At 46.6% G+C, this 72,089-nt stretch overlaps 1 protein-coding gene across 1 annotated transcript; it reads left to right on the top strand.

The window, feature by feature from the left end:
• Positions 1-41,927: 41,927 nt before the first annotated feature.
• On the top strand, positions 41,928-48,758 carry LOC141072873 (uncharacterized). Its single transcript, XM_073560081.1, has 4 exons — positions 41,928-41,954; positions 43,776-43,865; positions 47,358-47,511; positions 47,601-48,758. The coding sequence occupies exons 3-4, from the start codon at positions 47,369-47,371 to the stop codon at positions 48,391-48,393; spliced, it is 936 nt and encodes a 311-aa protein (XP_073416182.1). The 5' UTR covers positions 41,928-41,954; positions 43,776-43,865; positions 47,358-47,368; the 3' UTR covers positions 48,394-48,758.
• The last annotated feature ends 23,331 nt before the right edge of the window (positions 48,759-72,089 follow it).

Raw genomic sequence — 72,089 nt, 5'->3', positions numbered from 1 at the left:
AAAATTGTTTTTAATGTGTGTATTGCCAAGTGTTTAACACTAAGGTTCGGATATGGCTATAAAGAAGTATACTACTTGCGATATAACACAGTTTTATTTTAAAGTACTAAATTAAAGGAATAGTATGATTGCGTACACTTTTTTATATTTTAACATACAAAGGTTAACTAAATATAAAAATTAAATACATATAAAGATTAACTACATATACTCACATCATCACCAAGGAGCTTTTAAACATCATCTGTCTGGAATATCGGAGAAGGAACACGAAGACAGAGAACACCTGAGAAATTCACAACACTGCATGGGCGTTCCCACTTCTGCGTATACGCACAGGTACCCAACTTTCTGTTTCTGTCTTAGTCATGTTTCTCTGGCCTTATATAGCGATTTACACTGTGTAACTCTGATTCAACCCTTGTCCTCCAGTGACCAGCTTTTGGGATAAGATGAAACAGAGATATGAGGCAAACATGAGACAATGGGCAATAAACCCATACAATTGAAAAGCTCCCAAGATAAAATAAGTCCACAAGAGACAGAGGTTAACTAAACCTCCGTGTTTACAGTAACAAACATAGAAAAACATAGAACTATTTGCGACGTAAAAACTTTCAGACAATAACTAAACAGTTCTCAAGATTGTGTCACTATGAGCATTGTCTGTCTGTAAATGTATGACCAGCTATGCTGCTCTGTCATGGTCTGAATGTGTCCTGTATATTTCAATATGGACTTCAAATATCCATTTTTATATTCACACTACAAATGTGCAAAAAAATATCAAATCTAAAGAAAACTAAAATAGTAGTGTGTGACCATATACAGGATACTGAAGCACTGGGAAGTAATAACATAAGAAAATACTGAATACTTCATTGCTACTAACCATGGTAAAAATGAGACATTTATAGATAAATCAACTTATGATTGCAAATTTTATCTCTTGTAAAGATGAAGGAAAAAAAGCAACATTTTAATAGAAAAAAAAAAGTTTCATTTCTAAAACCCAGAATTAGAAAATTCTGTGAAGTGCCTTTGAGTTCAAAAGGCACAATACAACCATAGATTTATTTTCTGAAAAGGGGACAATTTAATGGATTGTCTTCTGTTTTAGTGCTTCAAGGGCTCTGAAAGTGGCACCCACAAAATATTCTAGACAAATTTGCACTCTAAAGGCCAAATAGCATTTCTTCCCTTGCAAGCACTACTATGTTGTCCAAACAGTTGATTTAATCCTACATAGAAATGTTACCACTTATGAATATGAAAAAATTGGGGCTACAGGTTAACTTTAATTGAAAAAACTAAATTTTTCATTTTTGTATCCCAATGTTATAAACCTCTTGTGAGTTACCAACCATCCAAAAAGGTCACTAAACTCCTAGATGAATTCCTTGATGGACTTAGTTGCCAAAATACAGTCCACTGTGAGGGATGTACAGTATCTGCAGTCTCTGCACTTTGGGGGCTCCACAAATGTGGCATGGTATTCACAATTTGCTTCAACCAAAAGTCAAATAGAACGCCTTCCATTCTGAGTTTCACAGTGTGTCTGAGCAGTAATTTCATATATGAAGTACTATTATGGAGAAATTGCTTTATAAGTTTTAGGGTCTGCTACCTTTGTGAAAAGAAAAAAATAATGGCTGAAAGTGACAATTCATGGAAAATACATAATTTATTTTTCACTTCCCGATTCCATAAACTTATGTGAAGGAGCTGTGTGTCCAAAAATGTCATACACATCATACACCCCTAAATGAATTCAATGCACGCGTAGTCTGTGAAATTGTTTACTTGTGGGGGTTTTGTGCAGTTTCAGTACCTTGGCTTTGCATGTGCAGCATGGCATCCACAATTTATTCCAGTTAAAGCTTTGTTCCAAAAGTCAAATAGCGCTCTTTCCTTCTGTGCCATGCCATCAGATCACACACAGGGTATTGTCACATTCACTAGAAATTCAGTAGCACATTTTTGGGGTGCATTTTCTCTCATTAACGCTTGTGAAAAAAAATTGAGGGTGAAGCAACATTTTAATTGAAAGAAAGTCATTTTTCATTATTTCATTCCACTTGCATTAATTACTGTAGAAGCACCTAAAAGGTTAACAAACTTTCTGATTACAGTTTTGAATACTTTCAGCAATGCAGTTGGTAATTTGGAGTTTTTTGGGGGTATTCTGACATATAGGCCCCCTCAAAGTCCATTAAATGTAACGTGGGCCCTAAAAGAGAATTCATAAAGTTTGTTAAAAAAATTAACACCTGCAGCTATTCCTAACCAAATAAAAGGAAGTTTATCGCCTTTCTGACATCTGACGTACTATCCGTCCAGGTGATCCGGGCCTGTATGACCGTGGATGGGACAGTACATCTTCGCGATCAGCTGTGCTCACGGGGGGAGTGCAGCTTATCGCGGCTGGGTGTCAGCTGATTATAACAGCTGACACTCGACACTATGTTCCAGGAGCGGTCAGGGACAGCTTCCGGCACTTTAACCCCTGGCACACTGCAATCAAACATGATCGCAGTCTTCCGGGGGCATAGGGAAGCATCGGGAAGGGAGGGGGCTCCCTGCGTGCTTCCCTGAGACCGTCAGAATAATGCGATATGATCGCGTTGCTCTGAGGACCTCCTTCCTGCAGGACCCCAGATCCAAGATGGACGCGGGGTCCTTCCAGGTCCTGCAGAGAGGTGGCTTGTCAGTGCCTGCTGAGAAAAGGCGCTGAGAAGCCTCCTGCACTGCTTGATCTGACACTGCTCTGCAAAGTGTCAGATCAGCCATCTGACACTATATAATAATGTCCCACCATAGGACAATGTAAAAAAGTGTAAAAATATATTTAAAAAAAATCCTAAATAAAGGAAAAAAAATATTCCCCAATAAATACATTTCTTTATGTAAAAAAACCCAAAACAATAAAGGTACACATATTTAGTATCGCTGCGTCCGTAACGACCCGCCCTATAAAACTGTCCCACTAGTTAACCCCTTTAGTGAACCCCTTAAAAAAAAGGCAAAAAAAATGCTTTATCATCATACCGCCAAACAAAAAGTGGAATAACACGCAATCAAAAAGACGGATATAAATAAACATGGTACCGCTGAAAATGTCATCTTGTCCTGCAAAAATGAGCTGCAATACAGCATCAACAGCGAAAAAATAAAAAAGTTATAGCTCACAGAATAAAGCAAATAACTACTTTTTGTGTAAAATTGTTTTTATTGTACAAAAGCGCCAAAACAAAAAATGATATAAATGAGGTATCGCAGTAATCGTACGGACCCAAAGAATAAAACTGTTTTATCAATTTTACCACATGCGGAACGGTATAAACACCCCCCCCCAAAAAGAAATTCATGAATTGCTGGTTTTTGTTCATTCTGCGTCCCAAAAATCGTAATAAAAAGTGATCAAAAAATTTCATGTGCCCGAAAATGGTACCAATAAAAACGTCAACTCGTCCTGCAAAAAATAAGACCTCACATGACTATGTGAGCCAAAAAATGTAAAAATTTCAGCTCTCAAAATGTGGTGATGCAAAAACTATTTTTTGTAATAAAAAGCGTCTTTTAGCATGTGACAGGTGCCAAACATAAAAACCTGCTATAAATAGTAAATCATACCCCCCTTTATCACTCCCTTAGTTAGGGAAAAATAATAAAATAAAAAAAAAATGTATTTATTTCCATTTTCCCATTAGGGGTGGGGATTAGGTTTAGGGATGTGTTAGGGTTAGGTTTGTGGTTAGGGTAGGGATTAGGGTTAGGGGTGTGTTGGGGTTAGGGTTGGAGTTAGAATTGGGGGGTTTCCACTGTTTAGGCACATCAGGGACTCTCCAAAGGAGACATGGCGTCCGATCTCAATTCCAACCAATTTTGCTTTGAAAAAGTCAAATGGCGCTCATTCCCTTCTGAGCTCTGCCATGCGCCCAAACAGTGGTCTACCCCCACATTTGGGGTATCGGCGTACTGAGGACAAATTGCACAATAACTTTTGGAGTCCAATTTCTTTCGTTACCGGGTCCAATTTCTCTCGTTACCCTTGGGAAAAATGAAAAAATGGACCTGAAGTAATTTTTTTGTGAAAAAAAAGGTAAATGTTCTTTTTTAAAAAACATTCCAAAAATTCCTGTGAAGCACCTGAAGGGTTAATAAACTTTTTGAATGTGGTTTTGAGCACCTTGTGGGGTTCTTAGAATGGTGTCACTTTTGGGTATTTTCTATTTATATAAACCCCTCAAAGTGACTTCAAATGTGATGTGGTCCATAAAAAAAATGGTGTTGTAAGAATGAGAAAACGCAGGTCAACTTTTAATCCTTATAACTTCCTAACAAAGAAAAATTTTGTTTCCAAAATTGTGCTGGTGTAAAGTAAACATGTGGGAAATGTTATTTATTAATTATTATTAAGTATTTTGTGTGACATATCTCTGTATTTTAAGGGCATGAAAATTCAAAGTTGGAAAATTGCGAAATATTCAAAATTTTTGCCAAATTTCCATTTTTTCACAAATAAACGCAAGTCATATCAAAGAAATGTTACCCCTACCATGAAGTACAATATGTCACGAGAAAACATTGTCAGAATCACCGGGATCCATGAAGCGTTCCCGAGTTATAACCTCATAAAAGGACAGTGGTCAGAATTGTAAAAATTGGTGTAGTCATTAACGTGCAAACCACCCTTGGGGGTAAAGGAGTTAAAAAATGATGTTTCCATAAGGTAGACACATGGTAAATGTTGTTTATTGACTATTTTCTGTGTTTTTAGAGCATAAAATGTAACTATGCGCAAACCATATTGTCCTACATTTTTCCATTAATATAAACTACACCTCCTTGATGAATCCATCTAGGGGTGCAGTGAGCACATTGACACCACATGTGCCTCACAGAAATTTTATTTGTAACATAAACTTTACTGGTTCCAGAGCAAGAAGATATGTTGACAACAGCCATTCAAATAATTGCAATCATTACCAATAGCACAAGATTTGGTCAATATTCCAAATTACTTTCTTACAAGGAACCAAAGAATTTTTAACTATACGGCCTGTTTCACACTTCCGTTATCAGGTGTCAGTCTAAATCCGCCAAAGTGTTGAAAAACGGATCTGTTACATATTTGGAAAAAACTGATGCACCGATTCTGCTTTTTTTGATGGATCGGTCATAGCAGTTAGTGTAAGAAATTTAAAGCTACAGAATTCGAGAGAGAGAGACTCTTCTGTGCCAGAACGGATTTTGGGGTTAAATTTATGGAAGGGAAGTTCTTCTGGGCATGCTCAGTATGGAAAAACTGAATCCGTCAACGGATTCCGTTCTGTGACGGATCCGCCGCCCATAGGCGTCCATTATACCAGACGACGGATGGCGACGGATCCGTCACCAGCCGTCTTTATGACGCAGACAAAAAACGTTCCTTGGGACGTTTTTTCTGGCTGACGGATGCCAATTTTATGACGGATCAGTCGCACGACGGACCCAACGGAAGGCCATACATCACAATCCGCCGCCAATACAAGTCTATGGGGATCCGTTTTTTTCCCCAAACGGTGGATTTTGACTGATGCCAAAAAATGGAAGTGTGAAACAGGCCTAACCCAGACTTACACAAATAACCCAAATAACACAAATAATTGCTCTTTTTGGTAATAGTTATAAAGTGCTTATCTTGACAATTTGTAATGTTACATAACAAATATCAGGTATTCTGTGCTGCCTAATTGTAAACAAAGGAAAATAATGGATATTTATGTTAGGAATTCTAATTTATATAAATCACAAGAGTACTTCAAATAAATAAACCATTTTTCCTAGATAACTTTAAATTGTTTAACCCTATCCAGGCGATCGACTGGCTATCATATGTTCCATGATATAATTATAGTGAATTTTTCTCATTGTCTCCTGCAATGAAGGAATTGTAAAGGCTCCGCCACACACAGCGAGATCGCTGATTTTGTGATGCCACAGCGATCTCACCAGCGATATCGCTGTGTGTGACGGGGACCAGCGACCGGCCCCCCTGCCGGGTATCGCTGATCATTCAGGATCGTCCTGGGCCATTTTTTGATCGTTGCTCTCCCGCTGGCCAGCACGCATCGCTGCGTGTGTCAGCGGGAGCTAATGATCAGTGAGGCTCCCAGCGCTCTAAGCAGGCGTTGGGTGCTGGTATCTAAGGTAAATATCGGGTTACTAAGCTGTGCGTGTCACTTAGTTACCCAATGTGTACCTTAGAAACCTGCGTGCTCGCAGCTCCCGGCGCGAGCACGCAGGTTTCTAAGGTACACATCGAGTAACTAAGTGACGTGCGCCGCTTAGTGAAGGTGAAGCTGGTGAAGCTGCCTGTTCGGCAGCTCACCAGCGATCATGTAGCGATGCACCAGCGATCCTGACAAGGTCGTATCATTGTCGGGATTGCTGGTGCATCTTTAAGTGTAACGGTACCCTAACACTTTTCCAATTCTTTGCTATATTGACTCTTGTAGCTGTAAGGTTGTGGCTTGTAATTACTGTGTCCTCGTATTGGAGTCACTCTAGTTTCAGAGATAATAAAGCTGTTGCAGGATACCACACTATGTCATATCCCAGTACTCCTGAAATCATACTATCAATCTGTAACCAGTAAATATGGAATAGGGGACATGACCACCAAATACGAATACGAATAGGGGACATGACCACCAAAAATGACACCTCCAGCATAAAGCTGACGTTTGTGGGAATATCTTATTGAGACGATATGGGATGAAATACCACCTGTACAAGATCTTCCTAGGTTTCCAAATGGTTTATGCAGTTTGAAGACTTTTTTTTGGCTATCTGGAATGCCTGTGACCATTCTTCCTGGGTAAAGTACAGCTTAAGGGTACCGTTACACTTAGCGATGCACCAGCGATCCCGACAACGATATGGATCGCTGGTGCATCGCTAAGTGGTCGCTAGTGAGCTGCCACACAGGCAGATCTCACCAGCGACATAGCAGCAGTCAGGGGTCGCTACTTACCTGTCAGACGCGGCAATCCTGACGTCCTCCCGCCCGCGTCCACGCGTCGCTCGTCGGCGCCACAGGAAGGCTCCCTCTCCCATCTCGTAACAAAAGGCAAAGATTTAAGATCAGTAAAAGAATTTATAGCTTCATATGCTCTAGAAATCGCTTTAGACGAGTCCGAATTAATAGAAAAATAGTATTCATAATCAGATTTTAAGCTTTCTGACCCATTATTCAAACTGTTCATAACATGACTGATTTGAAGATATCTAAAAAAGTCTCTTATTAATGCTACATTTATGCACCAGTAAAGAAAAGGGAGACAGAGCATTAGCTTACATTATGTTCCCCAGTCGAATTATTCCTATTTCTATCTAATCATCTAGCTTAAGGAATGGAATGGCATACTGCAGTGTTTTGAGTGGAACATTATCCCATCTAAAGGGGACCAGTTTATATCCTATATTTTTATTCCTCCAAACATTTATTCCAGCTACAATTGTAGGGGAAGTATTGGGAGAGAAATTCCTAGATAATCTTAGGTGCCATAGGAAGTGGGACATTTTCTCATGTTCTACTACACTGGATTCCAGATCTACCCAAATCTTAGAAGTGTCGTCATTCCACCAGCACCTTAGTTGGTCTATCAAAGAAGCTTGGTAGTACCTTTGTATATTTGGACATCCCAAGCCCCTTTTATTTAGTGGCAAATATAGATTTTTTTGCCAAAATTCTGGCTTTTTGAGCATTCCAGATAAATCTCAATATCAAACTCTGCAACTTCTTCAACGTATGTGCTGACACCAATATAGGCACGTTTCGGAAATAATACAGTATCTTAGGAAGCAACATTTTCACCACCGAAATTCTTCCAATCCATGATATTGGGAAATTACTGTATTTCTGGATTTCCCCGGCTATAGTTTGTATTAACGCAAGAAAATTTTCTCTTTCCAAATTTTTCATTGGGAAAGTGAGCGAAATACCTAGGTATGGGATAGCCCCTGCTGCCTAACTATAGGGAAATAACTGCTTTAATGAGTTTTTGAGGCTAGGCTGAAAACCCATATCCAAAATCGTCGATTTAGAAGCATTAACTTTATAGTAGCTAGTGTTTCCAAAGTCCTTAATAATTTGAGTTATGCCTTTTAATGACTCCAGTGGTTTGCTATACTTAAGATCACATCATCCGCAAACAGCCCTATTCTATGGTCTGTTTTCTTTATCCTTATACCGGTAATATTAGGGGCAGAACGAATGGCCTGGGCAAAGGGTTCCATTATTAGGGTGAAAATCAAAGGGGTAGCGGGCACCCCTGTCTTGTACCGTTAGTAATTGAAAGCGAATTGGACAGAACTCCTGAAGAATATATTTGTGCTGAAGGGCAGGTGTATTGGGCCATGATACAAGGTAGGATAGGGCCAATAAATCCATATTTCTTCAACACTTGCCTGAGGTATCCCCAATGTACTTGGTCGAATGCCTTCTCCGCATCCAACGTGAGGAGCAGAGAGGGCATTCCTTGGCGCTCCACTTCTGATTTGATATTAATGAAGTGGCGAGTACCAACCAAGGTTTGGCGGTTTTTAACAAACCCCACTAGATCTCTATGGATAAGTAAGGGCAGGATATCAAGTAGTCTAAATGAAAGAACTTTAGCGTATAATTTTAAATCTGAATTTAACAGAGAGATTAACATAGTAACATAGTTATTAAGGTACAAGGAAGACTTTAAGTCTATCTAGTTCAACCCATATCCTATCCTAACTTGCCCTAACATGTTGATCCAGATGAAGGGAAAAAAAAACCCATGTGGCAAACAGTAAGCTTCACATCAGGGAAAAAAATTCCTTCCCGACTCCACATACCGCAATCAGACTAGCTCCCTGGATCAACGTAATATCAAGGAAACTAGTGTATATAACCTTTAATATTATACTTTTCAAGAAAGGCATCCAGACCCTTCTTAAATTTTAGTAGGGAATCACTCATTACAACATCATATGGCAGAGAGTTCCATAGTCTCACTGCTCTTACAGTAAAGAATACGTGTCTGTGAGTATGCTTAAACCTCCTTTCCTCAAGTCGTAGAGGATACCCCTTGTCCCCGTCACAGGTCTAAGAGTAAAAAGATCATTAGAAAGGTCTTTGTACTGTCCTCGCATATATTTATACATTGTAATAAGATCACCTCTAAGCCTTCGTTTTTCCAAACTAAATAACCCCAGGTGTAATAACCTGTCTTGGTATTGTAGACCCCCAGCTCCCTAATAACCTTGGTTGCTCTTCTCTGTACCTGCTCCAGTTCAGCTATGACTTTCTTATACACCGGAGACCAGAACTGTACACAGTATTCTAAGTGTGGTCGCACTAATGACTTATATAGAGGTAAAATTATGTTCTCCTCATCAGCATCTATGCTTCTTTTAATGCATTCAATTATTTTATTTGCCTTTGCAGCAGCTGCCTGACACTGGCCACTAAATGTGTTTGTCGTCCACCCATACTCCCAGGTCTTTTTCAGTGGCAGTTTTGCCCAGTGTTTTACAATTAAGCACATAATTATACATCTTGCTTGTTCTACCCAAGTGCATGACCTTACATTTATCCCCATTAAAGCTAATTTGCCATTTATTAGCCCAAGCTTCTAGTTTATATAAATCCTCCTGTAATATAAGATTGTCCTCCTCAGTATTGATTACCCTGCAGAGATAAGTGTCATCTGCAAATATTGAAATTCTACTCTCTATGCCCCCTACACGGTCATTAATAAATATGCTAAAAAGAAGCGGGCCCAATACTGACCCCTGTGGTACCCCACTGCTAATCGTGACCCAGTCTGAGTGTGCTCCATTAATAACCACCCTTTGTTTCCTATCCCTAAGCAAGCTCTTAACCCACTTACAAATATATTCTCCCCTATCCCCATTGTTCTCATTTTATGTATCAACCTTTTGTGTGGCACCGCATCAAAAGCTTTTGAAAAGTCCATGTACACCATGTCCACTGCATTTCCTTGGTCCAGTCCAGAACTTACCTCTTCATAAAAGCTTATCAGATTAGTCTGACAGGAACAGTCCCTCGTAAACCCATGCTGATATTGGGTCATGAGGTTATTCTTCTTCAGATACTCCATTATAGTATCTTTTAGAATACCCTCCAGGATTTTACCCACTGTAGAGGTCAAGCTCATGGGCCTATAATTTCCAAGTTCAGTTTTTGTCCCCTTTTTGAATATTGGCACCACATTTGCTATACGCCAGTCCTGTGGTACATACCCTGTTATTATGGAATCTATAAAGGTTAAAAATAATGGTCTATCTATGACTGTACTTAGTCATAGACCATTATTGGTCTGAAATTAGAAGGGGTATCCGGAGTTTTCCCACTTTTGAGTAAGGTAATAATCAGTGCTTTGAGCATTTCCCTAGCAAAGGATTCTGATTTAATAATCTCATTAAATAATTTGTCAGGGAGCCAAGGATCTTTTATATTTTTTGTAATATTAATTTGTTAACCCGTCAGGGCCCGGAGCTTTATTTAACTTACGTGAGCCAATTGCTCTAGAGAATTCATCAATTGTGAAAGGGTGGGTTGGTGCAGTTAATTGAGCCGAACTAAGACAAGGTAGTTTAACTTTATCAAGAAAGGATGTAATTATATCCATGTTTGGTTGTGGGGTCATTGGGTCAGGTTCTAAATTAAATAGCCTGTGATAATAATTCGCAAATTCATTAGCCATGTCTTGAGGATTTATTACCTTAATATTATCAAGGTTTCTTAGGGTATACGAGATTTAGAATTTTGGGATTTTATTTGTTTAGCTAGTAGAGCACTAGGTTTATTCCCATGCCAATAGTAGGTCTTTTTAATTTCTATAGTGCTTGTTCATGTTTATAAAGATTTAGTTCATGCAGCTGTTCATGGAGAAGAGTAATCTCTTGTGCCCTATCTTTGGAGAAGACCAACTTATTAAGCCTATATAGGGAGGTTAATTTGCTTGAAATATCTGTATAAAGCATTAGTCTAGTTTTTTTGTTGTGAGCGGCTTGCTTAATAAAGTGGCCCCTTAGGTTAGCTTTATGAGCACACCAGAGGGTCGTATCTGAGACTTCCTGGTTATGATTAAGATCAAAATAGTCCTTAATAGCAAGGAGAATATGAGAGCTGTAGGAAAGGTGGTTTAGGAAATAGCTGTTAAGATGCCAGATTGGGTTAGGGAAAGCTTTAGAATTTTCATGCAACGATAATGTATTCGGTGCATGGTCAGACCAAGTAATGTTGGATATTCTAGTTTTATCTACCCGGGTGAGTAAGGTTCTATCTACCAGAAAATAATCTATCCTTGAGTAAGTTTTATGCCGGTGCGAAAAGAAGGTGTAGTCTCTTTCTGAAGGGTTCTGTAGCCTCCAAATGTCATATAACTCATTAAGATAAAAAGTAATTACTAGAGGACTAGGCTGCAGATTCCTACATTTTGAAGTAGTATCCATTGAGGACCTAAGATGTGGCTAAAGTCGAATACTATGTTAAGATAGCTGTCACGTGGACCTGTGAAGCTGTCCTGTGACACGGCCCGCAGGCCGGTAACTGTAAACAACAAGACAAGGGGGAGGGACAACCGTTACAATGGTGGGCCCTGCGATAGGGAAAGGGGATGTGGAGACCTCCTGCACTCCCCTGAGTCAGTGTCCCTAACGCTCCTAACGTTCCCTATGCTGGTTCCGCACCGGGCACCGCTCAGGATACCTGTCGCCCTAGCACACCCTACACATATCCCTTGCTAGGGAGCTGGGTGGTGCAGGCACTGGCCCCACCGCTGTACAAATACACACGAAGGGAAAACACAAACAGGGGAACACCACTTAGCTTTACTCTGTGCACTTGCTCCCGGCAACAGAGTCCACCACCAGAATGCAGCTCTCCTCCTGAAATGCTGCCACCAAGCTCTGTCAGAGCTTCAAGGAAATCCCCTATGACTCCTTCCACACCAGGGCTCTGACCGTGCTGCAAGGAGCTCTCTCCAGCTCCTTCCTCCACCAGGGATGGTTGGAATGAGTACTATCACCAACACTGATTGCAACACCTGTGACTCTTTTATAGCAGAGCCAGCAATCACACCTGCATATCATAAACATGGGCACTTAACTAAAGAAACAGAGTGCAATGAAGCTCACCACCACCAGGGGCAAAATTAGAACAAAAGACACCACAGTGCAATAATCCTAAAGACCACCGGGGGCAAAAACAAAACCAAGCACAGCTTAAGAAAAAAAAAAGGTTACCGTGCTTTTATCAGTCCTGATCCAGCATGGATCATGACAATAGCCATATCTGTTCATCTTAGCTAATGTTATCATTTTCTTGACAAATTTGCATTGTTTGGCATTAGGTGCGTATATACACTGTAGATATCAGGGTATAAAGGCCCCGTCACACACAGCGAGATAGCTGATTTTGTGACACATCAGCGATCTCTCCAGCGATATCGCTGTGTGTGACATCCAGCAGCGACCGGTCCCCCACTGGATATCGCTGATCGTGCTAGATCCTGGGCCGTTTTTTCATTGCTGGTCTCCTGCTGGCCAGCACGCATCACTGCACTGCGTGTGGCAGCGGGAACCAGTGATCAGCGATGCTGCACGCTGGTATCCAACGCAAACATTGGGTTTCTAATAGCCGTGCGGCTCTTAGAAACCAGATGTTTACCTTGGAAACCAGCGTCACGCTGGTATCCAACGTAAGCAGTGGGTTTCTAAGAGCAGCGCGGCTCTTAGAAACCCGCTGTTTACGTTGGATACCAGCTTGCTCGCTGGTCCTGATCACTGGAGGGGCTGTCTATGTGACATGTCGGATCATTGGTGGGATCGCTGGGACATCGTTATGTGTAACGGGGCCTTAAGGAAGATTAAACAATGTAAAATGGCATATATACCATTCTTATCTATAATTTGCTTGGTTGGTGAGAATGCCTCTGAGTCTTTTATAGCAATCGAGACCCCCCCCCCTTTTTTCCTGCACGCTGGGGACAAGAATTTTAAAGGAAACTTTTTAAAGGGGGAGTTTAAACCCTTAGCATTAATTGATATTATTTTAACTACCATACTGACAATTAAATGGAATGCTACAAAAAGGTTGAATTCAGAGACCAAGTGCTAAACATATACTACCTGTTTCTATAAATAAAAAAAACAGAAAATAATTAAATCACTATTTAAAAACAGGTATACTCCAAGATATATTTATATACAAGAGGCAAAAGGAGTACAAAAACCCATGTAAAATATCTCAAATAATTTTATTAATGACTCATATAAGACAATATATTGAAAAAAAAAATTAAACTATTGTGGACAAAAAAAAAAAACACAGTGAAGGACACAAGCAAAGAGATCCGACACAAATACATATGTAAAGGACCGGAAATTCAGAGACCATAAAAATGTTTTAATACAATGATATTATATAAATATATTAATATTATGACACTATCATAGTACTAGGGATTGAATATACCACAAAAGGGTGTAGTGAGGTTACATGGAAACATATCACCAATAAGGCTGTAACCTTATCAACACCAGACACATAAGTCTATACCCAGTACGAAAAAGAAAGTCTCACCCACATAGGTCCTAGTAAATAGTCAGATCAGATTATAGAATGCTGTACATCAGCCCTGAAAGGTGATGGCTGTATCTTATATCGGCCAAAACTGCTGACAGGTTCACTTTAAGAAGAGACACATGAATGGAATTGAGGATTCATAAGGAAGCCGGGAGTTTGAGGCTGTAGGCAACCGGCTTAAAGTTTTTTCAACACCTCCAAGGGGCCGATATAGTGAGGGCTCAGTTATATATAACGGTACCTTGAGACGGACAAGCTTGGACAACAGCCAGACCTTGTCCCCGGGACGTATCAGAGGTGAATCCAGGCATCTCTTGTCTGCCTGTCTTTTATTCCGTATGGAGGATTTTAATAAGGCAGACTTGGTGTCTTCCCAGATTTCCAAAAAATGCTTGACGAGGAAATTGGCAACAGGAATATCTTCAGTGGAAGACACAGGAAACAGGATATGGGGATGTTGACTGTAGACCACAAAAAACAGATTTGGCAGAAGATTATCTCAAATGGTTATTGTATAAGGCTGTGTTCACACACAGCGCTTTTTTTGCGTTTTTCCCGCAGATTTACCAAAAAATCAGGTCAAAAACGCTTAAAAGAAGCTTCCCATTCATTTTAATGCAGTTTGCACTTTTTGTGCATATTGATGCGTTTTTTTCCGTGAAAAAAACGCTTCGCGGTAAAAAACGCAGCATGCTCATTAATTTCGTTGAAAATTCTGCATTTCTAGCTATTTTCTATGTGTCCGCGGATGCGCGAAAAAAATCACGGCAAAAATCGCGGCCAAAACGGGCGGAAAAAAACTTGCGTTTTCTGGGAAGGAGTCCGGTTTTTATGCAGAAATTTTCTGCATACGTGTGCACATAGCCTAAGAATTTGGCCCAAGACAGGAGATCGTCCCAGTCACTGTGGTGGGCATTGACAAAGTGCTACAGGAAATTAGTTAGGATCAGATTGACCGGCTTCACATGGCCATTGGACTGAGAATGGTAGGCCGATGAGAAATCCAAAGTGACAATAGCTTATAGCTGGCCCTACAGAAACGAGAGTTAAACTGGCCACCTCTGTCTGAGACAATGTGGAGAGGGGTAGACAAAGGAGGTGGAAAATATAAAGAATATATTCCTTTGCCAGCATTGGTGCAGAACGAAGACCAGGTAGCGGAGTGAAGTGAGCCATCTTGGAGAAATGATCCACAACCACGCAAATGACGGTACACTCTACCGATACTGGCAGATCAGTGATGAAATCCATAGCAATATGCTGATGGCACAGGCAAGGGAAGCAACCATCCAGTAGGAAACTGTTTGGGAGTTTTGTTTTGGGCACACAAGGGACAGGTAAAGACTAAATCCATGACATCTTTGCACAGTGTCAGCCACAAATAGTGTTGGGAAATGAGGAACGTCATCTTCTTCTGTCTGACAGCCTGCCAGCTTAGGCGAATTACCCCAGATAAGGACCTACTGTCTATTGGGTTCAGCAACATAAGTCTCACTGGAGGGAAAGTGAGACAAATCCAATGGAGCGACCGTAATTATTTTGGCAAGCTCAATAATATGTTGGGGCTCCATCTCTTGATTAGAACACAGAAATGATCTGTAGAGTGCTTCTGCCTTGATGTTATTCTCCACCGGGTGGAAATGGAGAGAAAAGTTGAAACGTGCTAAGAACAGAGACCACCTAGTCTGTCACGGATTACGTTGATGTGCAGACTGTAGATATACTAAGTTCTTGTTGTCTGTGTAGATAACCACTGGATGAATAGCCCCCCTCCAACTAGAATCACCATTCCGACAGTGCCAGTTTAAATCGCAAGCAGTTCGCCAATCATCAATTGAATAATTGCATTCTGGAGCAGTGAAGATCTTAGAAAAGAAACAGCAAATCACCATGTGACCAGATGAGGACCTCTGGGTAAGAACTACCCTGGCCCCTGAGGAAGAGACATCCACCTCCAGAAAAACCTGTTTATTATTGTCAGGATGATGCAACACAGGAGTGGAGGAGAAGACTTACTTTAAAGATACAAAGGCATTTTCATCTTCTAGGCTCCATAGCTTAGAATTAGCCCCCTTGCGGGTCTTAACGAGAAACCACTGGATAGCTCTCAGACAGTCTGGCCGGAGCCACTCCAGAACGGTCAAAAACTTTTTCAGCGTCCATTTCCAGACTGGTCTTAGAGAATATGTATCGAAGAAATGGAAGAGAGGTCTGCTCAAAAAGGCACTTTTTCATATTTGATGTACAGGCAGTTCTTTCTTAGCCTCTGCAGAACCTGGCGAACATCTCTACAGTGTGAAGGCAGGTCGGGGAAGTACACCAAGATATTGTCCAAGTACACCACTGCACACTTATAGAGAAGATCCCTTGAGACGACATTCACCAGTTCTTGAAAGACTACTGGTGCATTGCAGAGTCCAAATGGCATAGCACGATACTCGTATTGGCCATCACGCATATTAAAGGCCATTTTCCATTCATCTCCATGGCAAATTCGGATCAGGTTGTATGATGCCCCCCTGAAAGTTGGGTTTTGTGAAGACTCTGGAACCTTTAAGGCAATCGAACAGCTCGGAAAAGAGTGGCAGAGTACATTTATTTTTTGTCAGAATTTGATTTAGTCCCCTATAGTCAATACAGGATCAAAGTGAACCGTCCTTCTTTACATACAAAAATCCTGCTCTGTTCGAGGAAGATTTCTGGATAAATCCCCTAGCAAGTTTCTCTTCAACATATTGGACATGGCATGGGTCACGGCCTGATACATGGGATAGATTCTGTTCCAATATTTTTTATTAATTTTAAAATTTTTATGAGGGAGGGGGAATAGGGTACAGAACAAAAACAAGGGGATTTGGGTAGGAAGAACAAATCCCTGTAAAGACAGGGATATCCCCACAAAGTGAGGAAATAGGCAAACATACAAACTGTACATACAATCCAGTAGTTCCAAAGCAAAATATTATATAATATCAATAATACACAAATCAATTGTTGCTTAAATACAAAAGAAGAGAAAGGTTAAAAGACAAATGCAAAGATCATTATACTTATATAATAGCCGTAAGAAAAATCAGTACACATATTGTGCTATAAAGTTTGCACAATTGTGATAGCTTAAAAAAACCCCAAAAGATCAATGCACTTATTATGCTCCTAATACTTTAAAAAAAAAAAAAATGAATTACCCAAGTAAGTTACAAAAACTATGAAAGCCTGTCCTGTCCGGAACATACTGTGATGTAAGACTGAATGGAGGCCAAAAAAATTGGTTTAATCAAAAACTGTGAAGTGGAAATATTTCTTCAGACTGTTTTATATATATAATCTAGATTACTCAATGACAAATGAATCAGAATTGAAATTCGGTTCCTTACAAAAACCCCAAAAAACTAAAAGGATGGAAAAAATTTCTTTTCAGCTATTTGATATATATAAAAAAAGAGTAACTAACAACAGTTAAATAGTTCCTTCAGCCGAGATGAAAATCTGATTTCAAAGTGGAAGAAGGTCCGGGAGAAGCCTTGGAGGACATTATTCCAATACATTCAAGAAAGTCATTCCCCTCATCCGGGGTAGAGATAGGAACCAATCTCAATGCGTATTTCACCTGAAGAGTGGAGGATTGAGTCCATGTGTAAGGAATCTCTGCGCGTCAGAGTTCACCAGTAGTATGGGAAAATGCTTTCCTTTTCTGTCCTTTGAAAGATCCTTGAGGAAAATCAGATGACTATATTTTGAAGACAGGAATCTTGGATCTTTGGAGATACCCAGCAAAGTGTTTCTCAGCCAATTGGGGTAAAAAGATACTATAGTGTCTCTTGCTAAATCATGAGGGAGAGTGGACGGCCTGCGAATCCTAAAAACCCTTTCAATCAGACACTTCCCATTGATGTCAGGGAACAAATGAGAGACCATTGACAATATGTATCCCTTCAGTTGGGGAGCCTGAATTGACTCAGGAATCCCTCTGATCTTCACATTATTTTTCCTTCTAAAGTCTTCAAAATTGGCCATATTAATTTTGAGAGAAATAATGTCTTTTTGTAATTTATCCAGGGAATCTGAAAAGGCAGGAAGGATCTGCGGCTGACTTGCATCTAAAATCTTGTGATTTCTAAGAGATTTGGGTATTTTTTGGTCTTTTGTGGCGTTACCGTAATCCTTCGTAGAATTCGGGTAGGAGTCGCCGGTTAAGCACATCAGGGTATCTTTGAAGAGGTCTTTCACAAAAACTTCAGATGCTTTTGATTTATTTTGTACCGTAAACGAATTTCCCTGAAGGGTAGGAGTCCCCATAGAGGCGTTCAGCGAGTCCAAAAAAGATTTGCACAAACTGACCATAAAACCTTCAGTAGGGTAGTCATCCGAGGCGGGTGTGGCATCTAGTAATAATGTATTTATCTCACTTTTAGTTCCCCCCTCTGAAGAGCTTGATGATAGAGGTTCATCCGATGCCTGATCACTGAGAAAATCGCTCCCAAGTTCATCATATAAATCATCCTCTGCAATAAATCCTTCCGAACAAAAACTGTCAAAATCGTTTGACAAGCCATTTTTATCTGAGTGTCCCATTCGATCTCCTTTGTTATCTTTATCATTATAGGATGACCCAAAAGACTCGAGACCACCATCATTATAGAGATGATTAGCACCTTTCATCCATGATCCCTCTATGTTGTTCTGGTGCACTTGTGGGGAGGAGGACTCCCAGACAGTGAAAGGACAGGTGCCCAGGGGATAGCCATCAGGGCTCCTGAGGGAACGATACTGGGAAGACAGTAAAAGGAAAGACTTGACTGAAGTTGTCAGGGAAACAGGCGGTGGGGCAAGCTTAAAAGGAGCAGGGGGCGCGCTGAAGTGGCAGTTGACAGAGAGCAGGACAACAGACAGGAAGCCGTGTGTGACAGAGAGGACCGAGGGAGCAGACAGTGTGTTGTGGAGAGACCGACAGGGGCCTGTGAAAGGAAAGCTGCGGACTCACCGACTAGTGACACGTGAGAGACTTGCACTGGCGGCCGCTCCCCGCATACGGTCCCATACAGCGACTCCTGCTTCCCACCCTGTTGTGACAAGGCGGCTACCTCGGGCGACTGCTGCGACGACAGACCATTCCTTTACAGCGGTCAGGACACTGCCCCCCTGCCTTCTCCCACAGCTGCGGCCCTGTCATCACCGGCCCCAGGGGGCGCCACCTCGCTACAGGCAGTAGTAGAGGCCCCCATCCGGTTTGCTAAGGGACTCTGAGCAGAGGTTGGTGAACGGTTATATTTAGAGACTGCGTCATCACCGCGCCCCATCAGCACCGTTTCTTCAGGGCCTGTTGCGCCCCACCGGCATAGTTTCTTCAGGGCCTGTTGCGCCCCACCGGCATCATTTCTTCAGGGCCTGTTGCGCCCCACCGGCATCGTTTCTTCAGGGCCTGTTGCGTCCCATCGGCATCGTTTCTTCAGGGCCTGTTGCGCCCCACCGTCATCGTTTCTTCAAGGGCCTGTCGAGCCCAGTTTCATCCCGGAGTATCGAGGTGTCAAGGCAGCCGCATCAGCGACCTCTACGCAGCCACACCTGTGATCCTGACAGACCCCTGGAAGGATAAGTGTACTATAGGAGATAAGGACCCCCAGTTTGGTCATACGTGATCTATAGCACCCGGGCCAACCGGGTTAGTCGCATTTACCACAAGAAAGTGTTGTTAGGTTTGTTGAGTCCCTGCGTGGAGTGGTGTTTTGTTCATACTTTTTGTTTGCTCAATATAGCCCCAGCGGCTACAGTTTATAAAAGTTATTTTCACAAACCACACCCAGTCTCGTGTCTCGTCACTGCATCCTGCTAGAACCCTACACTTGGCGTAGTCGGCAGGATGCAGTCTCCAAGCACAGACAGTGGTGCCCCAGATCAGGGTAGAGCTGTAAACTCTATAAATGATGAGGGTCCCCGTACCAGCATATCATTGGGGGCCATGCTGAACAACCGGCTCCAATACTATGCTATGGAGCTGGACAGAGCGCATGCGGGGGCTCTTTCGGATGCACCCAATGACCCCTGATCTGGAGGCTGAGGTGGCACTCATGGCACTGGACGGGGAGGCGCGGAGGTCAGTGATGTTGAAACGTCCGGGTCACCGCAACACTTTTGAAAAAGTGTTACAGATAGTAGAACAGAACCATGGGGACCCTACTGATGTGGGAGAGTTAAGAACCCGTTTGTTTAGTCGGATGCAAGTAGAGGGGGAGACGATCACAGTGTATATGAATGTCCTCCAAGAATTGCATACGGCTATAGAAAGAAAGGACGGGATAGGGGCAGGACCTGTTGACATTACCCTACGTGACCTACTGGTGACTGGTTTGCGAGATCCATTAGTCAAACAGGCACTGCGGGAACAGATCAGGATGAATCCCCGAATAGATTTTTCAGAGGTGGGAAGTCAGGCACATGCTCTCGAGCAGGAGCAGGGGATGGCGGTCCCAGTGGGGAAAGTCCGAGATGTGGAGGCCTCCGCGAATGTGGTCAAGGAGCCTCAGTGGGTGGAAGAGATGAAGCAAGAACTGAAAAGTATTAAGGGCGAGTTGGCCGAAGTAAAGAGAAGAACCGAGACTGGGACTGGACGACCTGGCTTTAACCCCGGCTTCTGGGGATCACGCTCCCTGCGGGGTGGTCAACCTACACAGGCCCGGTGTTTTGAGTGTGGAAAACCAGGCCACTTTGCCCGAGAGTGTCCGCGGCATGAGAGATACCCACCCCGGCTGCCATTAAACTAAACGGCTCCGGGCTGGGGGGACGCCGCTCGGAGCCGAAAACCACAACTAGGGGTGGTGGAAGTCCCGAAGATTTGGTAGCAAAATGCTCGGTGGTTTGGGCAGAAGTGGAGGGCCGGGCCATCCGGTGCCTGGTGGACACCGGGTCACAAGTAACCACTATGTCCGCAACGTATTTTCAACAGAACTTCCCAGAAGCAGCAAGGCCTTAGTGGGGGCCCGTGATCAGACTAGTAGCTGCCAACCAACTGCCGGTCCCAGTTGCCAGGGTGGTGTGGGTGCAAGTGACGCTGTGCGGTAAATCACTTGGTCGCAGAGGGGTGGTACTGACTCGAGAAGCTGATAAGCAACACCCCGTCACCCTAGGCATGAATGTTCTACGAGAGTTCGGCAACCTACTGCTCAATGACTCTACACAGAGGATTCTGAAGCAGTGGGGTTCTCACACAGGCCAGGGACAGGTATTCCAGCAGCTGGTGCGGGGAGCACGGGTACATCAGGACCGCCAGGAAGGCGAGGCTCTGGGTAAGGTCATCACGCCAGTGACTCCCCTGCTTGTGATATCTCCTGGACAGACTGTGGTGGCCCTTCCCATTCGAGCCCCGATACCCTTGGAGGGCGTGGAGGTGCAGATGGAGCCGTGTCACTCTGAGTGCTTGCCTCCTGGCATACTGGTGGCCCGTTCCCTGGCTACCGTGCACAAAGGAACCGTCCTGGTGCGCTGCGTTAACCTTGAATACCAAGACACCATTCTGAAAGCACGGACTGTGCTGGCCAAACTAGTAAGGCCTTTAGAAGAAGTGCTGCCAGCTCCTGTGGTTTAATTACAAGTACACCCCGAGGATCCTAGGGAAGTAACAATACGAACCTTACAGGCCCACGAAGTCTCGGCACAAGAGAAGGGCCGAAAGATTTTGGCGCAGATGCGGGCTGAGCTTTCTGGATTAACTGCAGCCAACTCTCACAGATAAAAACATTGCTGGGACAGTACCATGAAGTATTTGCTAGTCATGAGGACGATTTTGGGTGTACCACCGCCATCACTCATGAAATCCCCACAGCAGGAGCGGCCCCTATCCGGGAACGATATCGACAGATTCCGCCACAATTCTATCAAGAGGCGAAAACTTTGCTTGCCCAAATGCTGCGAAAAGGGGTGATACGGGAAAGTCAAAGCCCCTGGGCGGCCCCAATCGTATTGGTCCGGAAGAAAGATGGTACACTACGATTCTGTGTGGATTATCGTAAACTGAATGCTTGCACTATTAAAGACTCATATCCACTGCCCCGCATAGAAGAATCCCTGCCCGCCTTGGGAAAAGCAACATATTTTTCAACCCTGGACTTGGCCAGTGGGTACTGGCAAGTGCCCATGTCAGAAGAAGATAGAGCCAAGACGGCGTTCATATTGCCCATGGGACTGTTTGAGTTTAATCGGATGCCGTTTGGGCTGACCAACGCCCCTGGGACTGTTACACCGCTCCGCCGTACTCACCCGGCCTCTGCTCCCACGCCGCAGTCGGCCTCCGCTCCCAAGCCGCAGCCTCTCTCCACCCGACGGCCGCGGCGGTCACATGAGACGGGCTCGCAACCGATGCCTTCCCTGCACGCTATGCGCATGCGCCATAGGCCGCGGCCGCGCCTCCTTCCTGCTTCTTATGCTCCGGCTGTGCCCTGACCCAGAAGCACCTTTGGACCAATGGCTGACCAGACGGGGCCATATCAGGCCTCTTCCCCCTGAGGGAGGCGCCTGATTGTTGTGTTTCCTTACACTCTGGCCTCGCTTCATCGTGTGCACTCTGCTCCTGCAGTTCCAGTGTCGGCTGCTCCTCGCAGCAGCTTCTCAGTCCTGCTACCCATGTTCCTTGTTCTCTTCCGCAGTTCTGTCTCCAGTGTTCCTGCCGTCCTGCTGCAGTCCTGCCATCCTACTCCAGTCCTGCCTTCAGTGTTCCTGCTGTCTTACTCCAGTCCTGCCTTCAGTGTTCCTGCAGTCCTATTCCAGTCCATCCTGAGCCACCCCTCTCGGTACCGGCTACCGTGGTACTCGAACCCCTGGGCCTACTCCTAACGGTCCCTGTATAGGGATCGGTTCCACCTGGCAGCTCGCCCGGGGACCCTCGGTGCCACGGTCCAGAGGGTCCACTCCTGGAGTTTCCTGCTCCAGACCACCCATGCTGACAGGGACCTTTCAGCGATCGATGGAGCGGTGTCTGGGAGATCTCAGTTTTGAGGCTACGTTGATCTATCTGGACGACATCATCGTCTATGCCGCCACCTTTGAGGACCACCTGAAGAGGTTGGGACAGGTACTCAGCCGGTTGCAAAAATACGGGTTGAAGGTGAAGCCTCAGAAATGCCACCTATTTCGCTCTCAGATTGAGTATCTGGGTCATGTCATTTCGGCAGAGGGTGTGTGGCCATCCCGGGAGAAGGTTGCTGCTATCCAGGAATGGCCTACCCCCAAGACGGTGAAAGATGTGCGGGCTTTTCTGGGGTTAGCCAGATATTACCGTCGCTTCGTAAAGAATTTTGCATGTCGAGCTAGAGCCCTGCACGACCTGCTGAAGGAGGCTCCCGCTGGGGCCAATGGGCGAAAAATCCAGTGGCAGCACCCTCAGGAAGAGGCCTTCCGAGACCTCAAGGCTGCGCACTTGGATGCCCCAGTGTTGGCTTATGCGGATTTCTCCCAACCGTTCATCCTGCAAACTCACGGGAGTCTTCACGGGCTGGGGGCTGTGTTGTCACAGGTTCAGGATGGCCGGGAGAGAGTGATCGCATATGGAAGTCGCTCACTCCATGACTCCGAGCGTAACCCTGACAATTACAGTTCTTTTAAGCTCGAGCTCCTCGCAGTGGTGTGGGCTATGACGGAGAGATTCGCAGAGTACCTAGCGGGCTACGAGGTGGTAGTGCGAACTGACAACAACCCGCTGGCTCATTTGGAAACCGCCAAATTTGGGGCTCTGGAACAGCGATGGGTGGCCCGCATGGTGAAGTACAATTATAAGATTATCTACAAAAGAGGGGCCGAGAATGTCCATGCAGACGCCCTCTCCAGGATTCGACATACAACTCCAGGACAGAATCGAGACGAAGAATTAGAAGGAGAGGAAATACCGTTCGCTCTCACTGCTGCCGTGCTCACAACTGACAATAAAAAAAATATCTTCCTCTGAGACCCCAAGGGACATATTAGAACAATCCCAGGATAAGTGGATACAACAGCAACAAGAAGACGAAGAGGTTGGCCTTCTCAGGACATGGGTCGCCGCTGGGCAATTACCCTCTGACTCTCAACGGCAAAATTTGACTCAAGACCTGTTGCTTATGCTGCGACAATGAGAGAGGTTGGTTATCCGAAAGGGATTATTGTATCATAAAATAACATCACAAACAACCTCAATGACGGTTTGGCAGGTGATTACACCAGGAGCCCAACTTCACGTACTGGCTCGGGAGGCACACGAAAAAGGGGCCCATTTTGGAACAAAAAAAACTTTGCAATGGCTGCAACAGAAAGCTTACCACCCGCGCTTGCCGGCTGTTGTGGACGAAATTTGCCGGACCTGCCGCTTGTGTGAACTAGCCAAACCCCCCCTCAGCGAGCCGCAACACAGACTATTGTGACCTCAGCGCCCCTTGAGCTCCTGACGGTGGATTATCTGACCATGGGGCCCGCATTTCAGGGATACGAACACTGTCTCATTATGGTAGATCATTTCACCAAATTCGCTGTGGTCACCCCCACTCGGGATCAGACCGCAGAGTCAGCTGCCTCCGCCATTTGTGGAAACTTTATACAAGTATACGGCTGTCCTCAACGAATACATTCTGATCAGGGAGCATGTTTTTTTGGGAAAAGTCATGGAAGAACTACATCACCTCTATGGAATTGACAAATCCCGAACCACACCGTATCACCCGCAAGGGAATGGGGTTTGTGAATGATTTAATCGGACATTGATTCAGATGTTGCCCACCCTGGAGAGTGACAAGAAGGCCCGTTGGCCCGAATATGTTTCCGAATTAGTTTGGTTCTATAACAATAGGGTACATCGAGTGACTGGCTATACCCCCTATTCCCCGTTGTTTGGGCGAGAAGGCAAAGGAATCACGGAGGTGAAGTTAGACCCCGAAGAGCCTCAGCCCTGGACTGGAGTGGCGTCTTGGGTCCGAAATCATCGCCATCGGCTGCAAACTCTTCACCGAATTGTACACACCAAGCTCCAAGACTGGGAGCACCCAGGGAAGAATGCAACCCCGCCTCCTCACCTCCAAAGCGGGGACCGGGTGCTTGTACTAGATCAATGCCCCCAGAACAAACTGGAGCCGCGTTGGGAAGAAAGTCCTTACCGGGTCTTACGCCGTATCCATCCGTACGAAATACGACCCGAGGAGGATGAAACACTGCCCACTCGTGTTGTGCATCGTAATATGTTACGCCCATGTACTTCCTCCGACCCGAAGCAACCGGAGCCTATCCTGTCGACATCTGAACCGTCTTCCGTATGTTGGGACCCGGACGACGACGAAGATTGTCTCCCAGGACCCGGAGGCCCTCCACTCAGTAATGAATCATCTGACACCATTAGCCCGCTCGCACCAACCAGCCCACCGATGTCCACCACCCCAGACGACTCTACCTCAGTCGAACTTAGCCGCTCTGAGCGGTCAACAGCTGGTAAACCCCCTGAACGATATGAGCAAGATCAATTCATATGGTAACGAACATTGAAACCTCTACAGACCGATCTCAATAGACTAAGGCCCTCGCCCGAGGACTGGCGAGCTTACAGGGTGGTTGAGTGTGGGGAGGAGGACTCCCAGACAGTGAAAGGACAGGTACCCAGGGGATCACCATCAGGGCTCCTGAGGGAACGATACTGGGAAGACAGTAAAAGGAAAGACTAGACTGAAGTTGTCAGGGAAACAGGGGGCGGGGCAAGCTTAAAAGGAGCAGGGGGCGCGCTGAAGTGGCAGTTGACAGAGAGCAGGACAACACACAGGAAGCCGTGTGAGACAGAGAGGACCGAGAGAGCAGACGGTGTGTTGTGGAGAGACCGACAGGGGCCTGTGAAAGCAAAGCTGCGGATTCACCGACTAGTGACACATGAGAGACTTGCACCGGTGGCCGCTCCCCGCATATGGTCCCATACAGCGACTCCCGCTGCTTCCCACCCTGTTGTGACAAGGCGGCTACCTCGGGCGACTGCTGCGACGACAGACCATTCCTTTACAGCGGTCAGGACACTGCCCCCCTGCCTTCTCCCACAGCTGCGGCCCTGTCATCACCGGCCCCAGGGGGAGCCACCTCGCTACAGGCGGTAGTAGAGGCCCCCGTCCGGTTTGCTAAGGGACCCTGAGCAGAGGTTGCTGAACGGTTATATTTAGAGACTGCGTCATCACCGCGCCCCATCAGCACCGTTTCTTCAGGGCCTGTTGCGCCCCACCGGCATCGCTTCTTCAGGGCCTGTTGTGCCCCACCAACACAGTTTCTTCAGGGCCTGTTGCACCCCACCGGCACAGTTTCTTCAGGGCCTGTTGCGCCCCACCACCATTGTTTCTTCAGGGCTTGTTGCGCCCCACCAGCATAGTTTCTTCAGTGCCTGTTGCGCTCCACCGGCATCGTTTCTTCAGGGCCTGTTGCGCCCCACCGGCATCGCTTCTTCAGGGCCTGTTGCGCCCCACCGGCATCGCTTCTTCAAGGGCCTGTCGAGCCCAGTTTCATCCCGGAGTATCGAGGCGTCAAGGCAGCCGCATCAGCGACCTCTACGCAGTCACGCCTGTGATCCTGACAGACTCCTGGAAGGATAAGTGTACTATAGGAGATAAGGACCCCCAGTTTGGTCATACGTGGCCTATAGCATCCGGGCCAACCGGGTTAGTCTCATTTACCACAAGAAAGTGTTGTTAGGTTTGTTGAGTCCCTGTGTGGACTGGTGTTTTGTTCATACTTTTTGTTTGCTCAATATAGCCCCAGCGGCTACAGTTTATAAAAGTTATTTTCACAAACCACACCCAGTCTCGTGTCTCGTCACTGCATCCTGCGAACCTGCTAGAACCCTACACACTTCCCCTTTAAATTTAGGGATAAGAGTAGAGGGACTGGGAAACAAGCATCCATTAGTAACCCCTGTATGAATATTATGTTCATATAACTCTTTACCCCCATTATTCAGCCTGAGTCCAGTAGCATGTTCCCCAGCATCAAGAGGAAATTGTAGGTCTGTGAGTGCAGGGATATGACCCTGCAAAACTGCAGATATAGGGATAACTCCCTGCTCATCGCTCACTTTAAGCTTCAGTTGCCGCTTCTGAACCCGGTCCTCTCCACTACAGACTGACCTGGGTATAAACTCTGGTGCCTCAGAACGCAGAACCTTTCCTGCAGCTCTCTGCCTTGTGGATGTAGAGGTCACAGCAGGCAGACATGTCGCCGATATGACTAAATCACCACCAGATCTCCTCTTCTACGTCTCATCATCCATTCCTGCCTTGGCCTCCTGACTCCTCCTCACAACGCTGGTAATTGGCGCCGGGGCCGTGACAGGAGCCGGCTTCACCTCCGCTACTGCTGTCAGGTCCCCGCCGGGTATCTCTAGCTGCGTCTGCCCTCTCTTAGCAACCGGTCCCGCCGCGGCTCCTTCACACTTCTTCAAAGTTTTGGACGCTGTTACAGGAGCCGTGGCAGGCGCCGGTCTCACCTCCACAGATGGCCAGTGAATCACTGCTGCCGCTGTCACAGGGTCCTCACCACCTCTTTCCATTGGCGTCAGCTGTGTCCCAGCATCCTGACCTGGTGCGCTCCTCCGCTGTGCTGTCTGCAAAGGGTACGGAGGGCACCATCAGATGATCAAACTAGTAAATAGGGATCCACCCACAGTATGTCCAAACAACATATATACCAAAAGAAAAGAGCCAAGAGGACATACACCAAACCAGGGATCACCATAGAAAAATTATAAATTTTATTACATAGGATGCACAAAACACCAAAAAGTATTAAAAACATTTAAAATGAGCAACGGTTATTTGAACATAACCTGTAAACCTGGGATTAATAACAAGTCCTACATAGCATAATGCACTAATACATATACAATATGTGCAGCAAGTCCACAAGATAAATATAATGTATACAATACACTCAGCCCTGCAAAAAAGATCTAAATAGATACTATCACCAAACACAATAGTTTCAGTGCAATAACAATCATATTCTGAGTGCAAACATATGTAGATAAATATGGGAAGGGCTAAGATGTAAAGAATGCAAGATGTATATAGTAGACTCCACCCAATGCAACAAATCTATAATATTACTGAATGCATCGACTGCAAAGAGTATACAGTGGAAAGCAAATCAAAAAATGAGGTATTGTGGCATCAAATATGGGCCCGGTACAACAACCTGTAATGTAACCCACTATATTAATCCGTATATTCAATAAGTGAGCAGGAAAAAACAAGGTTAAGGAGAGCTGAGACACTTGTTAAGTTAAACAGGAAAAGAACCTCCCTTCCCATATACTTTACCACCCAAGAAGGCAGACTGCTGAGATACTAACGGACATGCTCACTAAATACAAATGACCATTATGCACAAATAAATGCAAGAGGACCGGGCATCGCTCCCATAACCCGACGCGTGTCGTCACAAATGTGACTTCATCAGGGGTAAAGTGAAGTGGTGACCAATGTGAATCCACCAGGTTTAAATACACACACAGAAATAACATTAAATCATAACAGCTGCGGGAGCTCACCGCATGGAGACCGCTCCAAGTGCTGGCGTCTAAAACCTGAGGCGGAAGCTGCAAGGGCGCATGAGCTGAACTGGTGTCATGGATACCATAAACGCTGTATAGCGGTAGTGGAGGCTCGGGGTGGGGGAGAGCATGATGACTCACAGTGGCTTTCACTGCCGCGCCTGCGCAATGGCGCTGAAAGGTCCTGTCCCAATCCTTTAGAATGTGGTCATATGACCTACTTTGGCAGGTCCTACAGCGAAAGTATGGCGCTACCTGAATCATTATGTCCCTCTATTATAATCATAGAGAGAGCCAATGGACTGGCAAACTAATATATACCAACACAGAACAATTAGATTACTGATAATTATGGCCCTGCTTTGACATATAGCGACGATCTAACTGCTCTATGTCTATATATATTAGATCACTGATAGTTGTAGCGCTGTTTTCACAGATAGCGGCGATTTACTATATGCAATTGGATTGCTGGTAATAAAAACACTGCTATAACACATGGGTCTTTCCATTAGAATCATATAATAATGATCAAAGAATGGATAAGCTCAAACTGCAACAGCCTAATAAATATATTTAATGGCTAAAGTATGGTCATATTGGTATATATAGTTAGATTTAACACATATAGATATCACGTTAAAAAATCATCAAGGAGGGCATATCAAAAAGAGGAGATGCCACTCATTTACCATCAACACAAGTTCACCAAAATCAAAAACCAAACGTGTCCATCTATAAGTTTCCTGGAAAGTCACCCCAATTTATACAGTATTAATATAGTCTGAGGCATTAATTCATAGTTTCAAGCAAAATGCTATTTAGCACATACGGATAGGTGTTATAGCCCGTAGATAGTAAATTAGAGTACCAGACATGAAGCTAATTATGCACATGAAAAAAATTTATTTTTTTCAGTTCACATTTAATAGAGAGTGAGACGTGTACACATAGGTCAATAACTCCATCTACTATGACCAAAGCAATGTGGTCAAATAGAAAGGTTGAGATAGCAGCTGCCTAATAGCCATACGAAGAATAAAACATAATTGTATTGGCACACATAGGATTTAGAACATACAAATGCCAGATAGAATTATCAGAGCAAGCACATACATGCTGCCTGCTCTGCATCGCTGTGGTTTCTCCTCCCGGCTTGGTCTGACTCTGCAGGTACCACCGTGCTGCTCTCCTGCTCCATCTTCACAGTCTCCTCCGTGTGCAGCCGCAGGGCTGTCACGGAGAAACCGCGGCTTCTCTCCCCAACGTTGTCAGCATGTGAGGAGGTCACTCACGACCTCTTTCTGCTCACCACGCTCTCTCCTTCCTTTCCCACTGCTTCTCCTCCCGGAATGAACATTCAGTGGAGGTGGCTTCATGCTGCTCCTTGGTCCTGGCATCATGCTCCTAGAGGTCGGGGATGCCATGACAGACTTCCTCGTCGATGTCACTCCATTCCTCTTCTCTGTCCCAGGTTTTGCTGTATTCACCTTCTTCCTCCCTGCAGGCAGTGTGGGTGAATCAGCAACTTTTGCAGACCCCTTTCTCTGCTCCATGAAAGGCTTTTTTCTTGTGTAATCCACAGCAATCTTCCTATTTTTCATTCCAGGCATATTCTTTTAGTTTTTAGTCCAAAAAAAGTCCACTTCAGTATGCTTTTAGCCGCTTATTTAGGGGAAGTTGCAGGACCTCCTGAGAAGCACGTCTGCTCCCTTCCCCTGCAAACCACGCCTTACATGGGATAGATTCAACCTCGAAGAAGGGATGCACCTGAAAGGAGATTGATAAGACAGTCATACGGCCTATGAGGTGGTAGTATCTTAGCCTCCTTTTTGTCAAAGATGTGGGCATATGTCCAGTAAGGTGCAGGCAAGCCAGGTAGGTTAGATGAAGAGGCCGGAGGTTGAGCAGGATGTATGGGAACTATGAATGTTTTGTGGCCTCCCCGTACCCGACAGAGTACTTCCCCTGATCTCCAGTCCAAGATGGTCTCATGTCACTGCAGCTAGAGCAAACCTAATAGGAGAGGGTGAGACAAACCTGACAGCACATAGAAAGAAATCTTCTCTGAGTGTGGCATTCCTAGCCGAAGTTTCACGGGCTATGTAACAAGCAGGATGGTCTTGGAAAGAGGCTTTCCATCCACCAATGAATCCTGTAGATGTTGGGTTGGGATTTTATACTGCTCAACCAGGGCCTGTTGAACAAAATCGCCTGTGGAATTGTAGTCTGGAAATAACTGTTGCTGCAGAAGACCGATACTGTCAAAGTCAGCGATGGAGAGGAGTGATTCTTGATCAATGTAGCCTCTCCTACAGACCCTAGGCACTGGTGTTTCCCGGTCACTTGGGGCAGGATCAGATAAAGTGCTCAGGACTGCCACAATTGAAGCATGTTCCTTCTGTGCTATGTGTCACGCCGTGCTCACCTGGGGGCGGGACCTCGGCCCCGATGTAATCTCTTCCGGAGCCGCAATCACTCCGGGGGTCCCGTCAGGTGCGCACGCGCAGCTCTCATCCCCGGGTCTCCTCCTACATGTCACGTTTGCGCTTGCGCGCTCCTGTCAGTGCTGTATAGGGCTCGGTCCTCTCTGACAATGGAGGACCTGACCCGGAACCTGTAGTGGTCATGTGCTTTCTGGCTAGGTCCTGACCCGGAACCAGTAGTAGTCATGTGCTATATCAGACGACCTCCCCCTAGGGGAGGTGCCTGATTATTGTTGTGCTTCCTGGCTTGGTCTGCCGTGTCCCTGCCTGGCTGTGCGCTGCATTCAGGTCCTCTGCTTTGTACTTGGTTGTGCCTCCTGGCACATGCTCTGACCCTGTACTCTGTCTCATACTCGGTTGTGCCTCTTGGCACATGCTCTTACCCTGTACTCTGTCTCATCCTCAGTTGTGCCTCCTGGCACACACTTTGATTCCGTGCTCTGTCTTATACTCAGTTGTGCCTCCTGGCACACACTCTGATTCCGTGCTCTGTCTTATGCTCAGTTGTGCCCTCTGGCACACACCCTGCTCCTGTACTCTGTTACACCTCCTGGCACACCTGCTGCCTGACTCAGTGCTCTGACGTGCGCCTTGCACGCATCCTGCTTCACTCACACCCGGACGAACGAAGTCTCTGTATACCACGTGTTCCCGTGTCCACGCTTTACACGTTCCTGCAGACACACTCACCCACTCGTGTCTCCTGTGAGCCGGCCGCCTGGTGCCAGCAGTCGTGGTGCCTCACCCCCTGGGGCTTGCCCCTGACACTCCCTGTATAGGGGGTGGTCTTCACTAGGTCAGCTCGCCCTGGGAGGGTTGGTGTCACGACCCAGAGGGTCCACTCCAGGAGTCGTCACAGTATAATCAGGCCATGGACCCCGCTGGTACCACCACCTCCATCCAAAAGAAACTGGTGTTCCTACGGGAGAGTCAGACCAGGATTATGGCCCTTTTGAAATCCATGGAGTCCCGTTTGTCGGCCATACAATCCATTTCTACCCAGTCCTCGGCCCCGCACCCGATGCCGCGCCTCGGCAAGCCACCCCGATATAGCGGGGACCCCAAGTTTTGTCGAGGATTTCTGAACCAATGCCGGTTACATTTGGAGCTTTTGCCGCAGCACTATCCCACTGAGCGCGCCCAAATTGCCTTTATTGTTTCACACTTAAAGGGGGAGGCGTTAGCATGGGTGAACCCCCTCTGGGAGCGCAATGACTCACTCGTCTCTCAGCTTTCCACCTTTTTGGACACCTTCCGCAAGGTGTTCGACGAGCCGGGTCGGCTGGCCTCTATCACCGAGTCCCGCTTTAACCTCCATCAGGGTACGCTACCGGTGGGACAGTATGCCATCCGTTTTCGTACCTTGGCCTCAGAACTCGGTTGGAACAACGAGGCTCTCGTAGGGATCTTTTGGCGTGGCCTGTCCGGTCGCATCAAAGACGTACTGGCAGGTCGGGATACCCCCACCTCTTTAGAGGATCTGATCTCTCTGGCGACACGCATTGACCTGCGGTTTCAGGAACGCGCCCGTGAATTAGCCAGAGAGAGGAGCTCCTCTCACCTCCTCCGTTCCTGCTCCAAGAAGCTGGGAAACGTCTCTGCCTAGGGTTGATAGGAGAGGCCTCCCTAGGTGTACGTGATTCCTCTCCTCTCCTGCTCGTGTCCGTATTATTGAATCTCGGTGCCAAGCGTTATTCTGAGGAGGCTTTTCTGGATTCTGGCGCAGAGGGGAATTTTATCACGCTCGAGGCGGTTAAAAAATACCGGATTCCTGTCAGATACCTGGAGACTCCTCAGTTGATTGTTTCGGTCAATGGTACGTCCGTGCAGGAGACCGTTACCCAGGCCACCGAAGAGATCGAGCTGTAGATTGGAGCCCTGCACCGGGAGAAGATCTCCTTCCTCGTCTTGTCTACCATGTCTTACACACTTCTTCTAGGCCTCCCTTGGCTACGGACTCATGAGCCAACCCTGGACTGGCGGTCGGGCGAGATACTCCGGTGGGGACCGTTCTGTCATGAGAAGTGCCTGTTGCCCGTCCGATGAACTCTGCCGGTCCATCCCCGGCACCTACAGGTCTGCCGTCGGCTTACTGGTCCTTTGCAGATGTCTTCGACAAGAAGGAGGCCGAGACTCTGCCCCTCCATCGGCCGTATGACTGTCCGATTGACCTCATTCCTGGTTCTACACCACCCAGGGGTAGGATATACCTGCTATCCCCTGCTGAGACCCAAGCTATGTCTGACTATATCCAGGAGAACCTTGAGAGAGGTTTTATCCGTAAGTCCTCCTCGCCCGCGGGAGCGGGATTTTTCTTTGTAAAAAAGGACGGCTCCCTCCGTCCTTGCATAGACTACCGATATGACAAAAAAGAGACACGTCACTCCGGAAATAGATGAGGGGTGCTCAGAACAGGATACCAGTCCCAATATACCATAAAGGAAAAAATCCGGCACTCCCAAATGCAAAAAATAGAAGTTTTTCTTTATTATTCACAGCTTAGTAATCCACATGATATACATTCAATATATACGTAACGTTTCGGTCACTATCATGGACCTTCTTCAGACATGTGGAGCTGTGAAAATCGCCACGTGCAGGAAACAATGCGCTATAAGGTATGTGCTGCCATGTAAAGAAATGCATAGACTACCGAGGCCTAAACGATATCATGGTCAAGAACAAGTACCCATTGCCATTGATCCCGGAGCTCTTTGACCGACTTAGAGGAGCTCGAATTTTCACCAAACTGGATCTTCGAGGGGCCTACAACTTGATCCGCATTCGTTCCGGGGATGAGTGGAAGACCGCCTTTAACACCAGAGACGGTCACTGTGAGTACTTGGTCATGCCCTTCGGCCTCTGCAATGCCCCAGCGGTGTTCCAGGAGTTTGTGAATGATGTCTTCCGGGATATGCTGTACTCCTGCGTGGTAGTCTATCTGGATGACATCCTCGTTTTTTCTCCAGACCTCTCCGCCCACAGAAAGAACGTGCGTCAAGTCCTCCAGCGCCTGAGGGAGAACCGCCTTTATGCCAAGCTCGAGAAATGTGCCTTCGAGCAAACGTCCCTGCCATTCTTGGGGTACATTATCTCAGAATCAGGTCTACGCATGGATCCGGCAAAGGTGTCCGCCGTCCTCGATTGGCCACAGCCCCATGGGGTGAAGGCAATCCAATGCTTCCTTGGTTTTGCGAACTACTACCGACAGTTTGTTCCTCATTTCTCCTCGTTGGTTCGCCCCATCTCGTCCCTTATCTGCAAGGGATCTAACCCAAAGGCTTGGCCCTCTGAGGCTGAAGAGGCATTCCAGTCGTTGAAACAAGCCTTCGCCGCTGCTCCGGCGCTTCACCGACCTGAGGTTAGTAGACCTTTCACTCTCGAGGTGGACGCATCCTCTACTTGGGCTGGCGCAGTCCTTCTGCAGAAATCCTCTTCTGGACGTTTTGTCACCTGTGGCTTCTTTTCTAAAGTATTTTCCTCCACTGAGCAGAACTACTCCATTGGCGACAAAGAGCTATTGGCCATTAAGTTGGCCTTGGAGGAGTGGAGGTACTTACTGGAAGGTGCCATACATCCATTCAAGATCTTCACGGACCATAAGAACCTGGCGTACATCCAGTCCGCACAGAGGCTTAATCCTCGGCAAGCCAGGTGGTCCCTATTCTTCGCCCGCTTTGACTTTGAGCTACATTTTCGGCCCGGCGATAAGAACGCTAGAGCGGATGCGTTGTCAAGATCATTCCTGTCGTCTGATGCAGAGGAAGAACCCTCTCATATCATTGATATATCCAAAGTAATTACTGTGGCCCCTGTCAAGTTAACCACGTTACCTCCGGGAAGAACCATTGTGGCAGAGAATAACCGAAAACGAGTGCTAAATTGGGGACATTCGTCCAAGATTGCCGGCCACGTTGGTGTCAAAAAGACTTTGGACTTAATCGCTCGCCATTATTGGTGGCCTTCACTCTCCCAGGATGTTAAAGACTTTGTAGCATCTTGCCTGTCCTGTGCCCAGAACAAGATACCCAGACAACCACCCTCCGGTCTTCTGTTCCCGCTTCCCGTTCTGTCGGCTCCATGGCAGCACATAGCAATGGATTTCATTACTGATCTGCCTTGTTCTTCCGGTTGTACTGTGGTCTTGGTGGTTGTAGACCGATTTTCAAAGATGGCCCACTTCATTCCTCTTCCCGGACTACCCTCTGCTCCTGACTTGGCGAAGATCTTCATTTCCCATATCTTCAGGATTCACGGCTTCCCCCAGCACATCGTGTCAGACAGAGGGGTCCAATTCACCTCCCGATTCTGGAGAGCTGTATGCGGACTCATGAAAGTGTCATTGGATTTCTCTTCCGCCTATCACCCCCAAACCAATGGGCAGGTGGAACGTACCAACCAGATCCTTACATCCTTCCTCCGGCATTTTTCTAATGCTCATCAGAATGACTGGGTCGGTCTACTTCCTTGGGCTGAGTTCGCCTACAATAATCACTCCAGTGAATCGTCTACCAAGTCTCCTTTCTTCATCGTCTTTGGACAGCATCCCAATGTGCCTCTACCGGTACTTCCTGTCTCGGGGGTACCTGCTGCCGATTCTCTGTCTGTGGAGTTCTCCAGGGTATGGCAGGAGACCAAAACAGCTCTCGAGAAAGCACGGGACAGAATGAAATTACACGCTGACAAGAGGCGCCTGGACGTTCCTCCATTTCTCCCTGGTGACAAGGTGTGGCTCTCCTCCAAATACGTCCGCCTTAAGGTACCATCTTACAAACTGGGTCCCCGTTACATTGGTCCTTTTGAGGTCCTCAGGCGGATTAATGATGTTGCTTACAAATTGAAGCTGCCTCCTTCACTCCGTATTCCCAATTCCTTCCATGTATCTCTCCTAAAACCTGTGGTTGTTAACCGATTTCATCCTTCTCTAGGCCACACACCCCAGCCTGTTGGCTTGGGGGATGAGTTTGAGGTGAATGACATTTTGGCCATGAAGAAGGTAAGAGGGAGAACCATGTTCTTGGTCGATTGGAAGGGTTTTGGCCCTGAGGAGAGGTCATGGGAACCCAGGGAGAATATCCACGCACCCCAGATTTTGTCTAAGTTCCTCTCCAGTTTTAGAAAGAGGGGGCGTAATGGGGGGTACTGTCACGCCGTGCTCACCTGGGGGCAGGACCTCGGTCCCAACGTCATCTCTTCTGGAGCCGCGGTCACTCCGGGGGTCCCGTCGGGTGCGCACGTGCAGCTCTCATCCCCGGGTCTCCTCCTACATGTCACGTTTGCGCTTGCGCGCTCCTGTCAGTGCTGTATTGGGCTCGGTCCTCTCTATGGTAATGGAGAACCTGACCCAGAACCTGTAGTGGTCATGTGCTTTCTGGCTAGGTCCTGACCCGGAACCAGTAGTAGTCATGTGCTATATCAGATGACCTCCCCCTAGGGGAGGTGCCTGATTATTGTTGTGCTTCCTGGCTTGGTCTGCCGTGTCCCTGCCTGGCTGTGCGCTGTATTCAGGTCCTCTGCTTTGTACTTGGTTGTGCCTCCTGGCACATGCTCTGACCCTGTACTCTGTCTCATACTCGGTTGTGCCTCTTGGCACACGCTCTTACCCTGTACTCTGTCTCATCCTCAGTTGTGCCTCCTGGCACACACTCTGATTCCGTGATCTGTCTTATGCTCAGTTGTGCCCTCTGGCACACACCCTGCTCCTGTACTCTGTTACACCTCCTGGCACACCTGCTGCCTGACTCAGTGCTCTGACGTGCGCCTTGCACGCATCCTGCTTCACTCACACCCGGACGAACGAAGTCTCTGTATACCACGTGTTCCCGTGTCCACGCTTTACACGTTCCTGCAGACACACTCACCCACTCGTGTCTCCTGTGAGCCGGCCGCCTGGTGCCAGCAGTCGTGGTGCCTCACCCCCTGGGGCTTGCCCCTGACACTCCCTGTATAGAGGGTGGTCTTCACTAGGTCAGCTCGCCCTGGGAGGGTTGGTGTCACGACCCAGAGGGTCTACTCCAGGAGTCGTCACACTATGAATCTCCTGATGACATTTAGTCAGCTACGCTTGGCCTATCTAAATAGACTCAAGGACTGCTGCCGCAGCAGGGGCTTTCTGGATGATTGGCCTTTGAAAGGTTGGAGTTAAGCGCATAGATCGTCTTTCGCGGGTCACCTCTTTGGTTCCCTACTGGAACCTGATGTATATCTGGGTTGCCAGGGACACTAAGTCATCCAATGAGGTGGGTATCTCCTGACCAGCCAACTTGTCCTTGATTCGCCTGGACAGGCCCTTCCAGAAGGTTGCCACCAGAGCTTCATTATTCCAAGCGGATGACTGACAGTGTATGAAAATGAACCGCATATTGGCCCAATGTGAGGTTAAAGTGGTGTAATCTGAGTAAAGAAGATGCTGCAGAAGAAGTGATACTGGGTTCGTCGAAGACCTTAAGGAAGACTTATAGGCAGGACTAGAGGTTCCACACCAAAGGATCCCCTCTCTCCCACAGAGGATTGAGCCAAAGAGTGGAGGAGCCGACAGACGAGGTCTGGAACTGGGTACATAACTTGCAGCCTGGGTAGATGTAGATGCAGCCGGGTCTGCCAACGTGTCTAGATGGGTATTCACTGCAATTAGGTAGGATAAGACTTGACCCTGTTGGTCCTTCTGGCTGGAGACCTCCTAGTATACATCAGAGATGGAGGAGGCATGACAGCCAGCGGATTCCATGGCCTGCGCAAACTGTAACCACGGTGCTGTGGCCCAAGGAAAGCAAGGAGGGGTGTAACTAGGTGCCTCACCAAGTCTGACTTTGGTTACAAGGTGACTGACAAAACGGTGATCAGAGGAGAGACAAAGGAGGCGAGACCAGGTGCTACACCAGGACTGACCTCGGATGGATGGCAGCTGACCCCCAAAGAACTGGAGGCAGGGATTGCAGACTGGGCAAGCCCAGATAGACACAGCTGGTACAGTACCTGGCACGATTGACATGTAAGGCTAAGTGCACATGTACCGGAACTCTTGCGGAAATTACGGCGAGAATTCCGGAATTCCATTCTGCGGGAAAATCGCATTTTAAATTCCCGCGATTTTCCCGCGGAAAAACTAGCATTTTGCAAGCGTAATTAGCTTGCAGAATGCTAGCGTTTTCCAAGCGATCTCTAGCATCGCTTGGAGAACTGATTGACAGGTTGGTCACACTCGTCAAACATAGTGTTTGACGAGTGTGACCAACTTTTTACTACTGAGGCCGCCTATGCAGCATCAGTAGTAAAAGATAGAATGCAAAAAAAAATAAAAAATAGTGTTATTCTCACCTTCTGGCATCCCACGCATCCGTTCCCAGTAATCCTTTGCGATAATGCCCGCGATGACGTCCGTTCTCACGTGATCGCAATGTCTCGCGGTGATTTGCGATGACCGCGAGACTTCGCGATCCCGCGAGACTGGACGTCATCGCGGGCATTTTCGCAAAGGATTACTGGGAACGGGAGCATGGAGAGAGGCGGGAATGCTGCGCGGGACGCCGGAAGGTAAGAATAACAATATTTTTTATTTTAAATTCTATTTTTTACAGGGATATGGTACCCAAAGCCCGGAGGACAGTCTCCTTTCCTCTGGACCGTGGGTACCATCCCCAATTGTTCTGCTTACTTTCCGCATGGTGTGCACAGCCACATGCGGGAAGTAAGCGGAACAATGCATTCCTATGGGTGCGGGATCGCCGCGATTCCGCAAATTAATGAGCATGCTGCGTTTTTTACCGCGAAGCGATTCCGCCGCGGTAAAAACCGCAGCATTAGCACAGCATTGCGGAATCCCATAGGAATGCATGGGATGCTTATTTTTCGCGTTTTCGCGGCAAAATCGCGCGGTTAAAACAGCCGCGGAAACACGAAAAAGCACCACGTGTGAACTCAGCCTAAGAGTACAAGCAGGAACGCGGGATCCAGTGACGGGACGCAGGCAGAGCAATGATTAACAGGTTTATTTACAGGGGAATACTCCACGCAGAGAGAGGTAAATAGTTAAACAGTCAGAAGATAAAGAGTTAGTCAGGGGAGACAAATGGTACATTAAAGGCAAAGGATATAACAACAGTTCAGATGAAGGCAGTTCATTAGCATAGATGTAAGGCAGTCCTTAAACTGCAGCTCCTACTGCGAACTCAATTGTGCCACAACGGCTGGCGCGGTGTCTAGTGGGTTCAGGAAGGTGACAATACCCCGTCTTCTGGTAATAGTGGTCGGTCTCCGGTACCTTCCACTTCCCCTTGTCCATATACTGCTGTGGCTATTAAAGGCATGGGCCACAGACTGGTACGAGCCCAACGTGGCTTCTTAACTGTCTTAACTAATGTAGTGAGGTCACAAAGGTCAGGACAACTATTCTGTGTCCACATCACGGTGCTAGTGTCAGTCCTATGTGGTCTTTCTTAGGTAGAGCATGTGCGGTACTCACGGTCAGGTCGTGCACGGCACCTGGTACTCTCTCGCGGTCACTGGACACACACCGCACGTCCCTCTCTCCCTGGTCCCCACTGTTGGCGGCGGGTGACACTGGTCTGCCTGGCACTGGTACTCCCGGCCTGAGCACTCCTCTCTTGGTCTGCTGCGACACCCGGCTCAGCTCCGCTCTGGGTGCACGGCTCTGCTCCGTACAGCTCTCACTGCTGGAATGGCTCTGCTCTGCTGGCATGGCTCTCTCTGCTGGAATGGCTCTGCTCTGCTGGCATGGCTCTCTCTGCTGGAATGGCTCTGCTCTGCTGGCATGGCTCTGCTCTGCTCTGCTGGCACTTCTCTGTTCTGGATGACTCTCTGTGCTGACACAACTCTGCTCTGCAGACAACGGGGGCTCCTGCCATACAGCCTGTTGCCAAGTCAGTCCTCTCAGGTGGGGGATGAAGAGCACTCTGCTCACCGCTCCGCACGCTGCTCTCTGCGCTGTTCCCCACCGGTGCCAGACTGCAGTCCTTTGCGCACTTTTTTCTTTTATCCCCATGCTGCACCCTTTTCTGGCTCTCCCCACCCCCTCCTGTCAGCAGGAAGCTCTGTCTCCCTAGGGCTTCCCCCAGGCTTCAGGGGAAGGTCCGCCCCTCTCAGGCTTCCCGCCAGGAACAGAGGATGCATCCCTTACAGATCCGGACCCGTCATGCAGGTACTCGTGGTCCAGTCTATCTCCTGACAGACATACAGGCTGGTACTGGAGGACACAAAGATATCCCGATAGGCAAGTGCAGACAAGCATGGTTGACGGACATGCAGACAGATGGGCACGGCTGATAGGCAGGCTGGCAGGCATGACTGTAGTGCAGGACTGGTATACAGGATAAAAGTACTGGGACCTGAGAACTAGCAAGTGTGTTAGGACATACTAATAAAGTTGCTCAGGTATCTCCATGCTGGAGGAGGTTCCTGAAATAGTAAGTGTCCTTCAGCTATTGGCTGGAAACACCTTAGGCCTGTTTCACACTTCAGTTTTTTTGTGTCAGTTAAAAACCGCCAAAATGGCGGAAAGCGGATCCGTTGTTAACTGATGTGAACGGATGTCACCGGACCGGTTTTTTGACGGATCCGATGAATGAAGAATTTTAAAGGAACCGCTGAGAGAGAGAGAATTTTTTCTGTCCGCCAGAAATGATTTCAGGGTTAAATTTCCGGCTGACTTCATTCCTCCGGGCATGCGCATTATAAAAATGCGGATCCTGCAGCATAAAAAAAGTTGCATGGTCCGTCCAGGCATCTTGGCGGATGAAAACAAATTGACGGATCCGCAAAAAAACGGATCCAACAGATGGCCATCTGTCAAGATCCGCCGGTAATGCAAATCAATGGGGAAAAAAACGGATCCTCCAAAAAAAATGGCGGATCCATTTTTTTGCAAAAACGGCGGATTTTGACTGATGGTCAAAAACGGAAGTGTGAAACAGGCCTTACGGAAATGTGCATGGCCCCGTTAGGAGAGGGGAAGCGTGTGTGCATGCCCTAAGCACAGTCCCCAGGGACATGTGCACAGTGACCATACTCCTGGGCAGCCACCGACCCGAAGGAGGAGACAGAGCGGGACAGTGGCGTTGCTGCTGGGGGATTGAGACACCGACGCTACACAAAATATGGCTCCATCATGAGGGACACAGATTTGACATTCTACAGGATGCCGCTTAAGGGACCATGGCCTCGGCTGAAAAAATACAGATCTGCTTCATTGACCATCACTGAACCCATGGATATGTTTGGAGAAGTCAGGATTTGGACCACCGGTCACCTGCATCCCATGGATACATTTGGGGAAGTGAGGAATGGGACTCACTGGTCTCCTGGCTCCATGGAGATGTTCTGAGAAGCCAGGTTGTGAATCTCCAGTCAGAAGGTCTTGTACATCAATGAACTGTCAGCTTCCTAAGCTTGTCATTACCTCCTCTCTGTGCATGCCACAGGTGGGGGTAGTCAGCCCTGGAAGTCACAGCTGGTTTTAATCCTGGCGAGTCAGCAGAATGAGTATTTTGCTGGGATTCTTCTATGTGTTATTTGTCTATTTTTTGGTCACACTGTTTTACCCTCACCCTGTATTGTCTGAGTAGTATTATGCCCACGGTAAAAGCAGAGAGGGCGTTCAGTGGGATGATCTCTGGTCCATGTGTCTCAAGCCAATTAGAGCACCCGTTGACCCCCCTGTCTCCACAAAGGGTATGTGCACTTTCAGTATTTGCCGGCAGAAAAATCTGCTGCAAATGCTGCAGATTTATATCAGCTAGGAAAAATTAGATAAGCAATGTGTGCATCAGAATTCAGGACTCTCATTCACTTTACTTGTACAAGGAAGTGTTTAAGGTTTTGTGACAAATCTGCACAGAAAAAAATTGACCAAAAAAATGCACTAAAACCACAAAGTGTGTACAGACACAAACAGTGCAGATTTTCTGCTCCATTTCTGAACCTATTATTTAAATTAGGTTACTTGCTGCTTTTCATTGTGCTGTTATATCGTTTTTTGCTTTTTTTTTTTAAACCAAATGCGATTTTATCACGATTTTGACTGTAGTTTTTGCCTTTTTTTGGTCAAGTCATGTTTCAAATAAAGCTGCTTTGTTTTTGATACTTCTTGATATTTGGCTTTGACAAAACTTTATTGATATAAAACATATATGATATGCAAATTACTTGGGTTTTGATGCAATTCTGCCATGGAAACACACTAAAACCACATTTGCTTTTTTTTATCCGCAGACTTTTTGCATCTAATGAAAATCTAAGAGAAAAATCTACTTGTAAGAGTCAGGAGAAATTGACATATTTGAAACACGCACTGCAGGTCAGTTTACGCTGCAAGTAAAAAAAATTCCATCCATTTTGGAAGCGCAAAAAGCTGCGTTTTTGAGGCCGTGAATATATGCAGCTCACCAAAAACTCATCCTGTGCACACAGTCTTACCGTGCAACATTTTTTGTACACCTGCCTAAAACGTTTGCACCGTACTACATGTGTAATATGACATCAGTAAAATTAAACGAATAATAAATGAGAATAAAACACACTTCTGTGTGTTGATTTGCATGGTGACCCAACTGAAGAGATCTTCTGTTTGTTAGGCTGAACCTCATATAAGTGACTGGAATTAAATCCTTATATAGTTTGCATGTACTGTCATCTAGTGGCTGCTTGGTATTACTGCAGCCTGTATATTTCAGACTTGCGACATAGTTGGTCTTGTGACGCGAATCGCCTCGGGTCATGTGATTTGGTCACGTTATTGTAGGTTTTGCAGTCATGTGAGTGCTGATCTGGAGTGGGCACATCGGTGACATACAGACAGTGCAGGAAATAAAGGAGCACCGACGGCTGATAATAAATCGTTCCACTGAAATACAACGATGCAAGATTAAGCTACTGCACACCATGTATAGTTTTACACATATGGTAATTTGGATGTCTCCAATGTTTTATATTTTTGTATAAGTCAAGAAGTGGTTTAAATTTTTTGATTGTTGGCATTCTGGAAATTGCTTGACAAAGACCTGTTTGGGGTTGCACGGTTGCTTTCAAGTGCCGTGCGTATGCTGCAGCGTTTATAAACACACACGGTGGATTTTCATTTTGGATTGCTGGTGTCATCTCTCTAGTACCTCGATGCATAATAATTATATATTTTAGTCCTAAAATACACAGAAGTCACACTCCCATATCACAACATTTTCAACCCACCCTCCAAAAAAGAAGGAAAAGGAATGTATAGACTAAGCAATATTTTTATTTCGCTCCAAAAATCATATATTAATAGCAATGCTCATAAAAGGATGCCTCAGGTCAAAAAAAGAGACAGATATGATCTTGCTAACCACCAATAATCAACACATCAAAGCCAAAAAGCAGCGATTTTCAAAATTATTTTCCCAAATGTTTTTTGCAGCAGCACCTGGGTATACCTAGACAACCAGTATATACCAAAAAGTACCAATCCTTGATAAAGTGCCATGGTGCAAGCAAGGAATACCCTAGGTAAGAAAACATATGAATTAATTCCATACAAAAGGACTCCGTAGGTGTCTCGGTGCATGTGAATCTGGGTAAACCTAGATTGCCAGTATATATCAAAGAAAAGGCAAATCCTTAATAAAGTGCCATAGTGCATGCAAGGAATACCACAGGTAAGAACACCATGCAAAAGGGCTCCATAGGTGTCTCCGTGTATGTGAAGGAAACTGCAATTAAATGTATCTCCAAAATGGGATTCAGATGAATATACTTAATAAAAAGACTAAAAAGCTATAAAGTGTCATAGTGCATGTAACAGATGTTTGCAAAAAAAGGAAAGTAAATGGGTAAGAAAAACGCATGAGAAAAGGTGGAGAGAAGAACTGCCCTATCTCCCACCCCAACACGCGTTTCGACTGAGTCTTCTTCCGGGGGCATGAATAATAAACAACATTCCCTTACAAAGTGTTGCAAATGGTTTTGGAGTTGGAAATCCCACTCCAAAACCATAATGGAATATTTAAAAAACATGGACTATGCCATTAAGTTTTGTACCTTAACAAAGCATTTGCCAGAATGTACTGTAGAAAGCTGTTATTAATTGTACTGAATGTGGTAGTGATGTGTCAGCTCTTCCCCATTTTCTTCTGTCTGCATTCAGATATCTTCCAAAGATATGACATCCACCTCAAGTCATGGCAAGGAAAACGCAGAACAAATTTAATCTGCCGTACAATCAACATATACTGTGGTAAGATATGAGGAGAAGGCCTTAAGAGGAACCGATTTAAGGCTAGTTTCACATTAGCGTTTACGGCAGCAGCGTCGGGCTGCGCACGGCCGCCGCTAAGCCCCGCCCCCCCGCCGGTAGCTCAGCCTACGGACGCATGACGCTGCATGCGTCCCCTAGCTTTAGCACTGGGGACGCAGGCCGTGCGCAGTATGCGTTTGGCGGCGCATGCGTCCTTTTGACGCTGCGCCGACCAGCGCCAAACGCAACAGGTTGCAATTTGGTGCGCTCGGCGCAGCGTCAAAAGGACGCATGCGCCGCCAAACGCATACTGCACACGGCCTGCGTCCCCAGTGCTAAAGATAGGGGACGCAGGACGCATGCAGCGTCATGCGTTCGTAGACGGAGCTAACGGCGGAGGCGCGGCAGGGCTTAGCGGAGGCCGTGCGCAGCCCGACGCTACGGCCGTAAACGCTAATGTGAAACTAGCCTTAATCAGGCTCCTGAGTTACATTTTAAAAAAATGTCAATGTTTTCTTTCATACCACAATCTTTATTAAACCACCACTCCAGCAGGTTTTTTTTTTATTTCAGTGCTGGAGTGGTGTTGCTATTAACCCTGACTCGACTATTATCCTTACTAGCTGCTGTTTTCAGCACTTTCAGCCACCAGTCTGGTCCCATGCCACCATACAGTATTGTGACCTCACCTTCTGACTTTGTCCGCTACATGGCATGTGGAAGAAGGTGCTCTGGTCAGATGAGACCAAAGTAGAACTTTTTGGGATAAATGAAAAACTAACGCTGCACATGACCCAAACTGGGGGTAGCATGTATCAGCCACTGACCATACTATCACAGCCATGTGTGCCTGACTCTGAAAAACACACTTATTATAGGTGTTGGTTGTACAGGGGGGGTCCCTGGTGGCTTCTCTGCCCGCTGACAGTGACTGAGATCTCTCTGGCTATATACGCAGTCACTGTATGTGTCTGTGTGCTCGGTACCCAGAGGCTATCAAAAGTGGGTATTTCTCTGAAACATTGCAGCATTTCAGGGTCAAGCGTACATGGCTGTATAGTCATTACCTTAATGAGCAGGGCCACATGATCGCTCGGCCGGAAGAGCTGTTGGAGTCAGAACAAGATGCAGCGAGGGCACGCAGGCAAACTAAGTAGGATGGGTTTTTCTATAGGAATCATGCATACAAGGATAGGGGATAAGGAGCCATGCATACAAGGATAGGAGATAAGGACCCATGCCCACAAGGATGTTATGGGAAGCCATGCATACAAGGACGGGACCGTGGAGCCATGCATACAAGGACAGGGACGGGGAGCCATGCATAAAAGGATGGGGTGAGGGGACAATGCATACCCGGCTTATACTCAAGTCAATAAGTTTACCCAGTTTTTCATGGCAAAATTAGATGCCTCGGGTTACACTCGGGTTGACTTAAACTTGAGTAAATACGGTAAGACAAGTGCAGACTATCCCTCTTTGAAGTCTCATTATACTATCAGCACCACCTTTCATTGCTGCTCCAATTCAGAAGTACATCTCTGGCAAAAATTAAGAGACCACTGCAAAATGTTCAGTTTGTCTGATTTTTCTTTTTATAGGTATATTTTTGAGTAAAATGGAAATAGTTCTTTTAGTCTATAAACTTCTGACAACAGGTCTCCGAATTTCCAAGCAATAATTTTTTTTTTTCTGAAAAGGAAAATGGTCCAAGTTTAAAAAAACAACAGTGCTTTCAGACCTAAAATAATGCAAAGAAAAAAAGTTCATAATCATTTAGAAACAACAATACTAATGTTTTAACTCAGGAAGAGTTCTGAAATCAATATTTTGTGGAATAACCATGATTTTAAATCACAGCTTTCATGCATCTTGGCATGCTTGACACCAGTCTTTCACACTGTTTCTGGTGCAAAAATTTAAGCAGTTCTTCTTTGTTTGATGGCTTGTGACTATCCATCATCCTCTTGATTACATTCCAGAGGTTTTCAGTGGGGTTCAGGTCTGAAAAATGGGCTGCCCATGACAGGGTTTTAATGTGGTGGTCTCTTAATTTTTGCCTGAGCTGTACATAAACTTCTCTTAACAATCCTATCACCTCTATATCCTATCATTGTTTCTCCTGAGTTTCCGCCAAGCGTAACAAATCTAGTGCTTCAACTCTTGATCTCTAGTTCAAAATTTACAGTAAATCAGATGGGTGTGAACTCAGTATGTCTTCCTTGGAGGCAGAGACGTAGCTAGGGCTTCAGCTCAGGGTGGGTGAAACCTCTGAGTGGGCCCTTATTCAGGTAACCATGAATACAACTACGGTGGCGCACCCTAATAGTGGATATAGCAGAACAGTCAGCAGATGACTATGCCGTTACTGAAAATAAATTTCTATACAAAATACAACACTGATATTTTCACCATTTAGATATCAATTTTTGCAAAATATGTAAGAGATTACAGTACAGTGACTTACAGCTGATATTCTTTCTGATGGAGCTGTCCACTTTTCCTGACTTTTCAATTTGGTTCAAAGCAAAATGACAACTTTTCCAGCCAGGACTCGTCTGCAGAGACTACGACTTAGGCGGGCGTCACACTAGAGAGGAATACGGATGAGTGAGAGGCGTTAAAAAAACGCATTGCACACGGACCAATGATTCTCTATGGGGTAGCTCCCATCAGCCGTACTTTTGTTGCGTATTTTATAAGGTCTGTGCCAATCGCAGCATGCTGCGTTTGTCAGTGTACTACGACCGTAGTACGCCAATGCAAGTCTATGGGTGCGCAAGAAATACGCATTACACACGGACCACACGTGTGACTTGCGAGAAATACGCAGGACTTCTCCTGGTGACAGGAAATGTTCCAAGCAATTATCAGGAAGCTTAGACATGCTAATTAGCTCAAAAAGCGCTCCAGACATCCAGGAAGTACGCCTCCACGGAGTACAGCATCATGGCACCCTACCTGAATCTGAATGTGGAGATGCTAATTGTTCTTGTGCAGGATTGCCCGGACCAAAGGGATGCACATTATGCCGACCGGGCAAGAAAGGAGGCTGCATGGAGGCGCATGTGTCGCCAAATGTTCCCTAATTTTGGTGATCGGCCACGTGAGGAGCAGCAGCACATAAGTGCCCATAAATTATGTATGCCAAATTACCTGCCATCAAAAAATTATTTTACAAGTAGGCCCCCACATCCTGTGCTTCTGATATTGGGCTCTTGTGGCTTGTATATTATTTTTGGACTCACTGTTTGACCTTGAGAGAATTTTACCCTGTCCCCAAGCTCCTCATAATGCCTAGCAAAAACAGTTTAAAAAGTTGCTACTTGCCACATGAGCTACTGTGACCCTGTGCATCTGGCCTGGTTGCACCAATGCTATATGCCACCCTGGGTAGAACTCACACCCTAGTAGGCCACATGACTTTGATACTAGTTCAAAAACTTGTTTTAGGCAAATTGTAATTTTTCAATCTTTTATGACACATTGCAGTCGAAGATGTGATGAGACGCTGGCGCAGCATCCGTGACCAGTATCGCCGTGAGCGCCAGCAGCGGGCAAGAAGTGGCTCTGCGGCCACCACAAAGCGGAAATATATTTATTTCGACCGCCTCTCATTCCCCGCTCCAATTATGGCTCTCAGACCGTAAGTATACCAAAAACGCCACATGACACAAATGCTTTATAGGGCCCGATCCAAATTTTCCTTTTTCTACATTTTATATTTAATCACAGAACTCAGTCTAACCTCACTGAAAGGGAGACAGGATCTGATTCAGAGGCCATCCTCGATCCTGTAGGAGGAGGGGTTGAGGTGTCTGGCCCATCTTGTGACCTTCCAAGGAGCCAGGCCCAAGTGACTTCTCCTGGTCGACCTGATCCTGCCCTAGAACCTGGCCAGCCACCAGAAACACCACCACCAGGAACAGAGCCACTACAAGGACCATCAGCTGCAGCCCCACCCGACATCCAGGATGAACAGGGCAACAGCAGCAGCCCAACTGTTCGGCTAGAGGGCTCCCCCCAGCCTGCTGAGCCATACTGGCGAGGTAGACGAAGGCGCCATATCCCTGCCACTGATACCAGGACCAATGTGGATACAGGGGACCAAAATTATCTTACCAGAGTTGCCACTGATGATGGGGAGGAGGAGTACTCATGCCGCCTTGCCCATTATCTTCGTTCCCTTCCCTGTGAGGTGCGGCTACGTGTACGAGGATCCATTCAGATCTTAATTGATGCAAGCACACCCCCCAATACCCATTATGAGGTGTTTGAGTTTCTGGAGAGGTGGCAGCTGTCACCCAGGAATCTCATGCGTCTTAACCCACACTCCCAAGTGCTTGCTCAATCAGGGTCTGAGGATCCTCCTACACGTGGGCCCCTTCCCCCCCTAAACAACATTGGCAACATCATTCCCAAATGTCAGGGTATAACCCAGCACACCAATATGGCCACTTGTTCCCAGCCAATGTTGGAGGCTGGTCCCAATCTGGTTGGGGACGGCATGGCCATTTTGGTGGTTTAGACTCACGGCCCTACCAGCCCCAACAGGAGAGTCGTCTCCAATATCATAGTGCCCAGTATCCACCTCAAGCCCATGAGCCGGCCCACTACCTCCATCATGGGCAAGAGTATGCCCCCACACAGGCCGGGGACAAGTTGGCCAAACTAGCCCTCAGGCAACACAGGCTGGGCTGCCGCCTTCTCCCCCCCCACATGCTACAATTTATAAGTTTGTGTGTTTTTTTGTGGTTAATGCTGTATTGTAACATTTTATCTTTTTTTTTTGTTCTAAGCCCAATTATGGCCAGTTTGCTAAATAACATATGGCTCGAATATGGTTTCACAAGGCCTTGAAAAAAAGGATACATAAAAAGTTTTAACTTTCAATTGTTGTTGTCTTTATCAATGATGCACTTACATCATGACATGCTGCCATATGCTTACACAGTGATTTAGAAACAGAGAAAAGACATAAGGGGTTGTAATATATATAGTTTCCCAAAGGCCGAAAAGAAAAATTTACAACATAGACACAGCATGCTCTTGCCAAGAAGTTTCCCCCTCAGGTGACAAAGTAATTTGTGAAAATATCACGCACTTTGAGCCCAGAGAGTGGTCTACGTTGAGGGTTGATAGGTGGTCACGCCCTATGTACATTTTCTGACCCACGCACAACACCAGCAGAGGAGGAACAATCATGTATCCTGGTGAAGTTATGAACAACGCCACACGCTTTAATTACTTCATTTACATTTTTTTCACTCAGCTGAATGGCACACTGTAGGACCCGCCATTTGGCACAAAGAAACGCTCCACCAGTCGCCAAGCACGTGATAGGTGCAAGTTAAAAATTCTGCGCCGGTGGTCCAGGTTGCGCCGGGGTTATGGCCTCATGACATTGCGCGTTAACTGAAACGCCTCATCTGCCACAAGGACATAAAGGACTGATTCTTGAGTGGAGCCTGGTAGCTGGCATGGTGGTGGTAGATCCAACTGGTTGGTGCGTAGCCGCCGACCCATAATGGAAGTATTGAAGACGCTAGAGTCTCCCGTCCTTCCATAAGCCCTGTGAGGTAGCGCTGTCATTCATGGTTGGGGGACACTCGCTTGGCAGCAAATAAATCACATCAGGTACTGGTTTTCCATAAAACCATATCAGTCCGTGAGGTTTATTCACCATTATAAACCACAGCAGCAATATACAACAGCTCAGCGTCCATTATATAGCTTCACATTACAGCATAGCGTCCATTAAACAGGCTATTTAGCCCCAGGGTTATCTCACCCACGTGAGGGTTCCCATATGACTGTTTCTCCAGGCTGCAGACATCCACTCACTCCTCAGGGACTCTTAGACGCTGGCCGCCATTACACACACAGCCACTCCACAGGCTGCTAGCCAGGAGATCCTTCTCCTCACAGGCCCTTCCAAACTGGACCAATCAGGTCCCAGCATTCACCCCTTGTGACCTACCCTGGCCACCTTATATGGTCCATAGCCACGCCCACTGGGTCACATGGCTATGTCCTCATCACAGGTCCTTCACACACTTACAAAGCCTTTTCAGACACACCCCTGGGTGGATTTGTAGGTAACCAGTACCCACCCATCTCTCTAGTTACCTGAAGACTTCTCCCTTACACTTAGAAACAACACCTCAGCAATGATATTGCTGATCACACATACACAAGTCTCCATCTCAAAGCCACCCACTTTGAGATCCATAATTATCCTTCAGGATTCTGCCACTCATCCTTTCTCTTGGGACATTCACACAGCGCCCCCTAGTGGACACAGTGATCATTACACCACATACCCCGCCACTCTGTTTAAACTTGTGGGGTTGAACACACAATCTTACACCAGGATCTCGAGAACGGGCACTCATTACACCTTGCCCCCCAGGTTGAGAGAACCGTCTCCATCTGTCATACGGCCTCTCTGCATTATGCCTCCCCCGCCCCCAGCGGTCAAAATATCGGTCATTGTCTTTGACCCTCCAGTTGCAGTCTGTCTGCGTCATCAGACACTGTTTAGTCACCACCCTCCTAGAGTGCGCATCGTCACCTGACCGTTCTCCCACTGACGGGCTCTCCCGGTTGGTACGGTCATCAGTCTTAATCGATCCTACAGTCTGGCCTGAGTCTGACTCATTCAGCGTCTCACAGGAACTGCGGTCTCTCAGCCTCGCATGGCCCGTCGAACTGCCACTTGCTGACATTCTTCGGCCACCTGCCATGTCACTACTTGGAGGAACCCTTCGGGTCCTTACATCTTGGGTTGGAGGCGGCCACCACCTGGTATTCCGTTCTTCTTTATTAATTTACTGACGGTCCAGCCTCAACTGCTCAATTTCTTGCAGGTACCCCACTCGATACTCCACGAGCATCCGAAAGTCTCTCAGGCTCTCCATGGAGCCAACCACGATGATGGGAACTCTACCCACTTCACTGGATACCGGGTCTTCATCATCAGGAGGGATCCTCACCCTCACCACACTGGAGATATTCACAAGGTCTTGCATTACCTTCCCAGATCTTCCAATGATTCTCCCAATCAGAGCTTTGGGTACCGGAACCACATCTTTCCGCAAACCTCTCCGATCCATAGCCTCCCTGGCTAACTCCAGGCGTCGAGCAGCCTTCACATTACTCTGCCTGACCAGCTGTTTGGCGTGGAGACATTGTAGATGCATCTCTTTCAGGACAGCTACTCGGTTTGATGTATCTTCTCTGGCTGATACTATCACCAACTGCCGAGTCTCAGGTGCCCAGTGCACTTTACACACCTTGACCGCCTCTTTGAAAGCCTCATGTACACCTTCCTCTGCACAGGCGTCTTGCATGTCTTCTGGAACGTCAATCACAGTCTTGAAGGACGTGGTCTTGCTCTCTTCCAGGCCAGGAGGCTCTGGCTTTACCACGGACACTTCCCTCAATACAGTTGACCCGACCGGGTGACTGTCTTCTTCCGTTCGTTGCTCACCAACTTCACAAGATTTTACCTCTTCACGACCCTTTGCCAAGATGGCCGTTCTGTCCTGTTATCACTCGTGCTCACCCGCGGTAAGTCTTCGGCCACCTTCCTCTCCCGCCGAAGATCTCTTACAGTTTCTTTGAGTTCTTCCACCTCTTCCCTAAGGGTCTTGTTCACACTTTGCCAGGTGGACAGGTGACCTCTGAGCTCCAAGACTTCTTTCTCGAGCTCCTCGACCCTGTGCTTGGCAGTTTGTCTCAGGACTCTTTCTCGTTTAACATGTTCATCCACCTCTTCTCTGAGGGCCTTATTCAGTCTTTGCCACGTTACCATGTGACCTTTGAGCTCAGAGACTTCTTTCTCTATCTCCTCTAGTCTGTGCTCCCTGTGTCTCTCAGAGCCACAGTCACCCCCAGAGTTTGAGTCACCCCGACCTGCCGAGCAATCCTTCCAGTTACCCATTAACCGTGCGAACACTCCAGCCGTTTTATCAACCAGGTCAGTGTCAGTCCTGTCACGAGATGTCAGGTCCGTCCGTTGGGCCGACGTACCCCTTTTCCTGGTCACTTCTACCCCTGACCTCTCCATGTCACCGTCTTAGTATCGGTTAGCCCAACCGTAGGAACGTCTCCACCCTCCAGGGATATGTCATCAAACCTGACAAAGTCCCGGCCCCACTCCAAGCCATACACTAAGTCTGGTGGTATACTTCCACCTTGGCACACACTGCCTCCATTCCCCTCAAACATTACTTTGTCTACCGCACAGTTCACCGTGACCCCATGTTTACAGCGAACCTGGACCCTTTTCTCGGTCAGACAAAAAGTGAGAGGAGTTCCTACCAGAGTCACCTGACTCTTTGAGTCCAACCGTCCCGAGATTCTTTCCCGGTGCAGCATCACGGTACACACTTGCGGCCAGTCATCACCTGGAAAGAATATCCCACATTCTGGAAATTACATACATGAACACTGCAGTTTCCCAGACATACCCACTGAGCCAACCAGGGCTGCCCCTTCTTCAAACTCGGCCCCTTTCTGGACCACCACCCCAATTTGGGTCACCGCCCCCTTTTGGGACTCTACCCCCTTTCGGGATCTCCCCATGTATGTTATACCGGTCTTCTCAGACCACAGTTCACACCACACAGTTTATGTCTCTTACGATACCACACAAGTCTTTGTTGGCACCACCACAGCTCCTGCTGTCACCGACCACCGGCACCACCGGCTGCTGTTCACACACTGCGGCTGGTGTCACTGCAGCTCCTGCTGCGCCGTCTTCGTGGACCCACCGATCTACCGGAAGCCGCTTGTCACCTTCGTAACCCCGCCTGTTAGGAGTGGCGGAAGACACTAAATAAAAAATATAAATAAAGTGCCTTCACCACTCGGGGTCCACCGTGCGGTGGATGGAAAAACCGCAGCTAGAAGATGCAGAGCACTATGGCAGTAATGTGCACAGGATTGGATATCACCCAGGTGCAAATTAGCAGTCTCTGTTACGGACACAGAGCTGCAATGGCAGACAATGGAACTGAAAACGCTGAGCCTGTTAACAGTACAGGTACTCAGCGGCACACATGCGGTAACCGGTCACCGGAGTAGTTATAAAAATAACATCACTACATCCGAAAGGACCTACCGTAACTGGACGTGTGCGTGGTGTCGCAACTGCGAACGCTGGGCAAGACTGCAAGTGCAGCGCGGCGTAAACTGTGCCGCAGAGATGGCACCGCTATATTGCAAGCGCGATGCAGGACGCTAGCTGCTGAGGTAGATGGAGCATAGGCGCACTGGCGCTAGCGCTGCTACTGGCTGAACCCAAAACACTCACACAATCGTATTATCAGAGGGAAGGGGTTTCTTAATAAGTCAGTCACCAGTCCAAGCATCCATCAGCAAACATACAGCAACAAGTATGAAAATACTAGTGCATGGCAGAACAGCCATGCGCACTTTTTATAGTGAACGGGACCTTCCGGAAATCTCCAGAGCCCTGGGCTGAACCAATGGAATCAGGAGCAGAACCTGAGCACCTGACTCCTGAACTCCAATGGGAGCTCAACCCATGAGCATGCTCAGAAGAAGGGACGAAGGACTTCGCCTCCGGAGAGAGTTGCTGTAAAGCAATCTCTTCTGCAATCTCCTTTGCATTAAACACAGAGCAGGAGACTGCAGCATGTGAGGGTCTAGATTCCTGCCTAGCAATGGCCGAAATCTGACTCCTAACATTACCCCCCCTCCTAGGGCCCCTCCCTCCCTGAACCCTCCGATCCACCAGCCTGTGCCCGAGAGTGGCACAGACCTCAGACTCGCCAAAAAGCGAACCCGATGTCCTGGATGGTGAAACAGTGAACCGGGACACACGACAGGCATCAGCGGAGGCCAGATCGCCGGATTTGAGGAGGGACACCCGAGAGACAATGGGAGCGGGAGTTTCAGGGACATGCTGCCGTGCGTCGATGGCTGTCGCCACACCCTGTCTGGGTAGGCTATCCCGAGCACAAAAAGTGCATGCCCGAATAAACCTCTTCACATCCCGAGCCCTGTGAGGCCACCAATACGAACCAGCCAGAGACTTCATGGTCTGCATATAGCCACGGTGGCCGTCCGCATTGGACGCGTGTGGCCACGCGAGAATTTTAGGCTGCTGGCGAGGAGGGACAAAAGTCTCGCCGACCGACTCACAGTCAGACCATTGCGGAGCGCTATCTTCCTGGGAAGCAGCGAGTAGGTGGTGACAACCGCACATGGACTCTCGAGCCAGGCGTGTCTCTGATATGGCGCGAGACACCTCCATGGGCTCAGGGGGTAGAACCTCTGGCAGCTCCAGAGGCTCAAAAAATTTGGGAGCCGGAGTACTTCCCCCGTTTGGAGTGAGCACGTTCCATACCATGCTCCGAAAAACGGAGGTCGATATGAGAGGAGATGGAGAGTAACTCCTCCAGAGTGGTAGGGATCTCTCTAGTGGAGAGAGCATCCTTAACGTGCTCCGCTAATCCTCTCCAAAAAACAGGGATCAGTGCCTTGTCAGACCACTCCAACTCGGACACCAGTGTCCGAAAACGGACAGCGTATTGACTAACTGGGAGTGATCCCTGAGACAAGGCGAGCAATTGGAGAGAGGTATCATGGGTGATCCGTGGACCAAGAAAAACTTGCTTGATGGCAGTTAGCAAGTGAGCAGCGGTCCGAATCTCGGGGTCACCGCGCTCCCACAGAGGTGTAGCCCTCTCCAACGCCTTGCCCAACAGCAGGGAAATGATAAAGGCCACCTTGGCCCATTCTGTAGGGAACTGCACAGAGAGCAGCTCCAGGTGTATCGAGCACTGGCTGATGAAACCCCTGCAGGAGGCGACATCCCCACAGTATTTTTCGGGCAACGGGAGGTGGGTAACTGTCGGCGCAAGGGCGGACATGGACATACGCCCTACCGCATCTGTGAGTGCCTGAACAGCGGCATCCGTGGCCTGCACAGCTGCGAGAGCCCTCTCAAGGGTAGCCAAGCGAGCCTTGAGCTGTCGCACGCACTGCAATAGTTGCTGCTGGTCTGCCATCTCTAGCCAGACCCTGGCGCTAGTATTATGTTAGGAGTGGCGGAAGACACTAAATAAAAATATAAATAAAGTGCCTTCGCCACTCGGGGTCCACCGTGCGGTGGATGGAAAAACCACAGCTAGAAAATGCAGAGCACTATGGCGGTAATGTGCACAGGATTGGATATCACCCAGGTGCAAATTAGCAGTCTCTGTTACGGACACAGAGCTGCAATGGCAGACAATGGAACTGAAAACGCTGAGCCTGTTAACAGCACAGGTACTCAGCGGCATACATGCGGTAACCAACCGGTCACCGGAGTAGTTATAAAAATAACGTCACTACATCCGAAAGGACCTACCATAACTGGACGTGTGTGTGGCAATGCAACTGCGAATGCCGGGCACGACTGCAAGTGCAGCGCGGCGTAAACTGTGCTGCAGAGATGGCACCGCTATATCGCAAGCGCGATGCAGGACGCTAGCTGCTGAGGTAGATGGAGCATAGGCGCGCTGGCGCTAGCGCTGCTACTGGCTGAACCCAAACACTCACACAATCATATTATCAGAGGGAAGGGGTTTCTTAATAAGTCAGTCACCAGTCCAAGCATCCATCAGCAAACATACAGCAGCAAATATGAAAATACTAGCGCATTGCCGGACAGCCATGCGCACTTTTTATAGTGGACGGGACCTTCTGGAAATCTCCAGAGCCCTGGGCTGAACCAATGGAATCAGGAGCAGGACCTGAGCACCTGACTCCTGAACTCCAATGGGAGCTCATCCCATGAGCATGCTCAGAAGAAGGGACGAAGTACTTAGCCTCCGGAGAGAGTTGCTGTAAAGCAATCTCTTCTGCAATTTCCTTTGCATTAAACACAGAGCAAGAGACTGCAGGATGTGAGGGTCTAGATTCCTGCCTAGCAATGGCCGAAATCTGACTCCTAACACCGCTGAGTTACCGGAAGCCGCTTGTCACCTTCGTGACCCCACCGAGCCACATCAAGCCGCTTGTCACCTTCTTGACTCCCACTGAGCCACCGCAGGCTGAGTTGAGAAAAGAAGAAAAAAACACACCACACAAACTCACGTATCCGGACTGTGTGCTATTCAGGACGCTCCTGTCTCCACCTGAGACCGTCCAACACACAGGGCGCAATTCAGGGAGCGACCCTCCTCCCAGGGTCTCCCCACACACCGGCCTCACCAAGTCCAGGGGCTCGGCGTGTGCTCTTCAGGACATCTATCTCCGCCAGAGACTGCCCAACACTCGCGCCTCACCAGGTCCAAGGTCACACCACGTGCTCCTGGGATCGACTCTTCTCCCAGGGCTGACCCTCCAGGACCTTTCCTCACTGAACCCTCCAGGTACACTGTCTTCCTCACTGACCCAGGTCAGTACCACACGAACACCTGTCTGATACCTGTGTCAGCCACACGGGTCACCATTTTACTCATTGACCCAGGTCAGTACCACACGAACACCAGTCCGTTTCTCCTGTGTTGCCCACACAGGTCCTCGGGTACCTCTTCTCCGCAGAGGCACCCTAGCGATCACCAGTCTCTTTCTCCTGGGGAAGCGGCCGCACTGGGCTCAATGTTCCGGACAGTGCCTTACTCACTAGGCCGCCCCACGGTTTCCAGAACCACAGCCGGACAGTGGCTTCCCCAACCGTCAGCCTTCCCTCAGTGTTGCCAGCACTGCAACACTTTTTGGAAACCGTTGCCCTTTGCAACCGACTTTGCAGTCCTCTTCCGTTGCTCCCAGCAACAAGGCTACAACATTGCCCATAGCTTCTCCACCAAATGTGAGGTAGCGCTGTCATTCATGGTTGGGGGACACTCGCTTGGCAGCAAATAAATCACATCCGGTACGGGTTTTCCATAAAACCATATCAGTCCGTGAGGTTTATTCACCATCATAAACCACAGCAGCAATATACAACAGCTTAGCGCCCATTATATAGCTTCACATTACAGCATAGCGTCCATTAAACAGGCTATTTAGCCCCAGGGTTATCTCACCCACGTCAGGGTTCCCATATGGCTGTTTCTCCAGGCTGCAGACATCCACTCACTCCTCAGGGACTCTCAGACGCTGGCCGCCATTACACACACAGCCGCTCCACAGGCTGTTAGCCAGGAGATCCTTCTCCTCACAGGACCTTCCAAACTGGACCAATCAGGTCCCAGCATTCACCCCTTGTGACCTACCCTGGCCACCTTATATGGTCTGTAGCCACGCCCACTGGGTCACATGGCTATGACCTCATCACAGGTCCTTCACACACTTACAAAGCCTTTTCCTATAGGTCTTTTCAGACACACCCCTGGGTGGATTTGCAGGTAACCAGAACCCGCCCATCTCTCTAGTTACCTGAAGACTTCTCCCTTACACTTTGAAACAACACCTCAGCAATGATATTGCTGATCACACATACACAAGTCTCCATCTCAAAGCCACCCACTTTGAGATACATAACTATCCTTCAGGATTCTGCCACTCATCTGTTCTCTTGGGATATTCACACAGCGCCCCCTAGTGGACACAGTGGTCATTACACCACAGCCCCAATGTCAACAATTATAAACGTGTATTGAGGGTCGGCCAGAGCCAACAATACAACAGAAAAGTATTGTTTATAATTGAAGAATTGGGAGCCAGAGTTCCGCAGCTTATGCACCCGGATATGTTTGCCATCAAGGGCCCCAATACAATTAGGAAACAGGCATTCCTCCTCAAAGTCCCTTGATATCATCAACCAGTCCTCCATCCTGGGCTGGGGCATGACGAGTTGATGTAGTATTGACCATATTTGACTACATGTCGACCTGACTATGCCAGAAATGGTAGATCTTCCAATGAGAAACTCATGGTGGAGGGAGACATAAGACAGGCCAGTGGACAGGAAGCTGAAGAACAACAGAAATGGAACATTTTAGAATGCTCAAAATAACAAAACACCAGGTATATACATACCAAACTTGTTAGTGATTCATATCTACTAACACACATATATTTGGTCGCACAATCACTACGTGATATTCAGTACATATTACACATAACATTCTGGTGTGTAAGTTTATATATATCTGGAATAAGATGAGGGCATTAAACTTAGTAAAAAAAAACAACATACTTTGGGCAACACATCATGAACATAGAGAATGTGGTTGTGTAGTACATACCGTAATGTGAGTAGAAGTCGCTCCTCTGCAGATATAGCTTTGCGCATCCTTGTGTCCTGAAAGGTTATACCAGGGCGCACTGTCTCCAAGAGTCGATCAAATGTTGCAAGGCTCATGCGACAGTACTGGTAAAATTTTTCCGGATGATCCCGCAGAGAAGAATAGAGGCGGTGAAAATGACCTCTTGTGAGTCATTGCCTCAAAAGTGGATGGACCCACATGCGTCTCCTCCTCCTCGGATCCACAATCACTGGGTATGGCTGGCCAAAGCGGCGAGACAGAACCTAGTTGAAGAGAACACGGTCAGTTGGGGTGAACTGAAGTGTGTATGACATGTTTGCTACCAACCACCAAGACACCAACACAAGCACAGCACCAAAATGGGCAGATTGGAGGTTGCCACCTGATGTTGAGGCAATAAATAGGGTTGGTGCTGATGATTTAAATTATGTGCAGGCCTCAAAACCGCTAAAAATGACCATTTTGCAAGGTTGCGAGAAAAAAACGCTATACGGATCACATACGGATTACTTATGGATGCTTACATGCGCAAAATACGCGGCCATACCCTGACAACGGATGACATACGGAGCACTATTTAGGGACCATTTATGCGTATTACGGCCGTAAAATACAGCCTGTATTTTTCTACGTTGTGTGTGACTCCAGCCAAAGACACACTTTACTTCTCACATTACCAGCACCGTCCCCATCTATTCAGAACCTTAACAAGCTCCTCACCCTGGTAATACCGCAATACTGAGCAGCTGCTGCCATATGTGTTCCTATTACTGCACCTACTGTGCTCCTCTCAGTGTCCCACATAATAATGCCACCACTATGCACCTTACATAATAAAATGCCTCCTTTGTGCCCTCTATATGGTAAAATTGCCCCTAGAAAATATTAATGCCCTGTGGTAGCACCTTAGAAAAGTGTCCACATTTTGCTCCTAGAAAGTAATAATGCCTTGGATGGTCCCAATAATAATGCTTAAGTCCACATTTAACATTAACCCCGTCACGATCTTGGACGTATCCATATGTTCAGGTCGGTAAGTACTTACTGACTTTGGACGTATGGATACGTCCAGGAAATTTGGCGCACAGAGGAGCTTTGCATGATCTCCGCTGAGTGTTCAGTGATTCTCACAGCTGACACCCAGCACTCCCTACCAGGAGCAGTGCCCACATGGCTCACGGCAGTTTAACTCTCTGAATGCTGCGATTGATAACAATCATTTAGAAGGCAGGCAGAGGGAAGGAGCCCCCTTTTCCCTATGATGGAAGCCCCCGCGACATTATCACGGGGGCGTGATCGTTGCCATGGTGACCTGATGTCGTCATGATGACAACCAGGTCACAAGGCTCTAGCAAGTTATAGCAAGTTAGTGAGATCACGCGCAGTGCATAATCTAACTAACTTGTGTCAGTGCATCACTGACAGTTACAAAGCATAGCAATGGGCCTGTATTGCTATGCTTTATAATTGTGATCAGAGTGCTGAAAGTCAAAGTCCCATAGTGGGACTAAATAAAAAAGTAAAAATAAGTTGTAAAAATATATATTTTTAAAAAAATCACATAATAATTATATATATATACATATATATATCGTACCCATAAATAAATATTTTTATGAAAAAAATACACATTTATGATCGCCACTTCCAGAATGTCCCGCCGTATAAAAATGTCACACTAGTTAACCCTTCAGTGAACACCATAAAAAAATAAAAAAACAAGACAAAAAACGATGCTTTATCAACATACCGTCAAACAAAAAGTGGAACAAAACACAATAAGTAAACAAATGTAAATAAAAATGGTATTGGTGAAAACTTCTTCTTGTTCTGCAAAAAACAAGCCAATAAAGCTGACTTATCAATTTTACCACACGTGAAATGGCACAAAAAAAATTCCTGAATTTCATTCTGCATCTCAACAATTGGAATCGAAAGCGATCAAAAAATGTCACGTGCCCAAAAATGGCACCAATAAAAACGTCAACTCGTCCCACAAAAAGCAAACCCTCACATGACTCAGTCGACAAAAATTTTGAAAAATAGTTACCAAAAAAGGCGAATTTTGGTGTGTAACAGCAGCCAAACCTAAAAACATAAAAATATATTTCTGATATCGCTGTAATCGCACCGACCAGAAGAATAAAGTTGTCTAATCACTTATATCGCAAGAGGTATGGCGTAAAAAATAAATAAAACCAATTCTTCACCTGTTGATTTGTTCATTCTGCCTCCCAAAAAACAGAGTAAGGCTTGGCTCACATTTATCCTGTGCTCTGCGCTGAGCACATACACTGCTTACACTATGTAAATCTCTGAAATGTGTGATTCAGAAGCAACTCCCATTGGAAGATTCCTTATAATGAGGCAGATGTAAGCACTGTGGATGAACCAGTGCTGTCTGTCCTTTAGGTGTGCGCAAAAGTGCTGTCGACAACAGTTTTGTGCAGTTCTGAAAATCAGGACACTGCTGAACAGAGGCCAGATGGAGTCCAGAGTAACTATGCTGCCTCATTATAGTGAATGGATCCTTTGGGGGTTTCATCTGAATCACGTCACTAGGAGATTTAGATAGAAACCCGATATAAGTGCTCAGCATAGCGCGCAGGAAAATGTGATCCCAAATGTTATCTAAAATGTTCCTAACAAAAGCTTCAACTTAATACACAAAAAATACCCCACTCAGGTCTGTCATCTGTCAATGGAAATATATTGGCTTCCACATTACTGGTAGTAAAAAGGCTCTGGAAAAAGCTCCTCACCCCCAAAAGAAATTGAGCAAATTCTGCACTCCAAAATCCAAATGCCCCCTCCCTTCTGAGCCCCAGTGTGATTAAACCACATTTAGCATTCACATGTTTAGCATTTTTGCAGCTATGAGAAGCCACCTAATTTACAGATGTGTGTCTCCAGGTGCGTGAGCTGGGCACTACAATGTACTGGTCACTAGTGATGAGCGAGCATGCTTCGACATGCTTGGTGCTTGCCCAAGTATCTCACTGCTAGCCGAGCAACACCGGAAATGGTCCTCGTCCTGCATGTTTAGACTTTTTTAAAATGATTACCTAGAATGGACCCCTAGCAAACTCCTTCCCCTACCCCCACTTTCCAATTTGAACTGCTTTAATGCAAAAGAAAATATGTTAAAAAATGAATGTACTTAGTGCACAAACTGGCCAATTCATTAGAGCCCATCAGCCATGATGAGGCACACCCCATTGATGGGACTCTATAATTATAGGCTTTCAGGAGTTAGGGTCCTATAAAATGAGTGCATCTTGTCGTGCCTGATCGGCTCTCAAGAATTGACCAATTTGTGCGCTAACTACATTCATTTTTTAACATATTTTCCATAGCAGAAATGCACTATCAATTTCATATATTCAATGTTTACATATTATAACATTTGGAGTGCAGTTGTTCTTTTTTTTTTATTACACTGCATGTTGATATAGATGGCTTAGGAGGGTTGATCCTACTGCCTGATGTCATTTAATTCTTTTGGATGCAAATACATTTGCAAAACTTTTTGACTGCATATATTATAAGGTATAATGTTATAGGGGATATCCAGGACTTAGTGCTTAGGCACATTTTTTGTTTTTCACAAACAGGCAAGTATAGTTGCTACCTACCTGCCTGTTGTGCCTGATGTTGTTCTTCGCGGGCACAGAGCGGTCAAAGACCCTCATGCTGGCGATTTAGCTGCTTCTGCTGACATCTCATTGATAGAGCTGCAGCTTCTTTCCCCCCCTGCTATGTTGACAGATCATTACTTCCGATGTCATGCAGATTGACAGTCGACTTCACAGTTAGGCAGTGGGGATCTTGCTGTTAATCAGAATGATGACAGAAGGACTGCCATGTCAGTGGAAAAAAGCCGCTGGTCTGTCAACGTCAGCGCAGGCAGCTGAATCACTGGCAGGAGTGGTGCCAATGAAGAATGGTGCCAGGTACAACAGGCAGGTAGCAACTACCTACTTGGTAGGGCTTAGCCACATTTTTTATTTCTAGAGTCCTGAAAACAGGACTCATCAGTTCTGTACTGAATGGAGTGGAGGTGCGCATGTGCATTCCCTTCTCCATTTATTGTCTATGGGACTGGCGAGTGCTTGGCTACTCTGATAGGCAATAAATGGAGGGAGGCCATGCATACGCACCACCATTTCATTCAGAATGGGGCTGCAGACACCCATTCTTGGAGTTCTAAATGCCTGATCTCAGAATTGCATGTGGTCACAGCGATCAGACTTCCAGCAAACAGCAACATATCCCCTATCCTTTAGATAGGGTAAGAACTTGTTTTTTGGGGGGAATAGCCCTTTAAGCTATTATTCATGCACATATTCTGTTGAGGGCATGTTACTATACTTAGTATAGGTTATTTACCTATTTTTGCTTGATGTGCTTGTTGTTTTTGTTCCCTAAATTTTTGCTTCTTAATCTCATAACATCAGTCATTGTTCTTTGTGTACGTTATCAGCATCTCCTGAATTGTCCTAGTATGTTTACAGCTTATAATCCTTACATGATGCCAAAACCCCAACAAAGAAGAAAAAACCCCTCTGTCATTTCCCATGCAATTCAGTTCCGTTATCTAATGTAGAAGAGCTTGCTATCAGATATGAATATCTTTCTAGTGCTCAGTTTTGTTTGGTTGTATTATCTAAGGTGATTGCTGCAGTCTTTCTATAGTAGCTCATCTCCTGTCTTGAAGGGATGGCCATCCGTTGACAAGAGCATCCAGCAGGCCAGTGTAAAGAGTTGATTATCACTGGGTGTCAAAATAAAAAGAGAAGGAAAGAATAAGGCTGGATGTGAATGAGACACTTCAGTGGCCCATTCATTTAATTTTCACAGAAAGTTAGAAAAGCAGATGCCTCAATGCCTCATTAGGAGAATGTGCTGTGTTTTAGACAGCAACAAATTCGCTTAAAGTAGCCACAATATTATGTTAAGTGTCTGTTCACAATTGGCCTTTTCACTGGGAAACATATGGTGGAGGGTTTGTTTAAAGAAACATAGAATGGGATATAGATGAAAAATAAAGAAAAAAACTTAATGTTGCACAGAAAACGGAATGTGCTGTAAACACATGGTGGAAAGCAAACACTCAAAATCGGTGGAGAGGTTCACCCTCAGAGCTATTACCCTATATAACAGAAAAGTTTCTGCTTAACACTAGTGTCTTTGAAGACAACTAGGCTTAGCTTTGTTGAATTGCTAAGGATGAACGATTGGCTGACCTGCTAAAGGTTAAGTCCTCCAAGTCTGCTCCGAGGTTGCCCAACGAAAATCTGAATGTAACCCTTCAATGCATTGTATTGATACATAAAGTAGGGAGCCATTCACAGTCAATGCATTCTATTTAATGCACCAAGTGGTACTGACAACTGACCAATCATCTTGGCATCTTTCATAGCCATGACCATAGGCAGGCAATTTTACTACTAACAAGTTTGCAAAATATAATCCCCAATTAGGAAAAGCTTCTTCATTGTCTTTCGGGTGTTGAAAATGAGCTTGCATCTTGGACCAGACAGAATGAGAACAACATGGTGGTCATATATATTATTGCTCATTAAGCTGGCCATATACACTCGATAGAAGACATCAAAACATGCAGATGTGATTGGCCTTACTGTTCTTCAATGTAAAAGTTAAATCAACTATATTGGATTTTAATATGCACATACAGCCTTGTCAACTATATTTGTTTGTGATAGTCAGAGATGAGCCTTTAGTGAACACTTGTTTTACCAACATTTATCTATAGCTCTTAAAGCCGTTTATACATTTTAGATGGGTGTTAAAAAATTCCTTGGCCGATAATCATCTTTGCCGTGTCTCCCATACAAAGGAGCGCTCACTTTGTTGAGCACTCCTGTGTTCTCGATGAAAGCAGCCTACAGACATCTCTGCTGGTGGCTTATCCCCACTAGAACAAAGTCAGACATACCCAATCGTGATCTCCCCACTGATCAGTTGGCCAGCACTCCCAAACACATTAAAGTGTTGGCCAAACCAATCGAAGCGTATTAGGTCGATATTAGTTTAATGTGTATGAAGGGGCTTTAGGCCATTTATAGTATTTTATAGTATTTAAAAATATAGCCTTTTTGATAACTAATATAAAGAACCTTTTTAAGTCAGCTGTGGGTACAATATTAGCTCATTTTCCTCTGTCCAAGTCCCATGCACTATTGATACATTTTGTGCTTGCTCGGTAGGGCCTCCCATTATACTCGAATCAATAGAATTGTCATGCTATGACTGTCTTCGGTATGGAAGGGGGGACTAAAACAGTCCCTGGAACTGGGACCCTAACTATCCCTGTCCTGAGGGTGCTCTTGAAGGTATAGAGCCCCGAGTCTCTGACCTTACTATGCTCCTGTTAAGCCCTGATTTGTCCCCTCCCCCAAAACATGAGGCATGGGAAAGAAATGTAATGCAAACAAGACACAAAGACAAAACAGGGATGACAGAAAACCTCTATCACACAAAAGCACTAACCAAAAATAGGGAGGAGGATAGGGACGGGGAGGAATAAACTGAACTGGGAACAGGTACCAAGAGATAAACAAACATGTACAACAGCAAACCATATAACATCTCTACAACAACTCTATTCCAACCACTTAGCTTTAGCACATAGCACAGTGTCATGCCGCCGCTGTATACTCACCCCGCCTCCGCTCCTGCGCCGCAGCCCCCTGCTGTTCGGCAGCCACAGAGGCCCCTACTGACAGGTCCGCGGCCGACGGCATCTCTGCATGCAATGCGCATGTGCCGTGCCCTGACCTGGAAGCACCGCTGGACCAATGGCAGACCAGGCAGGGGTATATCAGGCCACCCTCCTTTGATGGAGGCATCTGATCTTCGTGTTTGTTAGCACACTGGGCCCCTGTTCCATCATACACTCGCTTGTCTCCTGCAGTCCTGCCTTCCGTGTTCCTGCTCCGTCCTGCTGTATGTGCTCCAGTCCCGCAGTCCTACTCCAGTGTTCCTGTCCCATCCTGCCATCTGTACTCCAGTCCTGCAGTCCTACTCCAGTCCTGCCTTCCGTGTTCCTGCTCCAGAATTTTGTAGAGTCCTGTGGGACTTGTTCTCGGTCTAAACCTTGTTCTCGTTCTAGTCGGTTGCTGATGCCCCTGCTGGTGCCCAAGAGGCCATGGACCCATATCTCAATGGATTTTATTTCTGATCTTCCTGTCTCTCAGAGAATGACTGTTATCTAGGTGATTTGTGATAGATTTTCGAAGATGGTCCATCTTGTACCACTCCCAAAGTTGCCATCTTCCGCTGAGTTGGTGCCCTTGTTTTTACAACAGGTGGTTCGGTTACATGGGATTTCTGAGAACATTGTGTCCGACAGAGGAGTCCAGTTTGTTTCCAGATTTTGGAAAGCCTTTTGTTCCATTCTGGGAATTCAGTTATCCTTCTGCTCCCCATTTCATCCCCAGACCAATGGACAGACTGAGAGAACAAACCAGACCTTGGAGTCTTATTTAAGATGTTTTATATCTGCTGACCAGGATGATTGGGTCTCATTATTGCCCTTGGCCGAATTTGCGCTGAATAATAGAGCTAGTTCTGCCACTTTGATGTCACCCTTTTTTTTGCAACTTTGGGTTTCATCCTCGATTCTCTTCAGGGCAAGTGGAATCTTCGTCCTGCCCAGGTGTGGACACTGTGGTTGAGAGAATGCAGCAGATATGGGACCTAGTGGTGGATAAGTTGTCACTCTCTCAGGAAAAGGCCCAGCGATTTTCCAACTGGCATAGGACCATTGGTCCCCAGTTTAAAGTGGGTGATGCTGCTAGTTGTGTGGTTAGGATCAGGGATCTGCAATCTGCATAGTTACCAACCTCTCTGGTTTCTCTGGGGCTTAGCTTGTTTAGGTTTTTCCTCCACGGTGACCCATTCATAACAGAGCCGGGTACAGACCTTGAGAGTGGAGCTGTACGTGTTCTGCCAACTCCAAGGATTGCAGGAATCCAGTCTGTACACATTGACTCCTCCTCATACTCCAGTTCCTCTGAATCAGCGCTGCAGGAGCCGTCACAGTCTGCCTCCACATGGACCCGTGAACGCTTACCTGTTACAACCGATATGAGCACAGCCGTGTCCAAACGTCAACAGGCCGTATTGAAATTAATTTCTTTGGGGAATCGAAGCCACACAGTGCAGGAGCTCTGGAATGCCATCAAGCAGGAGAGCGACGTGTGGTTTGTGCCAGTGAATCTCCAGCCAGGCATGGTAGTGTGTGACAATGGCCGAAATCTGGTGGCAGCTCTGGGCCTAGGCAACCTCACTCACATCCCATGTATGGCATATGTGCTCAACTTGGTCGTGCAAAGTTTTTTGAGGGACTATCCGGATCTTGATGCACTGCTGCACAAGGTCCGCATAGAGTGCGCTGACTTGCGGCGTTCCAGCATGGCAAGATCGCGCATTGCAGCTCTGCAGCGCCGATTCCGCCTTCTGGAACATCGCATCATATGTGACCTACCCACCAGGTGGAATTCAACGTTACTTATGTTGGAGAGGTTGTGTGAGCAGCAGGCAGCAGTAATGGAGTACCAGCTGCATCAGGCGCAAACAAGTCGCACTGTGCGCCGTTCACACTTCACCACCACTGAGTGAAGGACATCTGCCACGTTTTGCGTGCCTTTAATGATTCCACGTGGATGGCGAGTGCAGATGATGCACTAGTCAGCATGACTATCCCCCTTATCTGCTGCTTGAAAAAGCACTGCAAGCTCTAAGGGAGGAGGTTGTGGAAGAGGTGGAGAAGGAGGAGTCACAAATGCCATCTGCTTCTGGACAGTCTGCGCAACGTGGTTACTCACAAAGGCCTAGCCAGGAGACACTTTGTGAGGAGGATGAGGAGGAGTCAATGGAGGAGGAAGACACCTGTCCAGAGGAGGGAGGTACACAATGCTCTTGTAGTCAGTATGTAGAGCGAGGGTGGCGTGATGCAGAGCAGGCAGAGATGATGCCTCAAGCAGGGGACAGCGTTTCTTGGCCAGTTGACAGTCTGCAGCACATGGTTGATTTCATGCTGCAGTGCCTGAGAAATGACCGCCGCATCGCCCACATTCTCAACACGGCTGATTATTGGGTGTACACCCTCCTAGATCCTCGCTACCGGGACAACTTACAAAGCCTCATAACACCGTTGAACCGGGAGTGTAAAATGCGGGAGTACCAAGACACACTGGTGCATTCCATCATGTTCTCTTAGCCAGTATGCATTGGAGGTGCTGGCTTGCCCTGCTGCTAGTGTATTATCGGAACGTGTCTTTAGTGCCGCAGGTGGTGTACTAACAGACCGTCGCATGCGACTATCCTCCAATAACGATGACTGGCTTACTTTTCTGAAAATAAACAAGGTGTTATGAACGGGTAGCCGAGGAGGAAATAGAAAACAATACAAGCTAAGTCTCAGAAAACCAAAGAGGTTGGTAACTATGCAGACTGCAGACCCCTGATCCTAACAACTAGCAGCAGTCGTGGAGCGTTCCTACGGTGGTCCTAGACGCCTCGACACAACCGTAGAACTAAATAAGCCTAAAGCAGGAAAAGAGGAAAACTAACTGCCCCAGAGCAGACCCCAAAGGAGAGACAGCCCCCCACATGTATTGACGGTGAAAAAAGATGAAAACACAAACAAAAGCAGGAAAATAGGCTGAGCAAACGATGGGGCCCGACTAACTAGAAAGGACAGGAAAGGAAAGACACTGTCTGCAGTCTGCCAAAAAACCCTACAAAATGTCCAACACAACTGATAGCAAAATTAACCCTGAAGTCACTAGACTTCTCCCACTATATCAGCACTCTGAAATATTCTGAGACAGAGCAAAAAGAGGCCAATCTAATAAGGGACAAAAAAAAGGCAATTTGGCAAATAAGATTGGAAATTCAGCACAGCCCAGCCGGGCTGGCTGACCACACAAAAAAACTGAAAAGACCAACAAGAGCAAGTGTGAACATTAGCAAAAAACAAACTTATCTTGGGAAGATGGGAACAGAGCTGAGTCCTAGACCTGAGAAGACTGAATCACCAGCACCTGGATAGGGCGCCGGCTGTCTTATATCCAGTCTGATACTCCTGAGATCCAATCATTATCTTCCTCCCCAGGTGGCAGATCACTACCACTTAAACCAACCTCACTACCTCCCGTCACCAGAGGGAGAACGGAAGGGGAACTCTCAACTGGTGGAGCAGAAAATGAGCTCATAACACAAGGCCTGGATCTCGCAGGAATTTGCCAGTCCTCTTCCAGATTAAATAATTGGTTGGCAACAGTATCCAGGTCTCCTGTTGTGTTCATGTTTCTACCACCTGTTTCTCCTGTAATCCCTGGGCTCCAGCACTGCCGGTTGCTGCTCAGAAGTGCTGTCTGCACAGTCAACACTTGCTCCTGTGTTATTGGGGTTCAGTAACTTCAGCTGATCCCCTGCTGTGTGTCCGGCAATTTCTCCTGCTCTGACCACACTCACACTACTACAGATATTAAACTTGCTCCAATTAGGCCTCTGGCTACACTCTGTTTCTCCTATAATCCCTGGGCTCCAATACCGCCAGTTGCTGCTCAGAAGTGCCGTCTGCACAGTCAACACATGCTACAGTGTTATTGGGGTTCAGTAACGTCAGCTGATCCCCTGCTGTGTGTCCGGCAATTTCGCCTGCTCTGTCCACATTCACACTACTACAGATTTTAAACTTGCTCCAATTACGCCTCTGCCTCCACTCTGTTTCTAGTATTTACCCTGGGATCCAACACCACCAGTTGCTGCTCAGAAGTGTCTTTGGCACGGGTACTCCCTCCTGCCCAGCCTGGTTCCAGCACGCCAGCTGTTTCCAGGTAGTGTCAACGTCACTTTGCCTCCAATACGTTGTCCTGTCGTGTTGCAGTCGGGTTAGCCGACTCTATGGTGCCTGCAGTTTAGTTGCTTCCTATGTGGGCTGCGGGATCTGGCAATGAAGGCTGGTTCCGTAGTGCCAATAGGACAATCTCCCCCTGTAGGACTGTGGGTTTCGTTAACTCCGGCCGGCTCGCGGCCTTGCAACTTTTTTTTTCGTGTGTACCTTCTGCTGCCTATCTGAGTTCCAGTACCGTTAGCTGGTTCTTTGGAAGTCAATCTTGAATATGTCCCCCTGGGTTCCAGTAACGTCAATTGGTTCCAGGCAGAGCCTTTGGCATAGGTGCCTCCTTCTCAGTATCCGAGTTCCACCATCGTCTGCTGGTCCTTGGTAGTGCTTTCTGGCACAGGTACTTCCTGCTTAGTAACCGGGTTCCAGTACCATCAGCTGGTCCTCTGTAGTTCCATTGGCTCTTGTACCTTCGGCTACCCATCCAGGTTCCAGTACCATCAGCTGGTTCTCAGCAGTTCCTCAGCCTTCTTGTACCTTCTGCTACATTTCCAAGTTCAAGCTTTTTGAAATAGTTTTTGGTAATCACTCTGGATCTCCCTGACGACGACCCTGAAGACCACCCCGAAGAAGACGACGACCCCGAAGACGACGACCCTGAAGACCACCCCGAAGAAGACCAAGAAGATGACCCTGAAGAAGATGACCAAGAGGATAAAGAACAAGAGGACAACCACCAAGATACAGAAGAACAAGAGACAGAAGACCAAGTAGCAGAAGAACAAGAAGCTGCAGAACAAAAAGCAGAAGAACATTAAGCATAAGACTAAAAATCAGAGCAAAAGATATTATCTAAACTATAAGCAAAAGAATACTAAGCAGTGTATGGGGGTGAGTCCGTTCCTCCTCGTGGTGCCCCTGGAAAATACCTGCTGCTGCAGGCAAAACTGAACGCGGACAAATCCTGTTGTAAATCTTTTGTGACAGGCAGAACGGAAGGTGTAATCTTCAAACTTTTATAGATAACAACTACAGGAATGCCTGTCACAAATAAGAATATGATGAAGAAGAATATGAAGAAGATGAAGAAGTAGAATATGAAGAAGAACAATAGTTAAATAAGAAGAATATGAAGAATGTAAAAAAAAGAATAATAGGAAGAAGGTGAAGAAGAAGAAGATGAATAAGGTGAAGAAGGAGTTGATGAAAAAGATGCTGCTGCTGAGGATGATGAAAGATAAAGTGTGGGAGAAGTAAAAAAGAAGGTGAAGATCATGGAAGCAGTGAAACATAAATATCTGACAAAATATAAAATAGCTTAACATAGTCAATATCTTTGTAACTCCGAACGTCTTAAAAAAATAATAATTCCTGCTATTCCATTTGATTTGGCTAAACCTCTATGCCTTTAATGTCTCCTCCACCTCCCCCAATACATTCTACGTTATTCTTAGTTGTTTTCCTTCATGTAGAATTAACCTACAGTTGTGGCCAAAAGTATTGACACCCCTGCAATTCTGTCAGATAATACTCAGTTTCTTCCTGAAAATGATTGCAAACACAAATTCTTTGGTATTATTATCTTCATTTAATTTGTCTTAAATGAAAAAACGCAAAAAGAATTGTCCTAAAGCCAAACTGGATATAATTCCACACCAAACATAAAAAAGAGGGTGGACAAAAGTATTGGCACTGTTCGCAAAATCATGTGATGCTTCTCTAATTTGTGTAATTAACAGCACCTGTAACTTACCTGTGGCACCTAACAGGTGTTGGCAATAACTAAATCACACTTGCAGCCTGTTGACATGGATTAAAGTTGACTCAACCTCTGTCCTGAGTCCTTGTGTGTACCACATTGAGCATGGAGAAAAGAAAGAAGACCAAAGAACTGTCTGAGGACTTGAGAAACCAAATTGTGAGGAAGCATGAGCAATCTCAAGGCTACAAGTCCATCTCCAAAGACCTGAATGTTCCTGTGTCTACCATGCGCAGTGTCATCAAAAAGTTTAAAGCCCATGGCACTGTGGCTAACCTCCCTAGATGTGGACGGAAAAGAAAAATTGACAAGAGATTTCAACGCAAGATTGTGCAGATGTTGGATAAAGAACCTTGACTAACATCCAGACAAGTTCAAGCTGCCCTGCAGTCCAAGGGTACAACAGTGTCAACCCGTACTATCCGTCGGCATCTGAATGAAAAGTGACTGTATGGTAGGAGACCCAGGAAGACCCCACTTCTTACCCCGAGACATAAAAAAGCCAGGCTGGAGTTTGCCAAAACTTACCTGAAAAAGCCTAAAACGTTTTGGAAGAATGTTCTCTGGTCAGATGAGACAAAAGTAGAGCTTTTTGGGCAAAGGCATCAACATAGAGTTTACAGGAGAAAAAAAAGAGGCATTCAAAGAAAAGAACACGGCCCCTACAGTCAAACATGGCAGAGGTTCCCTGATGTTTTGGGGTTGCTTTGCTGCCTCTGGCACTGGACTGCTTGACCGTGTGCATGGCATTATGAAGTCTGAAGACTACCAACAAATTTTGCAGCATAATGTAGGGCCCGTAGGGCCCAGTGTGAGAAAGCTGGGTCTCCCTCAGAGGTCATGGGTCTTCCAGCAGGACAATGACCCAAAACACACTTCAAAAAGCACTAGAAAATGGTTTGAGAGAAAGCACTGGAGACTTCTAAGGTGGCCAGCAATGAGTCCAGACCTGAATCCCATAGAACACCTGTGGAGAGATCTAAAAATGGCCGTTTGGAGAAGGCACCCTTCAAATATCAGAGACCTGGGGCAGTTTGCCAAAGAAGATTGGTCTAAAATTCCAGCAGAGCATTGTAAGAAACTCATTGATGGTTACCGGAAACGGTTGGTCGCAGTTATTTTGGCTAAAGGTTGTGCAACCAAGTATTAGGCTGAGGGTGCCAATACTTTTGTCTGGCCCATTTTTGGAGTTTTGTGTGAAATGATCAATGTTTTTCTTTTTGCTTCATTCTCTTTTGTGTTTTTTTCATTTAAGACAAATTAAATGAAGATAATACCAAAGAATTTGTGTCTGCAATCATTTTCAGGAAGAAACTGAGTATTATCTGACAGAATTGCAGGGGTGTCAATACTTT

This window comes from Dendrobates tinctorius, unplaced genomic scaffold, assembly GCF_039654945.1.
Source record: "Dendrobates tinctorius isolate UK_male_01 unplaced genomic scaffold, ASM3965494v1 ptg000292l, whole genome shotgun sequence".
NCBI classification, from domain to species: Eukaryota; Metazoa; Chordata; class Amphibia; order Anura; family Dendrobatidae; genus Dendrobates; species Dendrobates tinctorius.
Note: the sequence above shows the minus strand (reverse complement) of the source record. Positions and strands in the feature narration are given on the sequence as shown.

Bases quoted from the DNA above. Each gene is read 5' to 3' on its own strand.
- LOC141072873 (XM_073560081.1), top strand. From the start codon at position 47,369: ATGAGACGCTGGCGCAGCATCCGTGACCAGTATCGCCGTGAGCGCCAG. The intron at 47,512-47,600 runs GTAAGTATACCA...ATTTAATCACAG, and splicing joins CCAATTATGGCTCTCAGACC to AACTCAGTCTAACCTCACTG.